General features: G+C 29.4%; 4 protein-coding genes across 7 annotated transcripts; 3 read left to right on the top strand and 1 right to left on the bottom strand.

Annotated features, from left to right (window-relative positions):
- Positions 1-770: 770 nt before the first annotated feature.
- LOC126837309 (atlastin-like) lies at positions 771-12,373 on the top strand. Of its 4 annotated transcripts, XR_007685500.1 has the most exons (19): positions 771-875; positions 2,100-2,310; positions 2,395-2,580; positions 2,643-2,857; positions 2,919-3,039; positions 3,103-3,248; positions 3,346-3,561; positions 3,647-3,800; positions 3,866-4,068; positions 4,133-4,375; positions 4,996-5,136; positions 5,196-5,321; positions 5,383-5,461; positions 5,524-5,672; positions 5,937-6,086; positions 6,162-6,321; positions 6,396-6,545; positions 6,749-6,844; positions 8,590-8,796. XR_007685500.1 is itself a non-coding variant. In XM_050571165.1 (18 exons), the coding sequence occupies exons 2-17, from the start codon at positions 2,218-2,220 to the stop codon at positions 6,528-6,530; spliced, it is 2,517 nt and encodes an 838-aa protein (XP_050427122.1). In that variant the 5' UTR covers positions 771-875; positions 2,100-2,217; the 3' UTR covers positions 6,531-6,545; positions 6,749-6,891. The 4 variants fall into 4 exon arrangements, 3 of the variants coding, with proteins under 3 accessions (XP_050427122.1, XP_050427138.1, XP_050427131.1); XM_050571165.1 differs by lacking the exon at positions 8,590-8,796 and having other exon boundaries at positions 6,749-6,891; XM_050571181.1 differs by lacking the exons at positions 5,196-5,321; positions 5,383-5,461; positions 5,524-5,672; ... (3 more) ...; positions 6,749-6,844; positions 8,590-8,796 and having other exon boundaries at positions 4,133-4,272; positions 4,996-5,074.
- A 4,951-nt stretch (positions 12,374-17,324) lies between these two features.
- LOC126837574 (proton-coupled folate transporter-like) lies at positions 17,325-22,592 on the top strand. Its single transcript, XM_050571504.1, has 10 exons — positions 17,325-17,743; positions 17,926-18,091; positions 19,249-19,491; positions 19,563-19,737; positions 20,355-20,526; positions 20,615-20,753; positions 20,826-20,921; positions 21,001-21,228; positions 21,301-21,457; positions 22,129-22,592. The coding sequence occupies exons 1-10, from the start codon at positions 17,732-17,734 to the stop codon at positions 22,199-22,201; spliced, it is 1,461 nt and encodes a 486-aa protein (XP_050427461.1). The 5' UTR covers positions 17,325-17,731; the 3' UTR covers positions 22,202-22,592.
- On the bottom strand, positions 22,129-29,236 carry LOC126837566 (glycerol-3-phosphate dehydrogenase, mitochondrial). The gene is made up of 13 exons (XM_050571502.1): positions 28,380-29,236; positions 26,143-26,249; positions 25,907-26,072; positions 25,587-25,809; positions 25,359-25,522; positions 24,987-25,281; positions 24,500-24,693; positions 24,232-24,426; positions 23,915-24,171; positions 23,691-23,849; positions 23,403-23,591; positions 23,214-23,312; positions 22,129-23,115 (listed from the first exon to the last, which is right to left on the bottom strand). The coding sequence occupies exons 2-13, from the start codon at positions 26,236-26,238 to the stop codon at positions 22,978-22,980; spliced, it is 2,175 nt and encodes a 724-aa protein (XP_050427459.1). The 5' UTR covers positions 26,239-26,249; positions 28,380-29,236; the 3' UTR covers positions 22,129-22,977.
- Positions 29,031-39,935, top strand: LOC126837582 (endoribonuclease LACTB2). Its single transcript, XM_050571508.1, has 6 exons — positions 29,031-29,856; positions 35,608-35,777; positions 37,780-37,903; positions 37,977-38,175; positions 38,252-38,380; positions 39,409-39,935. The coding sequence occupies exons 1-6, from the start codon at positions 29,636-29,638 to the stop codon at positions 39,535-39,537; spliced, it is 972 nt and encodes a 323-aa protein (XP_050427465.1). The 5' UTR covers positions 29,031-29,635; the 3' UTR covers positions 39,538-39,935.
- The last annotated feature ends 16,379 nt before the right edge of the window (positions 39,936-56,314 follow it).

Here is a 56,314-nt window from a genome sequence, read left to right as displayed (position 1 = left end):
CAAATCGTATAAAAAAATTATATTTAAAATTGATTTTATAAAATCATTCATACATTCACAAAATACCATAAAACAGTGTTGTTTACAACTTTGTAGGCCATTAAAATAACTATCTGAGCTCCGGAATTCTCTAAGGTCGGCGAAAAATATCCAAAAGAATTATTGCTTTTTGGTTCTTGTGCCAAAAAAGAAAAAGGTAAAATTAAAAACTACGTGTACAGTGTAATTTGTTCACAAAACAAACGAATACTAATGAGTTAAAGTTTGATCAGGCTCTATCTATATATAGGTATGTATAACATACACATACCTACATAGATACATTGTATGTACATTATTATTATACCTGGACAATTTCACAAACGTGTGAGAATTGTCATATTTTGTAGCGTGGGCAAAATAAACATGTATAAATTATACACTATATGCAAAACGATTGTGTTCAGGGAGTTCCTGCTACTGTTTTGTAGTGTACAATTATCATAATATTTTGTGTTGTTTTTATAATAGTATAATAATTATACGGGGCGATGGTCGCTATATTGCGGTTTTCCCCGAAAACGAGTTTTTTTTATTATATAGAGATAGTACTTAAGCCAGACAAGTGCCGTTTTATTTATTGATTATAGTAATTATTCAGGTGACGTTAAGGGGAATACACATATACCTATTATGTATAGGCACGTCATACATAATTCAAATTTAATAATAATATGTTAATTTGCTTTCGCATGCGATGATATTGATTATCGTACAAAATTACATCATAATATAGTCATTTCTAAGGGTGAATCTACTATTAAATAATCTATTAAGGCATTTATTTTAAGTGCTCGCCCGATCGAAGGTCAACTACTCCGCTCGAGTCATATTAGGTAGGTATATATAAAATTATTTTTCGCTTGGGATGGAACAGAAAAGGTGTAATTATTGGTCGAAAAAATAATGAGTTCAGTATTATTATTTTTGTGTCTGAATTACTTAATAGCTTGTCAATAGCTGGCCAAACTTAAAAAATTCACATCCTCCTATTTTTTTATAATCCAAAAACCACATACCTACATGTTTTCAAAACGAATGTTTTATTTTAGTATGTACCTACTCTATTAAGATTTAGAACCCCTAAGCATTTAAAAAAAAAAATATTATAAGTATATTTTATACATACCATTAACATGTGAAGATAGTTTTAGTCAGGTGCACTTACATGTGCCATAAAAAAAGTAAAAAATTGCAATTATATGTGTCATTCATTGTTATTAAATGACTTATTTCCTTGTATCTAATTGAATTTTGAAATAACGAGCTTTTTGCAAATTAATGTGTATGAAAAACAATACAAGGATTCATTCTGTCTTTATGAGAAATTATTGTTTTTTTAACTGTTCATCACTGCGCATCACTGACTTTCATTGTTTCTTATCTAATCTGTTGTGGCCCGTGCTAATACTTTCAAATTACAGGGTATAATAAATAATAATTGGTATTTACTATTTTTCTTATATTGTGTGCTGTTTGTCTGTTTATTGATGGTGTTTTAAGTTTTAGGTATATTATGTCTAATGCCACGCTATGTTCTCCTGAAGTCAGATGTTTATTATGTAAAATGTGTTGAGTTTTTATATTCTGGTAAGGCACTACTTATTACATAGAAATTCTTTAAATTCAGCAACCTCTCATTTAGTTTTTCCTAACTGACTATGCAAAAAGTATTGGTATATTAATTCCTGTCCATAAGAGCATAATCGTTTTGATATGTAGATCTATCCTATGCATTTTAACATTAAGGAGCTATTGTTTTAACTATCCATGTCATCTTTGGTTAGCTGACTATTATTATACACCTGGAAGTATAAAAATTTCAAGTAGCTATAACTTTTGAACTAGAGGAGTCCACTTCTAGTTTTAGTTCTATCTAATCTGTAAAAATTATGTTTATAAATTATATCATAATATATGATTTCAATCGACTGATAAATCATAAATAAGTATTGTTGTTGGGTATTAAATTATTATATATTGTATTTTAGTTAATAAATAATTAATCTGGTTAATTTGTATGATAAGTAAATTATGTTGTATTGTATTTTCATTTTTAGATAATCGTGGTAATTCTTACAGCTCAATAAAATTAATTTATACATTGCTGTTGACCATCAACTAACAGTTTTAAATTTCAACGAGTACTTCAAATACAATTTCAAATTATTTTTAAACATGGTAGCTTATGACGAAAAAATTATTGAAGGTCCCAATAATAATAATGAAGCATTGGTTTATTCAGAGAAAGTTCAAAATACAATTGACGAGGTAGCTTTGATCACACATTCAATTCATTTTGTATAAATGAACGTTATACTATATGTATATATTTTATTTTATTTTAAATTTTAGATACTACCAAGTAACAATTCACTGGATAGACCTGACTTTGACACAATTGATTATATCAACATGATGTTTCCTACAGAACAGTCTCTAGCTAATATAGGTGATGTCATCAATTCATTAGAATGCAAAGTAGATTCTATTAAAAGTGAAATAAGATCAGATATTCTAGGACAAAAAGAAGTCAAAAAAGTATATAAAGTTCTTTACGTCTTATTATTAGTATGTTCTGTTAATTTGTGATTTTTACAAAGGTTGGACAAGCTGGGCTTGAGGAAGCACAGTGTTATATGAAACAATTGTTCAGCCAAATTAAAGAACTTAAACAAAAAGCTGAACACAGTGATGAAATTGTCAAAGATATTATATTAGATATAAAACAACTAGATAGTGCTAAAAAAAATCTCACTGCGTCGATTACTATTTTAAATAACTTGCATATGCTAGTTTCCGGTATTGAATCGCTCAGGTATGCAATTTGCAATTTTTATATATTTTTAAAGAGCTGTAATGCTTCAAATGAAAATTAGGGGATTGACTACTAAGCGAGAATATGGAGAGATTGTAATGCCTCTACAGGGAGTCACCGATGTCATGAAACATTTTAAAAATTATACAGACATTCCACATATTGCTCTATTAGCAACAGAAGTAAACAATACAAATATTAAGTAATTGAATAATCATTTGAGTGTTAACTATTTTTGAATACAGGTAAAACAACTACAAGAATCGTTAGCGTCACAAATTATGGCAGACTTTCATGAAGCATTTTCAGGATCAAATGCAAAAAATGTTGTCCCTAATCGACAAATGGCTGAAGCGTGTTTGGTTGTTTCTATTTTAGAATCCAAAGTAAAGTAAGAAACTAAATAATAAAATAATATATTTTACGTATTATGTATGCGAAGTATTTGATTACTTGAATTAAATTAGCACCACAATAATATTTTGTAGAGATGAACTATTGGAATGGTTTATCAACCTTCAACTATCAGAATATACACATTTATTTGATAATGTTGAAGATGTAGCCTGGTTGGACAATATAAATCGGCGCTATGCCTGGTTTAAACGTCAATTTTTGCAAATTGAAGAAACGTGTAGAGCAATATTTCCTGTTCAATGGGAATTACCCAAAAGAATTGCAGTTGAATTTTGTGTTATCACCAAGTGTGTAAACTAGTTTTGAAATTGTGGTTTTTATTTGATATTGTAAATAAAAAAAATACTTAGTTTTATCATAAATATGTTATAGAAATGAACTATCAAAGTTGATGGGCAAAAGGAAGAATGAGATGGATGCAAAACTTTTGTTGTATGCAATTCAAAAAACTGTTGCATTTGAAAATTTAATGTCTAAAACATTTAGTGATAGTACTATAACTCAGACAGAAGATGCTTCAAAATCTGTTAGTGCAATATTGTCTAATGTGAAAGATAAAACATTACTTATATTTTTTTTTAATTTGTTCAGAATCAACAGTTAGCTACTATTACTAAAGTAGAAGAAATTGTTCAACCATTATCAAACGAATTGAACGTATCGGAGAATATTATAGAAAGCGTAACAACGCCTGTAAATAATATTGGCATAAAGAAAATTTCATCTTCATTTGATGGTTTGATAAGTGATTGTTTCCAACCATTTCTTTATATTTATATTGACAGTGTTGATAGGTAAATACGTGATGTTAATATTATTCATGGTTTAAGTATGTAAATGTTTTTTTTTCCTTTTAAGAAATTTATCAGAACTCATGGAACGATTTGTTAATGATGTTAGAATAACTTTAGCAAAAGACAACATTGATGATCAAACTGCATATGTGTTACCGAATTGTGCTGATTTATTTTTGTCCTATAAAAAATCTCTAGTACAGTGTACAGAACTAAGTAACCATAATCCTATGCTTGCTTTATCTTGTGTGTTTCAAAAATACCTCAAAGAATATGCATGTAAAATACTAGAATCTAATTTACTAAAGTAAAATCAATACTATTATTATTAATACTTATTATATTCATAAAACAGTGTGATCCGTTTAACGTATAACACTCATTTACTTTAAAAATATTTACAATTTTGTAGTTTTTACAATATTAACATTATTCAAGTTTATCTTTTTTGGTAAATTTCAGAGATTACCTTTTTAAAACTTAAATAGTATTTTAATCCACTGGTTATTAACCAGTTTTGAATAATTTATTTTATAGTTAAAAATTTAGGACAGGAGTTGGAGTGCAGTTGAGTAATGTGGGCTAATAAAAAAAAAATACTACACTTGTCACTTACCCTACTTAACCATAAATACCTAATTAATTACTTAAAACTGGTTATCGAGCAATCAACATTTTTGATAAATTATGCTTAATTTAAAAAGTTTGTAAAATATATAACTTACTACTTAAGTTACAAAATTTGCTTTGGAATTTACCAAAAAATATAAATTTCAATAATGTTTAATATTGTAAAATGCCTCCAAAAGGAAAAACTACAAAATTGTAAGAAAGATTGAATATTTTGAAAGAAAATGAGTTTCTTATGTTAAACGGATCACCATGTGTAAACTAATGTTTTGTGTATGTACACATTGAACATTGAAGAATAAGTCATACTTCTCTCGCTACAAATGTATCTAATATGACCATCTTTATAAGAGATCTACAAATACTTCCAAATGGGACGTCTGATGCTAATGTGAAGAATGTTAATAGTACGTCACAAGAGCTTGCTAAAATCTGTTGGTAAGTGTATTATTCACAAATGTGTCAAACTATTATTATTAGTTGATTTTACTTGAAAGTATTTTGACAACTGCTGATTATTGTATGGAGACCACGCAACAATTGGAAGATAAACTAAAAGAAAAAATTGATCCTAGCTTAATAGAAAAAATTAGCATGACTAACGAACTAGAAGTTTTCCAAAAGTGAGATTTCTCATAAGTCAAATATTTTTTTTTTTTTATTAACGACAATTAACGTTTTTAGTATTATTTTCTTGTCCATCGAGCTATTAGTTCAACAGCTGGAAGTCGATTTAGAACCTGCACTCAATACTATGGTTAAAGTAAAAAATGATTCATTAAAATTTAAAAACAAGTCTACATGTACTTGGTCGATTTTTTTAAGGTTTCGTGGCAAAACATTACAGCTGTTGGTGATCAGAGTGAATATGTCTCTCTGATATCTACTCATTTAAAAGCTGTTATTCCTGTTGTTTGTAATTATTTATCATCGTCTAGAAAGTATTTTACCGAATTTTGTATTACGTTTGCAAAGTAAGTAAGAGCTAAATTAACTAGGCAATGCATGGCAAACATTTTTTCCAGTAGGGCATTTGCTCAGTACATTAAGTCCAAAAAAAACAATGTGTTCCTATATATGTATATATATTTCCATAATATGCATTCATCTTTTACATAAACAAATCAGAAATTATTCTAAAAAATGAGCAATATCCCCTGATATGTATAATATATGAGTTGTGTAAGAATTGTTAATATCTCATGCTTAATACGAAAAAACAATTGTTGGAATTTCAGCTGTTTTATTCCAAAGTTTATAAAACACTTGTATAAATGTAAGCCACTGTCAAATATTGGTGCTGAACAATTATTATTAGATACCCAATTATTAAAAACAGTTCTTTTGGACTTGCCATCAATGAATCTTGAAGATAAAGCTCCAGCTGGGTAATCGGTTTTATTGAACAATAGTTTAATACTGGTGGTTATGATTAGAAATGATTAAATCGAAAAACATTTTAGTTACACCAAAGTCGTAGTCAAAGGTATGACAAAAGCGGAAATGATACTTAAACTTGTTATGACACCTACAGTGAAACACTATACATCATTTGTCGATGAGTACTTAAAATTATTACCAGATTCAGATATGACTGAGTTTCAGAAGATTTTAGAAATGAAGGTAGTTGTTATAGAACATTTTATATTACACTTCTAAATAAATATATATACACATATATATATTTTTTTTTTCAGGGTCTGAAAGCAGCAGAAAGAAATGAATTGCTTACCCTATTTAGACCAAGAAATCCAACGGGTAGTTTTGTTACAAGCACTGCAGCTTTATCCAGTTTAAAACAATATACTAGCCGCATTAAAAAAAAAATCTAATATCCAACTCAAATAGTTAGTCGATATACATAACGTTAAACTTTATTTTTGTAAATTAATGTACTCTTTAGAAATATATCTGTTTATTGTGATTCAATTACACAAATTTCAAATTTGATTAAAATTGTTTAGTTTATACTAGAGCTAAACATCTATACTTAACATGCCATTAATGATAAGAAGGTAGCTAACCTATTTTTTTAATTTAAAATGTTTAGGTCAGGTTGTTCAAACAAAATCATTAAAAAAGTTACACGAGCCGTCCAGAACTAAAGTGGTGTAAGCAACGGAACTTCAAAGTTGAGAAATGAAAGGTTAAAGTTCAAATTCTGCCTAGTCATGTTACTTTAGACTGTGTGAAAACATGACTTTTGACACCACTTTTGCTCTTGACAGGTCAAATTACAAAAATTCAATATAAGTTACGAGTTATAAAACTTTTATTCGTGTTAAATATCAAAAGCGCTTTTCTTTAATTTAATTACCATCATACAAATAATATATTAATATTTTAATAGTTAATCTGTAATATAAATATTTTTTATATTGTTATTCTATACATTAATACTAATATATTCTTTTCCAAATAGGAAATATCATACTAATTAGTAATTACTATCCGTTATGTATATTTTATATTCTATTGATTATTTCATGGTTGAATAGACTAGATACCTTATTTAATGTAAGATTAATTGTTGAGGGGATTGAAAATTGGTCTTTTTTAAGTTTTTAGGCCAAAAAGCCTGACAAAATGTTGACTAGGACTGGGTTTTTTTTAATAAAATCGGTTTTGTACATTATCTAGCAAAGTAGTCGAAGAACCTGAATCTCTTTACAAATGTATATCAAATCTTATATATCTTGTATAAGCATAATTTATTTCGATTTGTATTGAGTCAAAGTTTAACTTATGCACTTACCGAAGAACATACAAAATATCTAAGTGAAAACGACACTTATTCTAAGGAGTCAATGTCTAGTTAGTAGTTGGATTGGTAAAAATATAAAAAGATTAGTTTTGAAAAACGCATAAGTACTATTTTGTTGATAAATGATACATTTAAAAATCCGTTAGTTGATTGCCACACATTTTCACTGGCCAATAACCAAAATAATTTCTTTTAGAGTTTTGGAAGTTAAAAAATTTAGAGGTATCATATGGGTTTTTATTTGAGAGCATAAGTTAACTGCACTTCTTCTCCAACCTTGTATTAATAATTCTCTGAAAGTAGTTAGTCAAATTTAGTTACCAACAAGTTAACATTTCTACTATTTATGTAGCATTTTAAGTTTCTAAAGTTTGTGATAGCTTGTTATATCTGATAAGGTTCATTTATACCTTATTACATAAAAGATTGGTAATATTTTGTTAATTTTTAATACATTTTTTTGCGTTTTGTTTTACCAAGTTCAAAATTATAAAGAGAAATGTAATTAGTAAACACTAAATATTATAGATTTATAAGTTAGTTTTTCATTTTTTTTTTTCACAATACATTATTTAATGAAAATTAAGTGTTTTTACTTAAATTTAGTTGAAATTTTTATAATTATTTAGCTTAAATAATATATTATTAACTAAAAATCTAACGTTTTGGAAAGATTACAATCAAAACATACTATTTCCAAAGATCAAAGCAAAATCTACTCAAGTTGAAAAGTAGTACGTTTTGATGCAACTCGATAATTTAAAAAATCGTATTAGAGTATATGAATAACAAATGTCCAAGAACTTTTACCAACAACACTTTGTTTAAACATAATTTATCTGTTTTTAACACTTTTCACGACGCCTATAATTCAAAATTTTAGTACAACAGTAAATAGCTTAAATCAACCGCCAATTTAAAAGTAGTGTACGGTGACAATACATTGTGTACAATATTTTTTCTCCTTAATTTTTTTGGTTGCACTGGTTATAGCAGAGCCCAAACTACCGTGCAGTTCCCATAAGAGCCCTTGTATTTTAATTTTTATTCTGTATTTCTGTGCTGTGCCAACCGCCACCCAAGTCAGCTGTTACAATATTATTTAAGTGTACAATTATTAATATTAGGTACAATTTACAAAATGCGTTAACAATCAATTAAAACTATTGCCGAAATTGATAGCAAGAGCCAAAGCCATGAAGAACCTGAAATCCACGATAAATTTCTCATTCTATCATCTATGGATAAAATTTCATTTGATGTATTTTCACAACCAGAACGCGAACTGTGTACTTCTGCTGCGTTTATTTTTAGTTTTTACTAATAAATTAGCTATTTGGGTAAGTCAATATTTTGAAATTAATTATACTAAATTGACAAGCTTATTATGTTGTTTTCGACTAATGTGTGTGAATAATATTTGTATATTCTGATTAAAAAATGACATTAAAAATATTGCTGTTCTTTAAACGGTGTCTGTCCGGTTTAGTTTGGATTGTTATTTTTTTCATAACATGTATTCCGTTGTTAGACTTCACCGCTAAAGCGGTTACTGCCGACGTCAGTATTGTCCTTTGTTTTCACTTTCGATTTATGAATGATAAACCCTACACGTAAAACTTTATTTTAATGGCCAAAAAAAATCTTACCCTCTTAACAGATTATCTGATGTAATCTTCGAATGTTTGATTTAATATTTATACTTAAATAATCATTCTTCTTTAGCTCAGCGACAAAGTTAAGAAAATTTCAATTAGGTTTTAACGATTCCATTTCATTAAAGAACTATGAACATTGATTTACTTTGCAGTAAAATCTCTTTAAATTTAAATCTTTGTTTCATGTTAATAGCTTATATTATTTATAACCTGGAAGATAATTTTCATTTAAATGTATTTGCCGAGTTATTTTTTTGTTGCAAATATGCATGTATAGCATTTAACTGAACTAGTTTACCAATCAAATTGTGTAATTTATATTTAGACAAAATTAAAGAAAACATGGATTTGATTGAAAATGGTCATCCTGTGCCCATCGTGCTAGCCGAAGAAAATCATAAATTTACACTCGATGAAAAAGCACTTGAAAACATTCTTCTTGAAGAAGATATCAAAGACAGAAACATTGTTGTTGTTTCCGTAGCTGGTACTTTCCGCAAAGGAAAATCTTTTCTACTCAATTTCTTCCTGAGATACATGAAAGCTACAGTAAGAAAATATGAATATACATAATTAAAAAAAAAAAAAATAATAATAGCCATGATAAGAAATGATAAGAATACTGATTATTATTATTAGTTTGATACTAATAAAAGAATAGTTAATAAAATTAATAAACAAATGTATTCTTACGTAATAAATAACATGTTTCTAGTATTGTGTAAATCTCGTCGAAGAAACCAACAATTGGATTGGTTCGAACGAATTGGCTCTACAAGGATTTTCTTGGCGCGGTGGTTCAGAAAGAGACACTTCCGGTATTTTAATGTGGTCGGAGGTTTTCAAAGCTACTTTAGACAATGGCAACAAAGTAGCGATTGTACTTTTAGACACTCAAGGTTCATTCGATAGCGAAAGCACTGTTAAAGACTGTGCGACCGTGTTTGCCCTGAGCACAATGCTGAGTTCTATACAGATTTACAATTTGTCGCAAAACATACAAGAGGACGATCTGCAACATTTGCAAGTAATACGTCAAAATAAACGTACAATTTGTTTATTGTATTGAAATTAAACCGACTAAATTATTATCTAGCTGTTTACGGAATACGGACGTTTGGCGCTCGAAGACACTGGGAGAAAGCCGTTTCAAAAATTGCAGTTCTTGGTGAGAGACTGGAGTTTTCCGTACGACGTCAAATACGGAGCCGAGGGCGGCCAGTTGTTGTTGAAAAGGAGACTCGAAGTATCGGATAATCAACACCCGGAACTTCAGGAATTGAGAAAACATATCAAGTCTTGTTTTTCGGATATTAATTGTTTTTTGATGCCTCATCCCGGATTGAAAGTAGCGACAAATCCAATATTCGACGGTCGGCTTTCTGGTAAGTTGCAACATAAAACGTTTAGTTAGTGTGTAAAAATGTTAAATATTAGATTGTCCGTAGAAATCGAAGACGAGTTCAAACTACATCTAAAAACGTTCATACCAATGTTGTTGAAGCCTTGCAATTTGATAGAAAAAGAGATCAGCGGACAAAAAGTTAAATCCAAAGAGTTGGTGCTGTATTTTAAATCCTATGTCAATTTGTTCGCCGAAGACGATTTGCCCGAACCTAAATCCATGTACATCGTAAGTATCGGTTATGGAAATAATAGTAGACTACTCTTCTAGCTCGGTGTAATGTATTATTATTATTTTGTTAGGCTACCGCAGAAGCAAACAATTTGTCTGCCGTAGCGTCGGCTCGAGAAGTGTATCGTCAACTGATGGAAAATATCTGTGGCGGCAAGAAGCCATACGTGAACGTCAAAACTCTCGACGAACAACACTCTGTGAACAAATTTGTTGCGTTGGAAGAGTTTGAAACAAAACGAAAGATGGGCGGTGAAGAGATTTCCGAATTGTACAAGACCAAATTAGAAACCGTACGGCCACATACAATTAGTTAATTAATTATATATTTTCAGAGTTGAAGAGTGTTTGTTGTATTTTAACAGTGTAGGTTTTTATAGGGTTTATGTAAAACAGAGGCTTCCAGTTGTATGTTTAGGGACTTAACATTGGTGGTGGTTGTATGAAAACATACATTGGGTCTTTGATTCCATATGATAATATTGATAGACTATAATTTTTATTCTGAAGAAAAACGCACTTAATGTTAATACAGTATAAATTGTACTTTTCATAATAAATTTATAATAATTAATTTTCTTTAAAAATTTTATAGGCATACTATTGACAAACTTATCTTAAGACACTGACAAACAATTTTATCATTTATTTAATAATTTCGTTTAAATATCTAAATACTTTAAACAACAATATTGTTTGTTAAAAGTAAAAAGTAAGTTATGAGTAATTGAAATATGCTGTATACCCGTATTTCCCAAAATCAGGGAAGCATTTTTTATTGTGAGTGTGAAAAAAAAAGTTGAATTATTCAGTTTATTGCTAGTTCTGGTTATTTTACATGATTATTCATTTACAAAATAATTACTTTCGCAGGACATCGACGAAGAATACGAGCAGCTCAAATGCCACAACAAAAGCAAAAATATTTTCACGGCAGCTCGTACGCCGGCCATATATTTTGCGTCCACTGTCGTTTGTTACTTTTTATCCAGACTGGTCGGCGTGCTCAGAATGTATGCATTGGCCAAATGCTTTAGCTTTTTCATGGGCCTTGCGTCAGTTACCCTTGTACTGTGGGCGTACACAAGATGCAGCGGCGAACACGGTGAACTGATTGAAATGTTCGACGAACCCGCCAACATAATTTGGAACAATGTAAATAAAGCATCTAATGTATTTCCTTAAAAGTATAATATAATATACATATGTATTTTTTTTTCACACAAAAATGTTTTAACCGTGTACTGGGTTGATTTGTAGTTGATGAAGCCGAGTTACGATTTGTTTTTACGAAGCCATGTTGAACAAGCGATTACCATGGTGGGTAAAAATTCAACGAGTCCACGGAAGCTGTCAATCAAACGAAAGGTTGTATTACAAAGAACAGTCTCTCGCGTGTACAGTTCAAAATTGAAAAAGCTGCGAAGCAAACGGTGTGCTTATAGCGAACAAACGTAGTCGGATGCGGACCGTCCGTGTGGAATTTCTACCTAACTTACTAATTTGTATATTTCAATCCCTATTTTCATGTTGAATTTATTACGTTATGTATACATCATTTACTGTGATGAATTTTTACATTTTTTCCATTGGATTTCATCGTTAATGAATCCAAACTTGTACCATTGTTGTATGTTCAAAACAAATTTATCAAATTTTTTATGTACCAATTTACCAGTTTTTTTTTTGTAAAATTATTTTCAATTTAGGCTTATTATAAAAAAAAAAGTTATTTAACAGTTTTCGACGTTTTTATTTGTTTAAACTTGTTTTACTATATTTTATTAGCCGAAAAACAATATAATAATTCTATAACGTTTTAAAATATTCTTCACTCTTTTCTAGATGTAGTATAATTGATAGTTTTTTTTTGTCCTAGTAAAATTTGTTTATTTTTAACGATTCTATATTTTGATTACTTGTTTTTAATATTCGTCCACTGAAGAAAGGTAAGTTTTAAACAAACTACAACTTGTTTTTAACTAACATAATGTTCATTGAAAATGTCTTCTTCGTCTTAGCCTTCATCCCCTCCACTCAACACAATCTCCCACATCATCTCATACACCACAGTCGTTCACTTGTCATTCACAATCGCTTCCGACCTATTCCCCTTTTCCTTCCTCAAATCATAGAGAAAGTTTTTAAGTGTTTTCAGTGGCCTGCGTCGTAGAAAAATTTGTATAAAAAACTAAATTTCTTTTAAAGCAAAGAAATAAGCAAAAACAGCACTTTTAAATATTATCATTTATGGAATCGTCTAAATATGACATGAACTATCATTAAAGTGGTTTAACTCCTTTTAAGTATTTTTTCACATTTAATTGATTTTTCATAACATTTTTTTTTATGTTTAATATGAACTTTTCCAAAAAAACTTCTGTAAACCGGTTTTCTAAACTATTATTTATTATTATTATTATAAAGTAATAATAGTTATGATTATTATTAAAAGCCTATTATTTATAAAGTGTTATTTTCAGGCCCGTATTTAAGGGAGGGCTTGGAAGGGCAGTTGTTCCTAGCGGCAGGGCTTAGGGGCGGCAAAATTAATTTTAAAAATATAATGAAAAAAAAAATAATAATAATAAACGGATAATAAAAATGTTCCAAAAAAAATATATTTTTTTGCCAATCGGTTGACAGATTTTACCCAATAATATAAAAACAACGATAACTGACATTCATAGTTTATTGTTACACCGCAGACGGGCGACGGCTTTTGCCAGTGACAGTGTTTTTTAGTGTATGGTGTTAAGTATACACTATTAAGTATTTACTACTTTTAGATGTACCGTGAATATTATATTGTTAATAATATAACAATGTAAATTTTATTATTTTTTACCTTTACTCATTTAAGGTGTTCCATCTTACATTTAAAGTAAGACATTCATTTTCTCAGAAAATATAAATATTTTGAAAATAGTGGTTTTCCTATGCTTGTAGGTACATAATTAACATTTTTTTTTTTTTTAATACGCTGAACATTTTTATCTCGTCTCTTTTACCGTAAAACAAGTATAGAGATCTCGTTTTTTTAAATGGGATCATAATATGTTATCTTAGATATTACATTCCCCCTTATAATATTATCATTTGACTTTGGTTTATCAAATTCCAGTAGCCAACAAATTTCATATTTACAATCGCATTGTCCGATAGGCAAGAACACCGAAACACAATGAAATGTTGATAATTATCGACTTGAGGATCTTATCTACCGATGGTATTGATGATAGTGTTGTCAATAAAAATATTATTATTTAATTGGTATGCTAGTGTTGTAAAAATCGAACAAAGATTGATGTTAAATTCAAATCTTAACAAACAATAGTCATAGCAAAGCTGATGAAAATTAAAAATTCAAACGCTAACACATTTCAATATGTCTTGTCTACATATTTATGGAATTAAAAACGTATGTTCCCAATTGAAGTCCATACTTTTTTTTTTTTAAATATAAGCGAATGCGATGAAAATAAACATTTCCTAAGTACTTAGGATACTATAATAAGTGTTAAAGATAAAAAATTATATACTAATAATAATAAGTATTATATAATAATAATAAGAATTAAAGATATAGTAAAATATGTAACTAAAAGTATTGAAAAAAAAAATTTTTAAAAATATTTTTTTTGAGCTTTTTTTGGGAGGGGGCGGCAAATTTTATGTTGTCCCTGGCGGCAATATTTGTAAATACCGGCCTGGTTGTTTTAACTTAAACTAGCCATGTTAGTTACTAATTTTATTAGGGGAAAGGAAAGCGCTATTTATTAAGGGACAAAGGATACGCAATATTTGACAAAAATTCATCCAGTAGCCGACTAATAATTTTAATGTGAAAAAATATTAAGTTTTTCTAGTTATAATAATACTTTTAAAGTTATTTTTCTTCGAGTTATAGCAAATGTTTGATAAAAAAAAATTACTTTCGTGGAAACAATTTTCTGTCATACCATCCAAATTGTGGACGGATTTCAATTTTTCTTTTTCTTATGTGAAGCTTACTATTTTTCCTATGGGGGCTCTAATTAGCCGATTTTTGATTTGGCACGGATTTATTAGAAAAAACTAAAAGTAAAAATATAATTAATACATTTGAGCAATTAAATTGTATCAAACATATTGTTAATTTTAATAATATTATGATGTTAAAATGCCAGTTACGTAACTGTCCGCAAAGATAATTAGTTTTCAACATGAAAACTATAAACATGACACACATTTTGTGCTTATCTGGTAAAGACAATGTAGTGTAAATAAATGTATAATACTAATAATAATATATCTAATCTCATATACACAGCGGCACGTACGCTCGATATTGTATTTTAATATGTCGGTTTAATTGAAATAATCTAGACTAGTCCCCTTAAAAAATATACAGCTATATCCCTCCTGTTAAAACAAAATTTGCAGGAGCAATTTGTTTTTTTTAAGGCAATTTGACTATTTTAGCTGTATTCAATAATACCTAGTAAATTCCTTACATTATTTTCTTAATCACTCCTCCTCCTCTAATCTTGGTTCTCTCACTTCTTGATTTGAAGTCTGAAATATTTCAGCATTTTGTAAAATATTCGATTTGTATTCAACTATTTGGCCCTAATGCCTTAATTTAAGAGATAATTAGATAATAGTATTATAATTTTTCAACGTGCAATCACTATGCAGTATGCCACATTAAAGTGATTTAACTTTTACGTTCAATAAACCGAATTGGAAGAAACAAAAATTAATAAAACTGAATAGAAAAAAATAAAATTGTGCTATTATTGCGATTGAAATACAGCAAAAAATGTCACTCGTCAAAACATTTGTAATAAAAATAATATTATAACAAAAGAAATATTTTCATTATTGCTAAATAAAAGTTTTATATAATATAATATAATATATTAATTATTATAAATTAAAAATTAGAAAAAAAATGTATGTCTGTGTAATATTTGATTTGTTTTACTTAATTATTTTACAAGACAAAAAAACAAAAATGATAATAATAATAATAAAAATTGAAATGTACAGTACCTATGTTTGTTCTGTTATTTATTTTAATTTTAGCTTGAAACTGAAAAGGATTTGCTGGTAGGGCTAAAAATAAAAAAATAAATCACTCCTATCCATTCAAAATCGTTTAAAACACTAAAAAAATGTACCTAACCATTTTTCAACTTAAAATTACGGTTCTCTATCAACTATTTTAAGTATATTTTAAATATTCGAATTAGTTCTAGATTTGTATAGAATATTCGTTAGTTATAGTACTACCGATAAATGTTGACAAGTCAAAACAAAATATATCATAAACCCTTTGGCCTAGAACGCTTTTAAATGCATTAATTAAACTCCTTGTTAATTTACATCTTAATATATCTCTAGCAATAATTAATTATTTATATTAATAATAAAAACGATCGAAAATTTATTTTAATTTATAAGTCACATATAAATTCAAAAGGTGCTTGGGGAATTTTAGCACCCCTACACTCAAAATTACACCCCCCAAAAATTTAAATTCGAACTAATGCATATTAATACAATAATTATATATGCTGCTGGTTTTTACAAAATGTTTAAAACCGGATACTAAAAGTTACTAAAAGCAATTCATGGATCTCAAAAATATATTTGACTTTTTTATTATGTTAAAATGAAAAATACAATTTAAATTACATTTTGATCATGAAGGAAGCATGTTATTTTTAAAAAAAATTCAAATCTTGTTTTTATACTATAAAATTTCAAATTTTATTAAAGTTATACGTGTAGGGAGCATGTTAATAAATTTTGTACTTGAATAATTTAAATTTTATACGTGGTATTTTCACCTTGAAAAATTAATTAAGTTTTAAAGTATTTTAAACACGCACCTAATAGGTTGACATTATAATGAAATTACAATTTCAAATCATTAGTTTTTATAGTAGATAATAGTAATAGAAATAATAGAGTAATAAGATAAAAAAAAAAGAACAGTTTATATAGATGGAGATGACCTATGGACATATGGGCATAGGCTAAACGGGTAGAAAAGTATACACATTCGCCAATTATGATAGAGGAAGGGTAGGAGTTAGGTTAGGTTTTAAAATGTAAGTACTGATTTTTGTATTTTTTTATATCTGGTCACCACAAAACGTACGAGGACAATTTTGTTAAAATGCAAAACGTCATAACGGAGAGGAGCACACAGGCTATTTAAAAAATATATTTATCATAATTATTTTGTTGTTCAACAGCTAAATATCGCTCTGGTTTTAATCTTGACGGAAAACCGGTTTACAACGCCCGTCGTCGCGGTCGAAATCAAATTAAATACTAGGTTTTTTTTTATTGATTTCAGTTCTCTTATCGTCGTTTGTCCACAGTAAAATTGTCTACACTCTATAATACAGCTATTCTATATTATAATAGCATAATATTTGTATAATAACAGCAATTATTATTATCCATGCGAAACGCATATGTAATAACGTTATTCCGTTTTTGTTTGTACTCTGTTTATCAAAACCGGTTATCAAAATTAAGCGCTTATCAGTCAATCGTTCAAGGTCGACCTTTTGTTTAAAAAAAAAAAAAAACACCAAGTAATAACACTATAATTATTATAAACCGTTTTTGGCTGCGACAAGATAGGTACGACGACACAATAGACATAATATAATAAGACAACAATAAATTAGTAGTATGACATTATCGGCGTATAAATAATTCAATATAATATTTTCTACAACCCATCTGTCTGCTGTTGATTTTCAATAAAAAAAAAAAAAAGAAAAGTGATAGCCCACATACAATATTAATGCGCCATTCGTTTGTCGTAGGCTCGTTTTGTTTACCCGCATCTTTTTTTTCCCCTTTCAATTAGTATTTTAAACGTTCTCAAATGCTTTGCTGTTAATTGTTTCAACATCAACACCTTGACGACACCGTCGCCCATTGCCTGTTGCTTTCTCTGCGCTCACAATGATGGACCAAGTAAGTCGCACAATATCTACCTAACTTTAGTTTATTATTATTATTATTTAAAATAATTAAAATTTCGGTACGCTGAAAAAATATAATAATATATGTACATACAAGAAAATTGGCGCTTGCGTTAGAAAATATCTAAAAAATGTCAATATAACGTCTAATCGGTGTACTGGACGGATTTGCAGGCGGAAGAAAGAAAGTGGCCGGAACCGAGCCCGGCTCTGGGCAGTATACAAGGGACGGACGACAAAGACGATGCCGACGACGTGCAATTCGTCGGCCAAGACAAAAGATTCAGAATCACCCTGGAACCGGTCATGTTTTTCATCAACCTCGGATCCAACCTCAGCAGTAAGTTTTTCATACACGTCGTCCGTGTGCGGTCGACGCCTTCAAATCTGAATACTTTCAGTTCAATTGTTGAGACTGTACGTAGGAATTACATGCTGTTTTCCGTTTTTCTCTTTTATTTATGAAAAACGTCACTAAAAATCTTATTTATCGGAACAAATGCACTTTACCGGGCATCTTTTTTTTAGTAGCGTTATTTTTTATGCCAATAAAGCTATAAATTATAAGCAGAATCATGTTATCATGTTAAAACTTAGTTAATCAACTAAGATACACAAGTATTTTCTTTTTTGCTGTCTCTTCGTGGCGGATGGTGTTGGATCCATATTATTTAATACGAGAGTTTTGTTATCAGTATTAATTAATAACCAACTAGTATCCAGGGACGATATCAAGACGACTTATATTAGTGACATCGAAGAGACTTGCAACAGACCATCCGATTCCACTGTCAGGAATGTGAAATGTATAAAGACACTTTTTGTTTAATTTTTTTTTTTTTTTTAAAACAAGGAGTTAAAAAGATGGGTCTGATTATAAAGGTCAAATCAGTTCTCTTATCAACAGATATAGTTTTACTATTGTTTTCTTTACCGGCTAAACTAAATATTTATTTTTTATTTAAACAAATAGTTGTGTAATATTATAACTGTTTTTCAAAACAAATACTATACGAGACTCGAAAGATTACTAAGTTACATCAAGTAATCACATTTGATTTCCAAAAAGTCCTAAAATTCTTTGTAATCGGACTATCTTTTATTTTGACATATTAAGTTTCTTTACAAAATATATATAGATAGTTTTTTTTTACGCATAGCATATGAAATGTATTACGAAATTTAGCATAATAAATTTAAAAAATGCAAAACATACCGTAAAATTAGCGATAGAATGATTGGTGTTAATATTGGAGACTTTTATATAAGGAGAGGACTATGAAAAAAAAAAAAAAATACTTACAAGTGGACGCATTGGAAACCGTTAAGTTGCCGTTGGCGGGTGATTTATGCCGTAACAAGTGAATGAAAGTCATATATAGAAATATTGAATAAACCACTTATAGTGTATCAGTAATTGTTATTTGTGTTAACTTAACAATGTTGTTTTATACCAATTGAATACTGACAGTTATTTTTTTTTTTACATTTTTTCAGCGCTGGTACAAACGAATTTGTTTGAAGAACGAATGTGTCTTCACAGTTCGCTCGCAAACAATGCGACCGTGGACTGTTACAATATGTCACCGTCGGAACAAGCAATCATACAGCCCATGGTCGCCGATTTGCTAGTCGTCAAGAACTACATAGAAACACTGTTGCCCAGTATGATGATGTTGTTTTTGGGACCGTGGAGCGACGTAAACGGTCGTTTGCCACTGCTGATCTCGGCTATTTCCGGTACACGAAACATAGATTTTACATAACGATCGTAATCGAGTTAATAAAAACAAAACTATCTCGTCTTCCAGGTATAATATTGTCCAATTGTTTGCTGTGTGTGTTTTCGACCGTACCTAGTATTCCGCCTTGGATGTTTTTGATTTGCAGTCTGCCCTTGGCTTTGAGCGGCGGTAGCGGTGCGTTGTTCATAGGGTCGTTTTGTTATTTAGTCGACATAACCGATGTGAAGTCCAGAGCTTTCAGGTATTACATAACATAACAATAATAATAATAATTTGTAAACAATTTATAATATTTATTACTAAAAGACATAATTAGTAGCTGCTATGGTGAATGTCTCTTTGTGGTGTGTACGCCAAAGAATGGCGCAAACAAGTTTCGCAAATTTTATTATGTTAGCTATTAAATTTAGCAATGTTGTGAAACATTGTATTTTTAATATCAGCCTTCTTAAAATTTGCAAAAAGTGAATGTTGAAAATTTTACAAAATCACAGTGAATGTTTGTTGTCTTTGTTAATTTAGTAAAAATTGTATTTTTCTTGATTCGTTAAACACCAAACACTGGATTGGACGTTCGGAATTGGAAGTTTACTTTACGCAATGCACCGCCGGACATTTACCATATCGCACTCTTAATTATAAAATGTGTTATGACTTATGACCTAACACCGGATTCCTAATTACTATGACTAAAATAATTTACAACGACAGGACTGCAACGTATAATTTACCGACAACATATTATTATCGTTCGGCTACATGTTGTCTTATCATTTTTTTTTTCAGCGTAACTAATAGTCTATTTTATAAACTATATAATATTATAATTAAAAAAATGTGTGTGTTATTATTTTGCAGGTTAGGATTTTTGCAATCGTTTATATCGATCGGATCAATTATCGGCTCGATTGCGAGTCCGTACATGTATAAACAGTCGAGTACGACTACTTTTGCCGTGGCCACTTTTTTGTTCATAATAGCGCTGTTGTACACTTACGTTTTCCTGAAAGAAACTGTCGTCATCAAAGAGGTTGGTACAACTGATTTTCAATAATATTTCACAACTTTTTTCTATAGTGTTATTGTTGTAATTTACTGTTATTCTTTTGTTCACACAGAACTCAAGTAGTAAACTGTTAGACTTGAACTTGGTGAAAGACATGTTCCAAACCGTGATCAAACCGCGTGCTGGATATTTGCGATGCATAATCATAGTTTCAGCGATCGTTTTAACGCTTAATTTAGCTATTTTGATAGGTAAGAAAAATGTGAAACTTTTATTGTTGTTGCTTTAATTTTTGTTCAACACGTATGTTTATCCCCAATTAGGTGAAGAGTCGTTGTTTTATATGTACATGCAAAGACAATTTTCTTGGACGTTAGAAAACTACACTCTGTTTGCGGCATATTCAACGTTGCTGGGCGGTATGTTGTTTTTCACGTTAAATTCTTATATTACATCTTCATTATACTTTGATAATAATCGTTACGGTTTTCCCTTTAGCGACTATTCCTGCATTCGGGTTGTACTATTTCAGCACCAAACTCAGAATCCCGGACATGTATCTGGCCACTGCGGCCACGGGACTTCGGGTCATAGAGAAGGTCGGCTTGGTGAACGCCAGACAATGGTACGAATTCTACATCATCAGAATATTCGGATGCTTTATGTTCACCAGCGAGCCGTTGGTACGATCACAGCTGTCCAAGAGTTTTCCCGCCGAAGACTTAGGTCAGTATTATTTATAGTTGGATTATATTATTATTATGTTTGTTGTCTACGATTTTTTTGACATATTTCTAGGTAAAATTTTCACCTTTATCGGAGCGTTGGAGGGATTCGGATCGTTGTTAGGATCGCCAATGTACACCACAGCGTATAACGCGACGATCCAAACGTTTCCAAATTTCATATTCCTCTTGTCGTCCATTCTCAGCTCATTCGCATTGATAATATTTTTGTAAGTACAAAAATCATTTCATCGCTTAAGACGTACGTTGCCGTAACAATTTTTTTCATTTTACGGTTTATTAACTTATTTACCGTGTATTTGACGTTAATTAAATTAATAACAAATAACGAGTGCGTTGTCACTTAATTTCTTTATATTATTATTTGCCAGATAACAAATAATATTAACTTAAGAAATCATATAACACTAGGTTATTAATATTTTGGTCTCAAATTGTTTTGTTATTATGTCCGAATCAAATTATTTTTATAAATAATTCTTTTAACGAGGAAAACTTTTTTGGAATATAATAAACAACACACCCAATCCCGGAAGAATAATTTTAGCCGATAAACTAAATTGTAATATAGCAACCCTAAAAACATATTAATTAATATTATGCATTATTTTTTATACTGAAAAGACACCTCCCAATAAATAAGAGTTAAAACTAACACTGAATGAAAAATTTGAACTAGGTACACTTTAAAATTAAAAATTTAAGCAATAATAATTTTAATCGGATCACTGTGTTTAAAATCCTCCATTTGTCCGACACAAAGATTTTGTTTTATCCATATTAAACGTTTTTTCCCATTCTATTTACTTTTGAAATTGCTCATTGTCTTCCGCCAACACTATCTGCCTAAATGTAAAACTATTGTTTTTTGTGTTTACAGACTGCTCATATTTTTACTAGCGAGAAGTATTCAATCGTCGTACAACCAGGACAGGTCGCTGATCGAAGATTAAAACTGAATCATAGGTTATTTTTAATCAAACACCAATCAATACATATTATTATCTTTTTTCATTTTAATTAAATTTATTTTTTATTATAATAAGATGTTACCATCATACTCTGTAAGTACACTATCGCTCTCTCTCTTTCTTATCAAGTACAATTTAACATAATATACCATTATTTATGGTTTATACTACCAAACATTTTTATTGACAAAACTCTAACTGTGATGATTTTCTAATATTATGCATTAACTTGATGTGATATAACATGTTTTATATTTTTTCTTGTTACATTTTATACAAATTGTTGAATTATAACTAAAATTAAATATTATATTCAAAATTGTATATTTCTACTGGAACAAAAAAATATACTCTATTTTTTTTCTTTCTAGAAGGTCTGACCATTTATAGGAAAACTAATAATAAAGTCTTAAAAGTACACCGCTTAGATTTTAGCTTCGACCAAGACTTTAACGCGTAAATAAAAATATCAATAAGCGACCAAGTTAAATCATCATTTTCTCTATTCTTTGGGATTTTTAATTTTTATTTTTAGCATAACAATAACCAACAGTGTTTCTATTTAAAAAAAAAACAAACATTTTAAATTTTGTAATAACAAATAAAATAAAAGTTAAATGTTAAATAAATCTAATAATAGTTGTTCGCAGGCGCTAAAAAACAAAAAAAAACCAACAAGGTATAACTCAATTTACCGAAATACAAATAACGAGAAAGTAATAATAATCATCGATGCAAGAACAGAATCCTCCTCGTACTTAGATACCGCCGCCGCTTCTCTCGACGGAAATGTTACTTGCCGTTTTTAATTTCTTTTCATGCGCTTGTTCTTCCAGTTCGGCCATTTTGGCGAACCGAGAGTGCGTTATGTGGCCCGATTTGATTGCCGACATCATCTGATCAGAACGACAACAAGAACGTATATGTTAACGACAACGTTATTACAGTAAATATGTTATAATATATTTCAAAAAACTCGATGCAAACAAATCACCTGTAGGAACTCGTCCAGTTCAACTTGACCGTTCATGTTAGTGTCGATTTCTCTCAAAATTTCATGCAATTCTAAGCCGCTTAATTCTTCACCAAAGTTCTGTGTAAATCGTATAGGTTATCAGTAAAAAAAAAAAGTTATAGTTTCCACACGCACTACCAACATACAACTACATAATATTATACGTACTTTCATACTCCTACGAATATCGGTGATGGATACATAACCTTTGTGGTCTCTGTCTATCAATTGAAACCTACTGACGTACATTTTGATTTCGTCTTTGGAAAGAGTGATCGGGATTTTATCTCGGGACGCTCTGTTGACGCTCATGCCCATTTCCGTGGCCAAAAATTCACTAGCCGCTTTCAGTTGTTTCTAAGAGTAGCACATTCATCGTTAAAATTATAATAATAATAACATATATACTTTGTAGCTTATTAGTAGCAATAATTTGTCGTCAAACAACAAAAGTACCTGTTTTTCTTCCTCGTTCCAGTTTAGTTCTTCGGCCATAATGTTGACGATCATCGGCAGCGCTTCCTGACAAGCTTGTACGTTCAAAAATGCCAAACGCAAGCGTCTGGCTACCATGTCGACCGCCGTCATGGCGTACTCTTTAACTCCGTACCGGATCTTTAACGAGGAAAAATAAATAAATCAAACGAGTCGAGAGGAGCAGCGTAAAAATATAATATTACTTCAGCGTCGATGTATGGAAAATCTGGGTGGATTTTCTTTCCTATGATCGGCCAACGTTGTCCGGTGAGCTGAGCTAGTTTGGCCACGGCAAAAGCTCGGTCGCCGTAAGCAGTCGCCAAGTGTTGGGCTACTTCGCATTCCAAACCAAAGTCTTGGACCAATCTAATGTACATGGTCGGTGTCCATCCGTGGGATCCTTCCAATTTAAGACCATCGGTCTGGCACTCGGGCTTGGTCGGTTTCAACTCGGGAATAGCTGAAAATCACACCGTAAAAGTATGAAGTAGTCTGTTGAACAATTTTATCATCGACATACCTTTGATAGCAGCGTCCAATGTTTCCTGGGCCATAGCTCTGTACGTGGTCCATTTACCGCCGGCGATCGTTACTAAATTTGATTTGCTCACATGCACAATGTGATTACGAGCCAACGATTGCGTGTCCGCTTTGTTGGGATCCGACACTAATGGACGAATACCGCTCCACGCACTCAAGACGTCACCTCTGCGTACTTGAAATAATTAAGAAATACAATGAACAAACAATGCGTCATCGTTAATATTTTATATTAATTAATAAAATACCTTCAACGTCCGAATTAAGGTAGTTTTTGATTTCGTTAAGTATGAATGAAATTTCTTCTTCGTTGGGCATCGGATGGTAAGTGACGTCGCACGGACTGTCTGTAGTTCCAGACAGCGTGTATTTTTGCCATGGCAAAAAGAAAATGACTCGACCGTCGGATGTTTCGGGGTCCAGTAGACCCATTTGCTCTGGACTACAAACAAATTTATAGTTAATTTATATTTTAGCTTCGATGCGTCAGCTCAGAACATATTGTTTTTACAACAACATTTTTTAGCCTAAACTAAAAAAACAAGCTAAATATAACTGACAAAGTTATGATATTTCGTTTGAATTTATGAAAATTGGTTTACTAGTTGGGTTTCATGATTTTAATCAATCGACGTAGCTGTAAAAGTGTAGATTTGGTTTATTCGAATCCTTTTCTATCACTCTTAATAATACTCAAAGACTCGTCACCACATTTTAATTGCATTACATTCATACCTGTAATAACCGGGCAAAACGATGTGCACTCCTTTGCTGGGTGAACAAATTGGTTTAACTTTTTGGTCATCCATCTGTCGCACGGCATCTGTGAACGGACCGGCAGCATTAATGACACATTTTGCTTTAACATCCCACTCCTTGCCGGTCAGTTCGTCCCTGAGATGTGCTCCACATATTTTCCCGCTGGAATCTTTCAACAATTCTACGGCTTTCACGTGATTCGCCACAGTCGCTCCGTATCTAGTTGCCGTCAACGCCAGGGCAAGACACATTCGTGCGTCGTCTTGTTGACCTACATTTGAAAACGATAATTATTGTACCACGTATGCAAACAATTATTAATTGTAACTTTTTCAAATATAAAATTACCGTCGTGGTACACAATAGCTCCAACGAGTTTGTTTTTCTTAAGCATGGGGAAAATTTCAAGAGCTTCGTTCTTGGACAAATAGTAAGAACTCTTGATAGTTTTCGAACCGGCCACCAAATCGTACGCCTTGATACCGATCCAATAATAAGGAACTTTCCACCACCTAAGTAGCAATTGAAAAATACATTACTAAAAAAACAACACTCGATTGCTTTGGTAAAACTCACTCGTAAACGGGCAACATAATCGGTATCGCCTGAGTGAGATGTGGAGCCGTTTGAAGCATCGAAGACCGCTCGTGCAATGCTTCTTTGACCATTTTGTATTGATCATAGTCCAAGTTGAGAATTGCTTTTTGTAAATAACGCACTCCTCCGTGAATGAGTTTTGTACTACGACTAGATGTACCCGATGCAAAGTCGTCCAACTCGACGAGAGCAGTTTTCAAACCTAATTAAGCGGACAATCGATTATACGGATATATTTATAGAACATATAAAATGATTTACACATCTTAGACTTTTGTTATAATGGCCACAGATCTCACCTCTAGTAACAGAGTCTATTGCACAACCCGCTCCGGTCGCGCCTCCCCCGATTATGAGGACGTCGAAACTTTCCGACTTTAAAGACTGAATCTGGGTGTCTCTCAGAGGCAGCGTTCGCTTCCTGCCCGTTTTCTTGACATGTTCTGCCTGTACGGTTTTTATTTTCTAAACAAAAAAATTCCATACTTAGTATATTGTGTCGTTACAAGTTCAGAAGTAACTCTCGAGTACTTACTGTTGGGTTTTCTCCAGTTAGAACCCACGTTGTGAAATACGCTCCGGCTCCTACTGACGCTCCGCCCACCATTAACTTGTAAATTGTAGAAGCCATTGTATATTATTCTGTAAAATGTGCAATAACAGTATAAAACAATTTGTTTTACGCTTATTATGTACTTATTATTTGTAAATACTAAGAAATTCAATAGGAAACACAATGTTACGTCAAAGTATTTTGAGCAATTAACATTACAAAATAAGACACTCGTTAATGTTCATAACGACAATGGTAATAAGTCATACATCTCGTCACGATTCATTAAAAAAAATTACCTAAGGCATAACATATTTGGAATTTTTTTTGTAAAAATATTTAAACACTTGAAGTTACGTTTCAATTAGCACTTTTTCAACACACAAATGAGTACACAATATTTATACTTGTTTAAAAAACAAATTAAGAAGTGTTTTGACGAGAGAAAATTAAAAATTAAAGATAATTAATATAAAGATATTTGTTTTGATATTATTTCTACACAAGACACAAATGGTAATTAATTTATATTATAACTTCACAATTAATATACATTTTTATTGGATTGAGTAATCTAAATTTACTTTAATAGTGACCTTATTATTTAAATAATAACACAGTTAATAGCTTAATTGACCTATCAATGAGAATTATAGGTCAACTGATGATCCCGTTTATTTTCATAATAAATAATAAGATAAACAAATAAGGTAATTAATCATCACTGTAATTTTATAACCAAAAGGTTATTTGCTCTTAATTTTCATTAATACTTAACAGTATTTTTTCGTTTTTGTATTTTCGATGTGGAGCTAAGAAGGTTCTGGTTTTACAATGTTATGATGATAGATATACTTTTAATTTAAAAAATAAACGTGATATCACTTTTCGAAACAATTTTTAGAGTTTTTATAGAAATTATTATTTATTATTAATTAATTAGCTTTAAGTGGGTACTTCATTATAATCTATTAACGGTATGATTTAACGAAATTGTTACTATTATTATGATGACTAACATAGTAGCAATACATATTAATATATAATACAAATTAAGATAATAACGCAATCACGCGCAAAATGTACGACTAATGCGTGAAGTTTATTTCTATAACGTGTTCTGAGAAATGACGAACCAATCTCAATAAATTGATTTTAAATGCAATTAATGAACTGGAAAATGTGGTTTTTTTTTTACCATAATTAGTGTCTTTAATGAATAATAAATAAGATAATTACACATCAGGTATGATAAAAACAAAGAATCTTATTAAAATAGTCTAAACACAGAATGTTAGTTACACAACAGTTTTGCCATCTCAATTAAAATTATCGAAGAATGAATGCAAATACTACTGTGATAAAATTCGACTATAAATTTAATTTTAACGATGATAAGATAAACATTTTTTTTATTCCATCTTACATAATTAAAAACAAAAATTACATAATTTACATAATTAAACAACAAAAATGATAGGTATAAGTTAAACCTATATTTTATTTGTAAAATGATTTATGAAAAATAATTTCAATTAAACTTTGAAATAAAAACAGGTCATGTGTTCAACATTGAGAAATATACATCCAAATTTTATTCATACTGTTCAAAACTCGATTCCTATAAATTTAAGTTACACCACTGATAAAGTACTATTGTCAACTGATAACTAGGACAATTGCTTAAAACAATTGTTATTATTATTACATATAGTGGTGTAAATAATGATTTTCATAAAATTTTTGTTAATCAAATTTTATTTAGTAAGAAAAAAATGACTCAAACTTTTAAACTACAACTTTGACAAACATTTAAATTTTACAATGTGAGAAATTGAACACACACGCTGTTGTCCAAATGACATAATAGTATGCGTCGTGTACCTAAGTCGAGAGGGGAAACCGGCCAACGTCGACAAAGTTGAACTTTGAACATTTACCCGGTTAGTTATACGGCACTTGTGAGGCGATAAATGAGGTTTCGTCGGTTTGACCGATATTGGTAACTATCGCTAGACCCGAGCAGATCGATCGTACCTACGCTGTACACTAGTTGAGAGTTTTTTTTGGTTTTTCTTTTGCACAAAATTACACAATAATATTGTAAGCACATTGCCAATATTATTGTCGAGGGGTGTAGCGGGCATGGGTGGGCAAGGGGGGTGGGGTGGTGGTAGGAAAACGTATTGGCATATTATTATCATATTTTTGGTACTCACCTAGTTGAAATGTGTCCTTTCGGCGACGACGACGGCGATTTATTAATAACTTTGGGCGCGACACGATTTTCGCATTGGACGTTTCCCCACCGGGTTGCCGTCGATCAGTGCGCACACTTGGAAATACAAACGAATATTTTTTTGTTGTGTCAAATTATTGGCAAATCCAAAAAACCTCGCGAAAGGGTTGACCGTGCGATTAACTGCAAACAGAACGGCGCGGCAAACGCGAACAAAAAAAAAAAAAAAAAACGGTAGGCGTAAGTAGGTAACAGGTAAGTATATAATACTAAGTCGTTGTTCGGCGACGTCGAGATAAAGTAAAAAAAAAAAAAAAAAGTAATCAAATCAAAATCAGGTAAAAAAAAAACTAGTCCGATCGCTGCGTGGCTTTGACATTGGGACCGGGTTAATGACTAATGTTATATGTATTATTATAACTATATTAACTACTATACCGACGACATGGAAGTGAATTTCGCACGAAACTAATAGCAGAGAAGACAGCGGCCGTCTGCTGCGCCAAGGCTATACTATATACACTATCTATACATATATATAAATCGCACGAGTACGCCGCTCACTCGGAATGGATGATATTATTATTATATACATATAGGTGTATTATACCAGGGCGGTCGCAAAAACGAAAAAAAAAAAGAAATTCCACAGCGATTGCGCGCCAAATTCCGTTTCTAGCGCGGACAAGCGGTTTCGCCGTCGGCTGTTCGTTTCATGTTATTATACAATTTGACTAGTGCAATGAATACCGCGCTGTGGTCGCAATTCAATACATCATATATTAACAATAGTAATTTATTAAATCACAATTAAAAACCGCGTTAAACGTCATTATAGTACTTTGCGGACGACTTTGCGGAACGGCCGAGGTCGCCGTCGACGGCCACTTCGGCGCATGCCCGTTATCAGTCTCATAGCACGTGCCATACGCATGATCGAGCCGCTGTCAGCCTTATCACACCACTCGAAGGTTATCAGCCGCTCTGTTATCACTGATCGTCCTGGTGTCGTCCGCCGTCCAACCGCCGTCACTGACAAGTCCGTCGGTGTCCACTGTCCACTCGCCGCCGGCCACCGAAACAATACCCTCTGTCAGGTACCACGGCTGGTGTTCTGATTAGGTTAGTCCGTTCTGTGCTATTGTTGTCCACCCGTCGCTGCTGGTGGCCATCCGGTGTCCGGGTTTTTTGGACACTGCCGGACACGTTTGGCCGGTGGCCGTGAGTGTCGATCGAATGATCGCCACAGTCAGGCGACCGCAACCGCTGCGTTTCTTCTTTCGATACATCAGCATCGTCGGCAGCAGCAACGTCCGTCACGGACGTCCAAAAATGGCACTTCCCGAACTGCCGCCAGTCACTAGCTTGTCGCCCCGAGTGTTACGCGTGCTAGGTTGTAATCCCAGCGTGATGACTTTGCAAGGCACCAACACTTACGTGGTCGGCACGGGTCGTAGGTAAGTTGGCCGGTATATTGTTGTCTTTTGCTCGATAGGTTTTTGTATAATAATATGTTTAGCTATGGATACTGGTCACTGAGCTAACGAGAAAAGAGTGTATCGATAGGGTTGATACGATTTAACTTTTTACTGTAAATAAAATGCTTCATTTAACTACTTGGAATAAATGTAACAACTTAATAAACAAACACATTTGTAACATTATTACAGAGCGAAACAACCGTTTATTTTTAAATTGTTTGAAAATTAAAAAAAGAGAAAAGCGCAAGAAGATGTTTAGGTTTTGTGATTAGTGAGAGTATATACCATCAGTTTCTTTCAAATCTAATTGAAGCGTTAAGCTAATTACAAAGGAAATTTTCTTCAAAAACTACAACTTGTTAACCATTGATATATCTCGCAAAGTTTTAAGTTTACTTCTTTTAGGTTGCGATTAGTTTACCACTAGGCCAAGTCTAAGATCAAACTGTTAGTGTGTAATTTAGTTTTTGACAACAATTATTGTACTGGGAATTCAACATTGAAAGACGGCCAAATTTTATTTTATTTTTTTTAGTTTAATTTAATTTCTTCAAATAAGAAAGGGTTGTGTGTGGTAGAGAAGTGGTGTGGTAGACCAACACTGCTGTACTCAAATCAAACTGAATATGTCTCGTTCCAAGTTCGAAGCCTTACCCAGTGCCCAGTAACAATTTTCAAAGGTATCGGTGTATTTAGTTGACATTGCCAAAATTCAAGAAGGCAAGTAACGCCAATGGTTTTCTTTTCTATCTAAAGTCAAGGAAGTCAAAACTGGAAACAAAACCTTTCACCCCAAAATTGGCAAAATGTCTAACAAACACTAATTAATTAAGCAGGTAACTTTCTTAAATGTTTAAAACGGAATTGTTATTCAACTAAATTAATTCAAATTTTTATTTTGTATTAATTGTTGAAATGGAAAGAAAGAGAAAACTTTATTAAAAACAAAATGAAAAATTACATTTTTTTAAACTGATCTTGCAAAATACAAAGATATCTTTTTCTGTTTTGAAAATTGGCAACGATCTAAGATGGCCAAAACAAAATTATTTTCCCTAGAAATATTGTCAATAAAATATTTACCAATGAAAAACGCCATAAAAAACAACCAAGCTTTTAAAAATGTTACTTTTTTATGACAGTACCTATACATTAATTTATTTTGTTATTTAACCAATACAGTTAGGATTACTTTAATAAAATTCATCTCTTCCCCTTTAAAATCAAGAAAAACAAATTTACATATTTTTCAACTTAAAATTACGATGCTCTATAATTTTTTTTTGAAATAGTCGAATTAGTTCTAAATTTGTATGGAATATTATTTAAACATAGTACTACCGACAAACATTGACAAACCAAAAAAATATAAACTCTTACCCCTAGAAGGGATAGGAATTTTTTCTTGATTTCACTTTTTCAAGTAGCTTTAGGGATTTATGTTTGAAAATTAGACCAAAGGTAGATCTAGAATGGGACTATAACATATATAATTTTCTCAAAAATTCATAGTCAAACTTTTTTTTATTATTAAGGAAAACCCCAAAAAATGGGAAATTACACTTTTCCAGGTAACTGTGTATGAGTGAATCAACAGTCAACAGGTAATGAAAATATTTTTATTTTATTGTTAGTTACGATATATATGGGAACTACGGCAATACATTTTCATAGACAAGACAATCAAGCCTTATCGTATCCACTCTAATACTAAAAATTAATTGTAAGCACAAAATTGTTATTAGGTCGATTTGATTGTCATTTAATCGATACTTGTATTTTAATCTGTCAACACTGCACCTCCCATACTTATATTCACTTACTATAATACTTACTTTACTGTGCTGGTTTATATTGTGGTTGATTTGGACTGTACTGATATAAACCTACTATTCACAACCAAGCATTTATTTAAAAGCGATTTTATCACTTTCAGTTATAATTTATTTATTTATTTTTTTGTTTGGGTAAACGCCCAAGAGGGCTCAAGTACAATAATAATCTTATTGTTAGCTTAAATACAAGATAATAATTTAAAAACAAGATGTGAATTGGAATTTAAGTAAATCAAGTATAACAAAAAGAAAAAGTATAATAAGATACATATTAAGAAACTAATAAAATAAACATAATAAAAAGACCTAGATAACATTAACTGGCTGAAAAACAATTTTTTGTAGAATACAAATCTCTAATATTAAATAAATCAAAATTGTTCATCTCAATATAAACTCCTGTAGACCTATGAACCTGTAGACTTATCTCTGTACTAAAATTGTTTGAATTTAGAAGTATCATCGAAAAGATCACAAATTATTTTTAAGACCACATTTCTAACGTAAATCAGTGTACTTGGTCAAGTGTGATTTCCTCCTTTTTTTCGAGTTTTTCCTTAAAATAAAAAAAAAAGAAGTTTGAATACAGATTTTTGAGAACATTTTATATAATATTTTATAGTTCCATTCTAGATCTACCTTTGGTCTAATTTTCAGACATAAATCCCTAAAACTTTGCTTGAAAAAGTGAAATAAAATTAAAAAATCTATCCATTCTAGAGGAAATGGTTTATGGTATTTTTTTCGGTAATTTTCTCGATTTTGAAGGGGAAGTGGTGAATTTTTAAAATTTTTAGACCAATAAAGTAGGTACCTCTCTGGTGCGATTTCTAATCTACAGAGTTGCTACGTGAAGTGTAATTTGCAATTGGTTCAGCGGTTTAAAAAAGTATGTGGGTCCAGACACAAAAAAAAAAACAAACAACTTTTAAACATTATTAATGTTTGATCGTACAAAGTCACTTAGAACCAGTAATTTTGTGGGTAAACCTGTTATTACTAATTGCTTAGGTCTTGATTGGATAATTAAGACCAGAGAGACAAGTATAATACAACACTGATAATGATATGAAAATTGACAAATTATTAACATAATAATAATAATAATATGCAATCAGCTCATTAAACATTTACTACCATACAAAGAAGTAAATAAAAATGTTTAAGAGTGTCTTTTGTCGACTTTTCACCTTCATAATATTATTATACTTTTGACTTTTATAATATAATGCAATAATTCTGTATTATTATAAAAATAGTATATGAAGTCATTTGCAGCTTTGTTTACGGACCTAGTTATTTTTACTCGTTTATTCAAAACCAATACACACAACATGATGCAATGTGTGTGCGGTTCGCCAATTTCTCATACTAGGTATAAAAACTATTCAATGGTATAATCAGTAGTATGATGGTAATTGTTAGTTTATAGGTACTACTGATTTGTTAGCTTTAATATTGCAGTTATGTAATTACTTTTATATCACTGTAAAATATTCGTATCGGTTGAGGGTTATTAACAAATTACAATATGTGAGAATAAGGAAATAATTGTTGTCGGTGGGTGTTGTTTAATAGGCGAAAATAATATATTTTAAACACATCAAAAGATTATACTGCGTTCCTTATTGATTATTGTATCGGTTAATTAGTTAATTGTTTATAAATTAATTGTCATTTGCCCTTTTTAATAATTTTTTTTTTGTGAAATAGTTTTTGTAGTTTGTTTGCTATACCTACCATACTCTAACAAGTAGGTAATATTTCCTGTTCCCAAGGACAACACGCTTAAAGCACGTGATAGTGTACAATATGAACTTATATAACGTGTATTTCGATTATTGTTTATTTAAGGTACGAGTAATACCTATGTGTATAGATACTGTGATACTGAATAATCGTTTTATGAGTTATCGCTAATTAGGCGACTGCTGCGAGTTTATTGTAATATGCTGAAAACAAAAAAAAAAAATCGTTTTTTATCGTTCATTTTAAAGTTATTTGTTAGTGCAGTTGTATATTAATTTCATTATACCGTTTCAAGGTTTTTTTTGACGAGCCCCACTCTAAAAAACGGGTCTTGTCAGAAAACGACTTTGAGATCTAAATTTTTGCATATAAATATTAACAATATATTTTATAATGAATATTGGGGTGTTTGGGCGTTACTCTGACACTGGATGACCAGGACTAGATAAATATATACATATAAAAACAAAAATGTGTTCTAGCCAGATTGATTAGGGTGCCAAGCGAAGGCACATTTGTTTCATAGCAATACAAAAACAAAAAAATGAATTAATAAAATTAAATGATTGAATGGAAACATTTTTAATTGACCATTCATTATTTATATTACAAAGGTTATAAAAAATTGTAGTTGCTCCTCGGTCAAACAGCCTATATGCAAAATGACGGACTTACAAAAATGCCAAATCAAAATTATCAATACTGTCTTACAAAAATACTTTAACACTTTAAATATCATTAACAAATGTATTTAAACAGTAAAGACCTTGATGGAATAATGTACAATAATTCGACGAGGACGTCATGTGCCTTTTTTCAAAGAACAAAAAGTTTTCTTAACAAAACAAATAAACCAAACAAAATTTTTAAATAAACACATTTTTCCAACAAAAATACAAGATAAGCATATCAACGTTATTTCGCCGAGTTTTCAAATAGCCAAATAGTCATTACATAAATAACATTTTCCATAGGTCAATTATTTAAAAAGATATTACACATATCAGGATAACATTGATTTACAATAATTAGCTTTGTGATGTTTTTAAATTTAAAAGAAAAATGACGGTTATTTAATTTCTGAATGTTTTACAACCAGAATTTTCGTTTAATACGTTTTTGATTTTGTGTGTAATTTTCTTTGACTCATACCCGTAAACATGATTAACGATAATAATAAAATGGAACATTTTTTATAATTATACTTACAAATGTGCTACTAAATCTAGAAATAATCATTATAGGCAAATGTATGTTCAAAAGTTTCAAATATGCAAAATAAGTTTGCTGATTTGAAATTCGAATTTATATCGTATTTGGTATAACTCTGATTGCACTAAAAAAATATGCAAAATCATAAACATCCGAGTTTTAATAATAAGCTAGCAAAATATAGCAATTTCATTAGTTTAGTATGATACATTTTTTTTTTTTTTGGATACGTTCATTTTCCGGTGCTAGCATTTTTTTATAGAGTTTTTGGTTTAATTTGTTTGTTTTAAATTTGCCAAGCAAATACTATCAAATTCAAAAGGAAAATATAGCGAAGGTATAAATTACTATTTTTTTTTTGTTGCCGGTGCTGATAATTTATTTAAAATTTGTCTACACCGAAATGTGTGCATTAGTAAATGACAACAAAATGCCTAGCAAAAACAAGCACTAACTTGACCCACGTTAATCTTTCTTGTGTTATTTTTATCTCATCATTTGGAAATGAATCCACTCCAATCAGCATAATGTTAATGTATCATTAGACGTTAACTTACAAGCGAAACAAGATATTTTATTTAGGATTTTTTGAGTAAATCAACTTATATGTATAATATATATATATGTAGTTATATTTTATTGTGAAATATTCAGAGAACCGTATATTTTTTTTTATAGTAGAGAATTAGTAGAATTTAAAATTAACATTTTTATCTATTTAATTTCTTATCAATTATGGGCTTAAGCAAACAAATTTTTTTCTCGTTTTCGATAAAACGAGTTTCATTATTATATTTGTATGCCCTCATATTATGAGGTTCTAATACCGATTGTTTTTTTATAAACAACCAATCTATCATTTACCATTTATATTAAAAAATATATATTTTTTTATGAAAATTGTACTAAAAAAATATCAATTTCATTTCAGACGTATTTTGATCGATACCGGAGAACCGAATGTTCCTGAATACATAAAGAATCTCAAAGAGACCATGGATAAATATAACTTTGAACTGGAACACATAATTGTATCGCATTGGCATCGAGATCACATTGGCGGTGTATCAGACGTGATGGATGCAATCGGCAACAAAACCGGTAAAGAGTAACGTCTTACTGACTAAGCTAATGTACAACGTATCTTTTGCCCCACCCTGTACATATTTATTTATTGATAATATATACGCCCTATCGGGCTCAGTACAGTACAGATAATACAAAAATAATAATGACAAATTAACATTGTTTTATAAATTAAAGAGTGTATTATATGATAGATTAAATTTAATTAAACTAGATATTTTAAACAAGATATTTTAACCTGGTTGAGTCATTATAAAAAAAAATCAAAGTTGATTAACGAGTTTGCTGTTGTCAGCGTTCTATTGATTGGAGCGAAACGTCTGTATTTTTGACGAGAGGTTGGGAAGTAAAATGTATGTGATACACGAGTATTAACACGAGGGACATTAAATGGAATGAGGCTCAATAATTCGGGACAGTCGATTTTAGAATTTAATAATTTATGGAGCCAAAGTACATCATTCAATTTTCTACGCTTAACTAGGGGCTCAATATCAAATTCCAACCTGTTCTGGATACGTTCGATCCTGGACACTAGATTAGCTTGGTGAGGGTTCCAGATAACAGCCATATTCTAAGATTGAACGAACCAGAGAAAAATATAAGACTTTTATGCAATTTGGATTTCTAAGTTCTGAACAGTTGCGACGTATAAAGCCGAATACCCGCAGTGCCTCATTACATATCATATTTATATGGTTATTAAAAGACAGATCATTTGATAGTAATATGCCCAAGTATTTTATTTGCGTTACTACCATTAGATCAGAGCTATTAATTTTATAGTTAAATTTTAAGTTTTGTTTTCGTCGTGAAAAAGTTATCTGTGAACATTTTTCAGCATTTACACTAAGGCCGTTTGATATGCACCATGAATAAAACTGATTCAAATCATATTGCAATTTACTACAATCATCAATTGAATAAATCGGTAAATATAGTTTTAGGTCATCAGCAAAAATTAGGAATTTACAATTTATAAAGATATTGGTAACGTCGTTAACAAATATTAAAAAAAAGTAAAGGCGATAGGTGACCTCCTTGAGGAACACCTGATGTAACATTAATACTCGCCGAGGTAGAATTGCCTAATTTAATATGTTGAGATCTATCACATAAATATGAATTAAACCATTTTAAAATTGGTCCAGAAATGCCACTATATTCTAATTTTTTTTATCAAAATAGACAGTTCAACACTATCAAAAGCTTTCCTTGTATCGGTGTACACTGCATCCACCTGAATACCTTTACTAACTGTTGACACAATGTCCGTATAGTATTCTAGTAAATTTGTTACGGTTGATTTAGCATAGCGAAAGCCGTGTTGTTTGTCAGAGATAATATTAGTAAATACTGATACCAATTTGGTTGCTATCATTTTTTCTAAAATTTTAGGTAGTGCACTCAGACGTGATATAGGGCGATAATTTTTAACAGCATTTCGATTGCCCGTTTTAAATATAGGGTAAACATAGCTAGTCTTCCACTTATCGGGATAACAACCGGAGGATAACGAGAGATTAAATAGGTAATGAATGGGGCAAGATAGCGTATAATGACAGTTACGATAAATTATTTCTGGTATTAAGTCCCGGGCCATTTTTATAATCATTAGATAGAGAACGGAGAGTTTCGAATATTTCAGCTACTGTAAATTCACAGGTACTTATATTGATATCAGATTCAAAACCATAAACAGGATTAGTTAGTTCAGTACATTTGGTATAGACCGATTCAAAATACAATTTAAACATATTAACTGTCTCATCTAAGCTAGTTGACGCAGTGTCTCCGTAAGTAATATTATGCGGAATGGTATTTGATTTCTGTTTGTTTTTTACAAATTTCCAAAAATATTTTGGATTATTAGTTAGAGAAGATTGTATTTTTTCTAAGTGTCTTTCATAGCATAATTTCGATATACATATGTAGTATAATTCTATCTACTGTGACTTAATTGTATGATAACAATTATCATTGTTCGAATTTAAATTCATATTGATTTTGTTTTTAGATTGTAAAGTCTGGAAGTTCCACCCGGAAAATGAAAAAAAACGCGTATACAAATTTCCTATCAATTGTCCCATCAACTCCTTGAAAAACTATCAAGTATTTAATACCGAAGGAGCCACGTTAAAGTGAGGTTATAACTACAGCTCAATTTTGTACAAGTTTTTTTTTTTAAAAAAAGCAACATTTTTTTTCTCTAAGAGTTTATCACACTCCCGGACACACGACCGATCACGTTATGTTAACCTTGGAAGAGGACAAAGCTCTGTTTTGCGCAGACTGCGTGCTCGGCGAAGGGACTAGCATATTCGAAAACTTAGAAGATTATCTGGAATCTTTACAGTTAATATTAAAGTTAAACCCTGTTGTGATGTATCCTGGACACGGTTCTGTGATTAACGTAAGCCGTTCGCTTTGATTATTTAATTTGTTTAATTTTTTCAAAATTGATTAGCGCATTTTTATGTGGGTTTCAGAATACCGTTCAACGAGTTAACAATTACATACAGCACAGAATCGATAGAGAACGAGAAATTATTAAAATACTCAGTGAACATCCCTTACAAACCATGACGATAAAAGATTTTGTAGATGTCATTTATAAGGTGAGTTGAATAAAACTACTGGTACATTATTGGAAAGTTGATTCTTCCAAAACTGACATTTCTCTTATGCGTATCATTAGGTAATTCCAATTTTATATGTAAATTGTTACATTAGTGATGAGCAAAATTTAAAATAAACAATAATTCAGTGGAGTATTTACGGAGGGGGGGGGATAGATCCCCTCCCTTGACCTTTTCTTTTTTGTAAGACTAGGTAAAAACAGAATCCCACGTTATCTGTAAGGTGACCCGTGACATATTATTCTACTGAAATATTTTTAACACTTGAATATAACCGTCGGCTAATAACTGACACAAAAAACCTTCAAAAGTCTGTTTAAGAAAAAAATTAAGCTCAAAAAAAAAGAAAAATTTATCCCCCTCCTCAAGAAAATCCTACATACGCCTCTGCAATAATTTATAGATTACACAGACAATTACAACAAATCAATAAATCTTTATTTACTTTGCCTTTAAAATAACACTTGTAATTTTAATAGTTTATAAACTGTTTGCTAACTATTTATGGAAAAGTATTTTGTCTTAATTGATTTCAAATAAATGTTCTTGAACACAAACCCTTTTTTTTCTCTGTAATAATTGAAAAATTGTTTTATTGTTTAAAAAAAAAATTTAAATCACTACTTTAATTTAGAAAAAATGAATATTAACTCAATGATTTTTTATCAACTGTAATACTACCTCAGTCAGCGAGACTATAGTCTCGGCGTCGAACGATCTTCTATTCAGCTTCGATATTTCATTATCCGATATTTTAAAAGTGATAAAAATTTAAACACACCCAAAATAATTAAATATTTACACAAATAACAAATAACGAGTACCGAATAATTTTGTCATGAATAATCAAATAAAAGATAATTTTTGACTTTGTTACTTTATTCCTCCGTCGACCAAAATGTATTTTACTCATGAGAGTTTTATCTAAATGTTATTAAAACAGCAACATGAACTTCTGAACACTTAAAACTGTGCATTTAAACTTTAAATTTGTTTTCTTGTTTTAGGGCATCTCCAAAAAATTACAAGAAGTCGCAACGATAAGCGTGGTGCAGCATCTTTTAAAGTTGAAAAAAGAGGGCAAAGTTTTAGAAATTGACGATCACTGGAAAATCAATACAAAATCAAATTTGTGATACACTTAATTTTTAAAATTTTTTTTTTTAATAACACAATATTGTTTTGTCGTTACCGCAAATCGTTGCAAACAAAGTGGTATAATGTTGGAAGCTATAAACATTGTTCAACATTTTTATAAGTGGTTTGGGTTGAATTTATTGTTATTTTGTTGTACTCTGGATGTAGTTCATTATATTGTTGTTGATATATTTATACACATATACATTTTAATATTTATAAATAACTAATATAATATAATACCATATTGTTACACAAAAGACTTGAACGTATGATGTGCATAGTTTTTTTGCCGAATTAAGATTTAATAAAAAAAAAATCAAATGTTTAAAAAAAAAATCAGTCTACACTTAATTACAAAGGAAATCACTTGCACCAAAATCGTTTACAATAAGACATTGTTTATACAGAACAAATTTGTAATTTTACTCAGTTTTTTGTATTACAGATTTCCACTGTTTGAATTATATTAAAAACAAGTATTGATAGATTGATGATATTTTACTTTTGGTATACTGTATATTTAGAGTGAATTCCAGTCGTTTCATTAGTTTGGTAATTAAAAAAAGAATAGTAATATCTATAGCAAGGAAGACATCACCGGAGCTCACATAAGTATTAATCTAACCAGAATAGAAAGAGTTCAGCAATACCACTATCTTGGCACCGTCATTAACGAAATAAAATGACGCATTGGTAAAGCCAGAAGTGTATTTATTAATGTCATAGACTGAGAAAATTACCAATATTGAGGTATTGCGTAGAAAGGGAAAGGAAAAAGAATTAGTTACAACAGTTAAATGCATAAAACTCCAGTACTTAGGACATATTATGCGGAACAAGTGCAGATATGACCTTCTCCAACGTATCCTACAACGAAAAATAGATAGCAAAAGAAGTCCTGGAAGAAGAACATCGTGGCTAGCCAACCTCAGAACATGGTTTGACAAAAGTTTTGTAGAATTGTTCCGGAGTTCCACTAGCAAAACTAGTATATCAATAATGATCGCCAACATCCGAAACGGGTCGGCACATTAAGAAGAAGAAGAATAGGACTTAAATTAAAAAGAGATAAAAGATAAGAGATTAGAGATTATAGATAAGAGATATGTTATTGGGATGGGGATTGGCTTGAGGTCGACATTTTCATGTGAGATATATATATATATATATATATATATAATGATATATAAGACATATCACTTGGAATGTAACTATGGTAACCACGGTACTCGAGGCGAATGGTAGGTGATGACAGACGAGTAATACACTATTCAGCGATTAGACAACATTTATTTTACAACGTTATTTACAGAAGTAATAGATAATAACGGTCGGTGGGCACTGAAGTACAAGATGTACTTGCGCGTCTCTAGGCGATTGATGTGGCGTGAAAACACAGCGTCAATGCAGGTCGAATTGCGCGAAGTGGAATCAGCGAGATCATTGTTGAGTTATAGTACGAGATCGGTACTCATAAAATATGTAAAATTGTTTACTTATAATAATTAGTAATACAAAATAATTTATTATTATTTAAAAAATTCATTTATTTTCGTAAATTATTATGGATACGAGTATGGTCTGTGCATGCGGCAGAACAAATAGATGTAAAAATTACATAATTACAAATTAGTAATTATGTAATTTTTATTGTTTAAGTCGTCATTTTTCATAAAACCTGTCACTTGTTCGGTTTCACTAGACTCCCTGCCATCCCGACTATACCCATCCCTCCACTAACATTGGTATGGTTTTGCTTTTATATAAAAAAAAAATACGCAGTTTGAAAAGGTTAAGTTTATTGTAATGTAGAGCACAGGCTTTTTTTACAAATATATTTTTTGTATAACAATCTATGATGCATAAATTTTAAAATATGTAAAAAGATGTATTGACCATTTTTTTTTATGTGTAATAAAAACTTTGTCTATATTTTCAAAGAAAATTTAGTTTTATCCTTTTATTAAATAATCATTTTTTCCTAATATCCATTACGTACTAGACATTCCTAAATGCTTAATTAACTATAATCCCACCCCTCCCTTAACCTAACCCCTCAACGTTGGTGTTTTTTAAGGTTTATTTAAAAATATACGCAACTTGATAACTGACTGAGTAGACTAGCTTTGCAAATATAATTGTTTGGATAACAAACTGACTCATAAAAAAAAAAGAAATAATATTTACAACAACGACTACAATTAAATATTAACGGATAACAAAATTAAATTGTAAATAAATAATTATAATTGGAATTGTGTTTATTTTTTTTTTTTAATTTCTTAATAGGAATCTTGAAAAATGTTTATAATATAATAAGCAACACCTAGTTTACATTGTGAATAGTATTCAAAATTTAAGTCCTAGGTACACAAAAAAAACAAAACAAAGAAAAATGCTTCCTTTTTTTTGGTTTTTTCGTGAGAGCTTTTTTGCTGTTCCAAGCTGTTAATAACGTTGGAAACACAAACATACATGTAGATTAAAACAAAGTCGAAAGATTTCATAAGCAATAATAAAAAAACATCAGGGTCTTTATAAGAAAGTTATTTATCAATACATTTCTGATATAAATCTCTGAATAATAATATATCTAACATTTTGACTTATTTGGTACTAATGATATTAGGAGTATTTGGAATATCGACAATTGTTTTATACAACGCTAATCAAAATCATTGTTTTGCTAGCGAAATATTTCATCCTGCTCTAGTGTTTTTTAAAAACATGAACGTTCTGTTATTTTACAAATAACTTTGCCTATTGCGCCATTCTTTAATAATATTGGTTCAATATAGTTTAAATAACATTTGTCAAATAATGTATAATATATTCATTTACATTTAATTCGACACATAATGTTTAAAAAAAAAAAATTTACTATTGAAATTATTTTTAAAAAAAATAATTTTTTATCTTTATTGAATTATTTGTTTAGGTTCAACATATAGTATATATCATATATTTTGACTATTGATTTGTATACCACGTTCCTACACAGAAAAATATACATAGTGTGGCAGACAAAAACTAATTCGAATATTTAAAAAAAAACTTATTGAGAATACTAACATTCATTTCAAAAATATGTAAACTTTTTGGGTGTTTTTCTTGATTGTAAAAGGGATTTAGTGATGTTTTTCAAATTTTTGCCCACTTATGTACATTTTAGGTTAGATTTCTGAAAAAGAGTTGGTACACGTATCAAAGCTCTGTACAATAATATATATTTAACATTTTAAATTATTTGGAACTAATAATATTAGGAATATTTGGAATATTGGACAATTATTTTTAACAACGTTAACCAAAATTGTTTTTTTGCTAGCGAAATATTTCATCCGGCTATAATCTAATATATAAAATGTCAATTTAAATAGCCGACGTCCCGCCAGTCGCCTAATCGTCTCTTCCATGGGATTCATATAATACATCTCGCTCTTAACACAAGCATCTGAGGTGGCTTAGGCAGCGCGTGGCGTTGGCGCGCGTTTTTATCATGTCACAACGTTATCGTATCAAATAATAACGGTGACGGCGTGTGTTGTTTTTTTTGCCGAGTTTGTACTTTTCTTAAAGTAAACGTAAAATTATTATTATTATTATTAATTACACTGTTTGTAGTTTGTTATATTATATACATACAATTATATATTAAACGTATAATAGTTATTATTAATTACATATTTGTCCGTAATTCGCTCACGGTTTTCGTTCAAGAGAAATCGACGTGTTTCCAAGTGTGCAAACATTACCTATTAATATGCGTCGTTGGATGTTGGTACGTTTTTTAGATTTAGAATATATATAATAATATATAGTACATTACATTTCGCTTAAACCAAATTATCAAATTAATTAGATGTACAAAATTCTTATCTTTTTCAAACCGCTGTGTGTGGTGATAACGATACATTTCATATTTTTTGTTGAAAAATTTGTTGACATATACATCTACTATTTATTTTCAATTAAATAACTTACTGACTTATTTTATATTTATGTAAATTATTTGTTTTAGGCCAATACTATAGTGAAATCATAACCGACGCGTGTCCGTTTAGAAGATTGATTGCTACTTCTATGTACTCTGTCTTTAATTAATACAATAAGTAGTTATTATTGTTACCATTGGTTACAGACTGTTATCCTATGCCGTCACCGATTAATTTGCCTGCGGCCAACAGAAAACTTACGCCGTAGAAGTTCATTTTTTGTTATTTATGAAGTATTTTTTAATAATTAGTGCCTATCTAATCTCTATACTCAACCCTAATTTGAATTGACAGTTTTTTTTTCATTATACAGTGTCTTAACCGACTTCTCTTAACGCTTTAGTTTCTTAACGTGCACACACATACGATACTGATGTACAAATAATTAAGACATTAATTATTTCAAATTTTTTTGTTAAAGCTGTACAATTGTGATCACTACATAGAATAAAAATTATTTTAGTTTTTTTATATATTTTTTTTTAATGATATATTATTTCACGTTAAATTGGCATTATTTGAATATATTTTAATTATTTCATTTAGTAGGATGATTTACCTATATAAATATGTATGATCACTATCGAGTACTATCACTAACCGTTTGGGGTTTTTAAAATTATTTTTTGACTTTATTTGTGGTTTTAATATTTTAACTTTGGAAAATTCAGACATTGTAGGTAAGCTATGTGGAAATCAACAATTCAAGCTAAGAAAAATCTAATAATTGTCATTAAAGTTGAAAATATAGTTTGTATTCTTTGAAATTGACAAACATATAACTTTTTTTTTTTAAATCATGTATCTGATTTCACTTTCCAGATAATTTTTTTTTAGGAAGTATTATTGTAAATTATTTAGTAGAAAAACATTTATTTACCTATCTAAAAATAACATAATACATGGATTAATTAAAAAAAAGTTTATTGTTGTTAAAATATATATATAATGAAAAATATTTTTTTAAATAATAATAATAGTATATTATTATTATTTTGATGCACTGAATAAAAATTGTTCAGATCTAAAAACAATCGATTTTTAGTTTTATACACCGGGGCTACTTTTGCGTGCTTAAAATTTATATACATTATTGACATAAAATATCTATGTGTTCATTCCGCTCTAATAAGAAATAACTATATCACATGATCTAATTTATTTTAATCACATTATACATAGCAACATCTTTGCTATTGTAATCATTCCAGTTTTTACTCCCTGGCTTTATAATACTTATTTAACCAACGAATAAATGCATTTTTACACAGTCTTATTATAAAAAATTATAGGTATGTTTTTTAAAAGCATCAGCAAAAGTCCCTATATCATCTTTTTAAATTCATAAAACAGTTGTCTTTAGATTATTTTAGCGTTCAACATTTTGTGTTCTTAGACCGTTTTTATGAGTAGTAATCAAAAATCAAAAAAATTGTCTGAACATTTATTTTTACTAACTATTTAATGTTAATTTTTTATATTATATGTATGTATATATATTTTGTTTTTTTTGAGCTGCTGTTGATATAGCTTGAACTAAATTAGATACTTATTAATATTGACTATTTTGGTTTTTTTTGTGGTGTGATTTCAGACATAGGGCATAATTAAAACATAAAAATAAAATATTAATTTCAAATCATTTTATTGCATTTTAACATTTTGAAGCATGGTGGTATAAGTAATATACTACTTTTTCAAAAAATAGCCTACTCTCGCACAGTGGTATATATTTATTACCACCTTCATAATCATGTTCAGAGAAAATCGGAGAAAAAAATGCTGTGCTTCAAAGGGTTAAAATTTATATTGAAATTCAACATTTAATTTACTATTTTATTATTTATAGAAGTATAATTATAAGTATTCGCTCCACCCTAAAAAAGTATAGAAAATCTATAGATTTTGCTATATTTTTTTAAATTGATACTACATAATGAAAAATAAAATTATTTTAAAATTTTTGATTATTATCATTTAGTAGGATGAATTGTTGGTTAGCCATCTAAAAATATATCAACATATGGATTTATATACCTTTCATGGTTTACTTAAAAAAGTATTAATGTATATATCAATTTATCTATTATGTATAAAATATGTCTGGATAAGTATCAAATAATTTAGGTATTTTATGCACTGAATATTATTATTATTATCATTTTGTACTCTGACCGTTTTTATAATCACCGTCGGACACTCGAATAATCAAAAATATTTGCTACAAATTATTTCAGACATTTCATTCATGTTTTGTACTCTTGAGTTCCCAAGTAACCGTCACACAAACATATCATTCTTCCACACTTTTAAACTTCTAATAACCAACAAACGTCAGACCTTAAGTATCAAAGTACCTTTAGCATTAAAGGTCCAGATCCAAAAACTAAAAGATTTGCATCGAGACATTTGATTAAACCTCTCTTTGGACATTTTTATAAGCTCTGCCAAATAGTCGATCAATAATAATGTATTTATCACTCTTCACTTCTTTCCCTTTTAAGTTTTAATATAAACTAGACATTTCATTCATGTGATTTACTCTTGAATTCTTAAACACTTATGAACTTCAGTTAAACCACCAGACCTTTAATATACATATTTAATGCATTATGCTGTTGGTTACATTCTAAACGTACAGTACGTCATTACCGAATAATGGCATAAACGGTGATTTCTGAACAAATAAGGATTTTAATTCAACCAATATCTAGACTTATAACATATACGTTTGAAAAAGTTTTGTTGCACATAGGAACACCATATCAGACATATAGCCGACTGACCTCTAAACATTTCTATCTATTTTTAACCATAGCTATTACCAAGCCCGTGAAGTAAACAACACCTCAAACAATTCAAATTAAAAAAAAAAAAAATTGTACTTTAAGCAAGTAGCACACTCGCTTTAGTAGTAGGACATTTCTGATCTGACAGATAGCTAGACTTGCACTACAGTTAACCGGTACTTAGCTTGCAAAACACTTTTTCGAAACTAAGTATGAACTATGATTACTGGATAAAGGTACGATGAATTATAACGGTATACTTTAAAACGTAGTGAGCTGACTCGACACCGTGGCCGGCGTAGCCGGGCACCCCCCTCGGAACCGCTGTGTACAGACATATAACATACTACGTTTAAACAAATTTTGTTTCACAAAGGCAAACCTTAACAGACATTTAGCTGACTGTCCTCTAGACATTTTTATCTGTTTTCAACTCATAAAGTTAAGCGGGATGACACCGGCCTATATTGATGACGTGGTCTATAATATAACAACTTTTACCAAAGACAATTTCCATTATACACTTTTTCCCAATGGCCAGCTTCTTATCAAGTCTCTTTAACTTTTTAAAATTTTAATTTAAACTTAATTTTAAACCTGTTACCTCCTCATAGACTGTAGCCTACAAACCTAGGATATTTTTAGTTGGCGGAGCGAGCGAATGCTAAAACACTCGGAGACCTGCCGTCCTTATCAGTTTTCAACACGAATTCCGCCCGCTGATAAGGAACTGGACATTGGTAGTTCATAAAAATTGGTAAAAGTGGTAACAACCCAAGTAAGCAACACCGGACACTTGATATTTATTAACCGTCTAACTTCTAGACTATACTTTTCAATTTAAAATTTAAAAAAATTACACATACATAGCTAGACTTACTCTACACTTAATCAGTACTTAGCTTGCAAAATATTTGTCCATAACTAGGTATGAATTCTGATTACTAGATACAGCCTATAGGTACCATGAATTATAACGTCATTCCTTTAAGACGTATTGCGACGGCTCGACACCGTGGCCGGCGCAGCCGGGCACCCCCCTCGGAATCTGTGACCTCCCCGAAAATACTTTGCATCGAGGGGACGTGAGCGTGCCCGGCGTAGCCGGGTACAGTACCGAGAATCTGTGACCTACCCGCCCGACTCGGGGGCCTGGGGGCGGAGCCCCCAGCTAGAGCGAAGCTCTAGTACTTTAATAAAACTGTAAAAATAACATTTTTAAAATAATTTATATTATATCCCTTTATAATTCTTTTTACACATAATGTGTTCCAAATTAATTAGTTGCAAATGTTAAAAAAAAAAATTAACAATTGAAATTAGTTAAATAAAAATAGTTTCTTATTGTTATTGAATTATTTGTTTAGGATCAACATATTATAGTATACATCATATACTTTTACTATTGAATTATATACCATGTTCCTATACAGAAAAATATACATAGATGGGCAGACTTAAACTGTGTAATTAAAAAAGGACATAAAAAAATACCTAATTGGGGGAACTGCATAAATAATTGGCCAACTAAATGTTTACAGGAACAAATTTTTATTTAGTTATTACGTTTACAAATTTTGTTTTACTTATAATCCCTATAATAGCCAAACTTTTATTTGGACCCTGTTTTTATTAAGTCAGTCCAACTAAAAATGTTTTGTACCCTAAGAATAACCATAATTTTAGTTTGACCAACATTGTATTTTTGGAAGAGTTTCTAATTTACTTATTTTTATAGCAATCAAACAGTAAATCTTGTGCACAATTTATTTTGTTATTTGAACGGGTTTCTTTTTAAGAAACTTGTTCATCAATAATTATCTGATTTAAAGCTCTGTATTTATTTGGCGCTAGTGTTTTTTCATACACATGACGTTCCGATTTCTTACAAATAACATTGCCTTTTGCGTCATACTTTAATAAAACTGTATAAATAACATTTTTTAAATAATTTATATTATATCCCTTTATAATTCTTTTTACACATAATAAAATCCAAACTAATTAATTGCAAATGTTAAAAAAAAAAATTAACAATTGAAATAAATTAAATAAAAATAGTTTCTTATCCTTATTGAATTATTTGTTTAGGTTCAACATATTAAACTATACATCATATACTTTTACTATTGAATTATAGATCACGTTCCTATACAGAAAAATATACATAAATGGGCAGACTTAACTATGGAATTAAAAAGGGACATGATAAATATCTAATTGGGGGAACTGAATAAATAGTTGGGCCAACTAAATGTTTACAAGAACAAATTTATAATTATTTCAACTACAAATTTACTGTACCCCTAATCCATATAATAACCATATTTAAACGTGGTTTTTTATAAACCAAATATACATCAATAATTTTCTGATTTAAAGTTCTGTATAATAATATATTTAACATTTTGACTTATTTGGTACTAATAATGTTAGAAATATTTGGAATATTGGACAATTATTTTTTACAACGCTAACCAAAATTGTTTTTTTGCTTGCAAAAAATTTATTTGGTGCTACCTAATATTTTTTTATACACATGAACGTTCTATTATTTTACATATAGCATTGCCTCTTGCGTCATAGTTTAATAAAACTGTATCAATATAGATAAATTACATTTTTAAAATAATGTATATTATATCCCAGTATATTTTATTCTACATATTATGTTATCCAAATTAATTAATTGTAATTGTTTTTAAAAAGAACGGTCCTACTTTTACTATGGTTTAATATAAGGACACGATAAATTTCTAGTTGGAAGAACTAAATAATGAGTTGGCCCAACTAAATATTTACAGAAATAAATTATTATTGACATATATCTAACATTTTGACTTATTTTGTACTTATTTGGTAATATTATTATATTAGGGATATTTGGAATGTTGGACAATTATTTTTTACAACGCTAACCAAAATTTTTTTTTTGCTTGCAAAATATTTATTTGGCGCTAGTGTTTTTTCATACACATGAACGTTCCGATTTCTTACAAATAACATTGCCTTTTGCGTCATACTTTAATAAAACTGTAAAAATAACATTTTTAAAATAATTTATATTACATCCCTCTATAATTTCTTTTACACATAATGTGTTCCAAATTAATTAATTGCAAATGTTAACAAAAAATTAACAATTGAAATTAGTTAAATAAAAATAGTTTCTTATTGTTATTGAATTATTTGTTTAGGTTCAACATATTATAGTATACATCATATACTTTTACTATTGAATTATATACCATGTTCCTATACAGAAAAATATACATAGATGGGCAGACTTAAACTGTGTAATTAAAAAAGGACATAAAAAAATACCTAATTGGGGGAACTGCATAAATAATTGGCCAACTAAATGTTTACAGGAACAAATTTTTATTTAGTTATTACGTTTACAAATTTTGTTTTACTTATAATCCCTATAATAGCCAAACTTTTATTTGGACCCTGTTTTTATTAAGTCAGTCCAACTAAAAATGTTTTGTACCCTAAGAATAACCATAATTATAGTTTGACCAACATTGTATTTTTGGAAGATTTCTAATTTACTTATTTTTATAGCAATCAAACAGTAAATCTTGTGCACAATATATTTTGTTATTTGAACGGGTTTCTTTTTAAGAAACTTGTTCATCAATTATTATCTGATTTAAAGCTCTGTATAATAATATATCTAACATTTTCACTTATTTGGTACTAATAATATTACGAATATTTGGAAATTTGGACAATTATTTTTTACAACGCATACTAAAATTGTTTTTATGCTTGCGAAATATTTATTCGGTGCTAGTGTTTTTTATACACATGAACGTTAAGTTTTCTTACAGATAACATTGCCTTTTGCGTCATTCTTTAACAAAACTGTATCAATTTAGTATACATTACATTTTTTATATAACTTATATAATATCCATTTATATTTTATTTTACACATAATGTAATCCAAAATTATTAATTGCAAATGTTAAAAAAAAAAATTAACAATTGAAATAAATTAAATAAAAATAGTTTCTTATCCTTATTGAATTATTTGTTTAGGTTCAACATATTAAACTATACATCATATACTTTTACTATTGAATTATAGATCACGTTCCTATACAGAAAAATATACATAAATGGGCAGACTTAACTATGGAATTAAAAAGGGACATGATAAATATCTAATTGGGGGAACTGAATAAATAGTTGGGCCAACTAAATGTTTACAAGAACAAATTTATAATTATTTCAACTACAAATTTACTGTACCCCTAATCCATATAATAACCATATTTAAACGTGGTTTTTTATAAACCAAATATACATCAATAATTTTCTGATTTAAAGTTCTGTATAATAATATATTTAACATTTTGACTTATTTGGTACTAATAATGTTAGAAATATTTGGAATATTGGACAATTATTTTTTACAACGCTAACCAAAATTGTTTTTTTGCTTGCAAAAAATTTATTTGGTGCTACCTAATATTTTTTTATACACATGAACGTTCTATTATTTTACATATAGCATTGCCTCTTGCGTCATAGTTTAATAAAACTGTATCAATATAGATAAATTACATTTTTAAAATAATGTATATTATATCCCAGTATATTTTATTCTACATATTATGTTATCCAAATTCTTTAATTGTAATTGTTTTTAATAAGAACGGTCCTACTTTTACTATGGTTTAATATAAGGACACGATAAATTTCTAGTTGGAAGAACTAAATAATGAGTTGGCCCAACTAAATATTTACAGAAATAAATTATTATTGACATATATCTAACATTTTGACTTATTTTGTACTTATTTGGTAATATTATTATATTAGGGATATTTGGAATGTTGGACAATTATTTTTTACAACGCTAACCAAAATTATTTTTTTGCTTGCAAAATATTTATTTGGCGCTAGTGTTTTTTCATACACATGAACGTTCCGATTTCTTACAAATAACATTGCCTTTTGCGTCATACTTTAATAAAACTGTAAAAATAACATTTTTAAAATAATTTATATTACATCCCTTTATAATTTCTTTTACACATAATGTGTTCCAAATTAATTAATTGCAAATGTTAACAAAAAATTAACAATTGAAATTAGTTAAATAAAAATAGTTTCTTATTGTTATTGAATTATTTGTTTAGGTTCAACATATTATAGTATACATCATATACTTTTACTATTGAATTATATACCATGTTCCTATACAGAAAAATATACATAGATGGGCAGACTTAAACTGTGTAATTAAAAAAGGACATAAAAAAATACCTAATTGGGGGAACTGCATAAATAATTGGCCAACTAAATGTTTACAGGAACAAATTTTTATTTAGTTATTACGTTTACAAATTTTGTTTTACTTATAATCATTTTGCGTCATTCTTTAACAAAACTGTATCAATTTAGTATACATTACATTTTTTATATAACTTATATAATATCCATTTATATTTTATTTTACACATAATGTAATCCAAAATTATTAATTGCAAATGTTAAAAAAAAAATTAACAATTGAAATAAATTAAATAAAAATAGTTTCTTATCCTTATTGAATTATTTGTTTAGGTTCAACATATTAAACTATACATCATATACTTTTACTATTGAATTATAGATCACGTTCCTATACAGAAAAATATACATAAATGGGCAGACTTAACTATGGAATTAAAAAGGGACATGATAAATATCTAATTGGGGGAACTGAATAAATAGTTGGGCCAACTAAATGTTTACAGGAACAAATTTATAATTATTTCAACTACAAATTTACTGTACCCCTAATCCATATAATAACCATATTTAAACGTGGTTTTTTATAAACCAAATATACATCAATAATTTTCTGATTTAAAGTTCTGTATAATAATATATTTAACATTTTGACTTATTTGGTACTAATAATGTTAGAAATATTTGGAATATTGGACATTAATTTTATACAACGCTAACCAAAATTGTTTTTTTGCTTGCAAAAAGTTTATTTGGTGCTACCTAATATTTTTTTATACACATGAACGTTCTATTATTTTACATATAGCATTGCCTCTTGCGTCATAGTTTAATAAAACTGTATCAATATAGATAAATTACTTTTTTCAAATAATGTATATTATATCCCAGTATATTTTATTCTACACATTATGTTATCCAAATTAATTAATTGTAATTGTTTTTAAAAAGAACGGTCCTACTTTTACTATGGTTTAATATAAGGACACGATAAATTTCTAGTTGGAAGAACTAAATAATGAGTTGGCCCAACTAAATATTTACAGAAATAAATTATTATTGACATATATCTAACATTTTGACTTATTTTGTACTTATTTGGTAATATTATTATATTAGGGATATTTGGAATGTTGGACAATTATTTTTTACAACGCTAACCAAAATTTTTTTTTTGCTTGCAAAATATTTATTTGGCGCTAGTGTTTTTTCATACACATGAACGTTCCGATTTCTTACAAATAACATTGCCTTTTGCGTCATACTTTAATAAAACTGTAAAAATAACATTTTTAAAATAATTTATATTATATCCCTTTATAATTCTTTTTACACATAATGTGTTCCAAAAATAATTTATTGCAAATGTTAAAAAAAAAAAATTAACAATTGAAATTAGTTAAATAAAAATAGTTTCTTATCCTTATTGAATTATTTGTTTAGGTTCAACATATTAAACTATACATCATATACTTTTACTATTGAATTATAGATCACGTTCCTATACAGAAAAATATACATAAATGGGCAGACTTAACTGTGGAATTAAAAAGGGACATGATAAATATCTAATTGGGGGAACTGAATAAATAATTGGCCCAACTAAATGTTTACAGGAACAAATTTATAATTATTTCAACTACAAATTTACTGTACCCCTAATCCATATAATAACCATATTTGAACGTGGTTTTTTATAAGCCAATTATACATCAATAATTTTCTGATTTAAAGTTCTGTATAATAATATATTTAACATTTTGACTTATTTGGTACTAATAATGTTAGAAATATTTGGAATATTGGACATTAATTTTATACAACGCTAACCAAAATTGTTTTTTTTGCTTGCAAAAAGTTTATTTGGTGCTACCTAATATTTTTTTATACACATGAACGTTCTGTTTTTTTTCCTCCTTTATTTTACATACTCGATCTATACAATTTTAGTATAATGAGTACATATGATGACAGGTAAATTATAGACGTTGAAAGTATGAAAAGAGAAGCCGTCCACTAACGACACTCTTATTTGCTTTGTTTTTAATTAATTGATAGTAAGAAGGTCTCTGCACCATTTCTTTTTAAGTCTCTTTGGTGGGTTGTTGGGCATTGAGGGTAATGTGAGATTATTTACGAGGGGATTTGGGTGATTTTGAAGAGAATTGTGGTATCGTCTGTAGTAGTCTTTGGCAACTTGTTTTATTGTTTTTATTTGTAAATCAGAGTGTAGAGTATGGTTTGATTTATAAGGTGGTGAATTAGTGATGAGACGGAGTATTGTAATTTGTGAGACTTATATTTTGTTACGATTCGAATTCTTAGCTGATCCCCAGGTTTGAACTCCATATGTCCATAGCGCGGCTTAAGTAAGAGTTTATAAATGGTTAGTTTTGTGTGAAGGGGCAACTTCGATTTAGAATGAAGAAATCTTCTCAGAATGTTAAGACGTAAGTTAAGTTTAATTTTAATGGAGTGTATGTTAAATGGTGTGCCCAGTTTAGTTTTTTATCAAAGTGTACCCCAAGGTATTTGATAGTATTTGATGAGGGTATTTGAACATCGTTTAGAGTAACGTGAGGGCAGATTCCTTGTTTGAGAGTGAATGTAATATGGCAGGATTTAGTTTCATTAATTTTGATTTTCCAATCATTGTACAAGGTTTAAAGACTATTGAGGTGTGATTACAAGTAATGAGAAACAGTATAGTACAAATTACATTTGTTAAATAATGTATATTATATTCCTTTATATCGTATTCTACACATAATGTTATCCAAATTAATTAATTGCAAAAGTTAAAAAAAAAATTAACAATTGAAATTATTTAAATAAAAATAGTTTCTTATCCTTATTGAATTATTTGTTTAGGTTCAACATATTATAGTATACATCATATACTTTTACTATTGAATTATATACCATGTTCCTATACAGAAAAATATACATAGATGGGCAGACTTAAACTGTGTAATTAAAAAAGGACATAAAAAAATACCTAATTGGGGGAACTGCATAAATAATTGGCCAACTAAATGTTTACAGGAACAAATTTTTATTTAGTTATTACGTTTACAAATTTTGTTTTACTTATAATCCCTATAATAGCCAAACTTTTATTTGGACCCTGTTTTTATTAAGTCAGTCCAACTAAAAATGTTTTGTACCCTAAGAATAACCATAATTTTAGTTTGACCAACATTGTATTTTTGGAAGAGTTTCTAATTTACTTATTTTTATAGCAATCAAATAGTAAATCTTGTGCACAATATATTTTGTTATTTGAACGGGTTTCTTTTTAAGAAACTTGTTCATCAATAATTATCTGATTTAAAGCTCTGTATTTATTTGGCGCTAGTGTTTTTTCATACACATGACGTTCCGATTTCTTACAAATAACATTGCCTTTTGCGTCATACTTTAATAAAACTGTATAAATAACATTTTTTAAATAATTTATATTATATCCCTTTATAATTCTTTTTACACATAATAAAATCCAAACTAATTAATTGCAAATGTTAAAAAAAAAAATTAACAATTGAAATAATTTAAATAAAAATAGTTTCTTATCCTTATTGAATTATTTGTTTAGGTTCAACATATTAAACTATACATAATATACTTTTAGTATTGAATTATAGATCACGTTCTTATACAGAAAAATATACATAAATGGGCAGACTTAACTGTGGAATTAAAAAGGGACATGATAAATATCTAATTGGGGGAACAGAATAAATAATTGGGCCAACTAAATGTTTACAGGAACAAATTTATAATTATTTCAACTACAAATTTACTGTACCCCTAATCCATATAATAACCATATTTAAACGTGGTTTTTTATAAACCAAATATACATCAATAATTTTCTGATTTAAAGTTCTGTATAATAATATATTTAACATTTTGACTTATTTGGTACTAATAATGTTAGAAATATTTGGAATATTGGACAACTATTTTTTACAACGCTAACCAAAATTGTTTTTTTGATTGCAAAATATTTATTTGGTGCTACCTAATATTTTTTTATACACATGAACGTTCTATTATTTTACATATAGCATTGCCTCTTGCGTCATAGTTTAATAAAACTGTATCAATATAAATAAATTACATTTTTAAAATAATGTATATTATATCCCAGTATATTTTATTCTATACATTATGTTATCCAAATTAATTAATTGTAATTGTTTTAAAAAAAAACGGTCCTACTTTTACTATGGTTTAATATAAAGACACGATAAATTTCTAGTTAGAAGAACTAAATAATGAGTTGGCCCAACTAAATATTTACAGAAATAAATTATTATTGACATATATCTAACATTTTGACTTATTTTGTACTTATTTGGTAATATTATTATATTAGGGATATTTGGAATGTTGGACAATTATTTTTTACAACGCTAACCAAAATTTTTTTTTTGCTTGCAAAATATTTATTTGGCGCTAGTGTTTTTTCATACACATGAACGTTCCGATTTCTTACAAATAACATTGCCTTTTGCGTCATACTTTAATAAAACTGTAAAAATAACATTTTTAAAATAATTTATATTATATCCCTTTATAATTCTTTTTACACATAATAAAATCCAAACTAATTAATTGCAAATGTTAAAAAAAAAAATTAACAATTGAAATAATTTAAATAAAAATAGTTTCTTATCCTTATTGAATTATTTGTTTAGGTTCAACATATTAAACTATACATAATATACTTTTAGTAT

The sequence above is a fragment of the Adelges cooleyi genome, unplaced genomic scaffold (assembly GCF_023614345.1).
Source record: "Adelges cooleyi isolate 19-005CV unplaced genomic scaffold, UGA_ACOO_1.1 ACOO_flye_CR_arks_rails_tigmint_CR_PRNA_106, whole genome shotgun sequence".
Lineage (NCBI taxonomy): Eukaryota > Metazoa > Arthropoda > Insecta > Hemiptera > Adelgidae > Adelges > Adelges cooleyi.
Note: the sequence above shows the minus strand (reverse complement) of the source record. Positions and strands in the feature narration are given on the sequence as shown.

What these genes read in the sequence shown, in the direction of transcription:
- LOC126837309 (XM_050571165.1), top strand. Translation starts at nt 2,218, where the DNA reads ATGGTAGCTTATGACGAAAAAATTATTGAAGGTCCCAATAATAATAAT. An exon ending in GAGCTTGCTAAAATCTGTTG is followed by an intron (nt 5,137 to 5,195) that starts GTAAGTGTATTA and finishes TTTACTTGAAAG; the next exon opens with TATTTTGACAACTGCTGATT. An exon ending in GAACTAGAAGTTTTCCAAAA is followed by an intron (nt 5,322 to 5,382) that starts GTGAGATTTCTC and finishes TAACGTTTTTAG; the next exon opens with TATTATTTTCTTGTCCATCG.
- LOC126837574 (XM_050571504.1), top strand. An exon ending in TAATTTAGCTATTTTGATAG is followed by an intron (nt 20,754 to 20,825) that starts GTAAGAAAAATG and finishes ATCCCCAATTAG; the next exon opens with GTGAAGAGTCGTTGTTTTAT. An exon ending in TTCGCATTGATAATATTTTT is followed by an intron (nt 21,458 to 22,128) that starts GTAAGTACAAAA and finishes TTGTGTTTACAG; the next exon opens with ACTGCTCATATTTTTACTAG.
- LOC126837566 (XM_050571502.1), bottom strand. Translation starts at nt 26,238, where the DNA reads ATGGCTTCTACAATTTACAAGTTAATGGTGGGCGGAGCGTCAGTAGGA. An exon ending in ATATTCGTAGGAGTATGAAA is followed by an intron (nt 23,313 to 23,402) that starts GTACGTATAATA and finishes CGATTTACACAG; the next exon opens with AACTTTGGTGAAGAATTAAG. An exon ending in AACTGGACGAGTTCCTACAG is followed by an intron (nt 23,116 to 23,213) that starts GTGATTTGTTTG and finishes CGTTCTGATCAG; the next exon opens with ATGATGTCGGCAATCAAATC.
- LOC126837582 (XM_050571508.1), top strand. Translation starts at nt 29,636, where the DNA reads ATGATCGCCACAGTCAGGCGACCGCAACCGCTGCGTTTCTTCTTTCGA. An exon ending in GTGGTCGGCACGGGTCGTAG is followed by an intron (nt 29,857 to 35,607) that starts GTAAGTTGGCCG and finishes ATTTCATTTCAG; the next exon opens with ACGTATTTTGATCGATACCG. An exon ending in ACCGAAGGAGCCACGTTAAA is followed by an intron (nt 37,904 to 37,976) that starts GTGAGGTTATAA and finishes TTTTTCTCTAAG; the next exon opens with AGTTTATCACACTCCCGGAC.